Source organism: Trifolium pratense, linkage group LG7, assembly GCF_020283565.1.
Source record: "Trifolium pratense cultivar HEN17-A07 linkage group LG7, ARS_RC_1.1, whole genome shotgun sequence".
NCBI classification, from domain to species: domain Eukaryota; kingdom Viridiplantae; phylum Streptophyta; class Magnoliopsida; order Fabales; family Fabaceae; genus Trifolium; species Trifolium pratense.
In genome coordinates, this window is record NC_060065.1 from 47,353,262 (window position 1) to 47,414,547 (window position 61,286).

The 61,286-nt window shown below is 31.3% G+C and overlaps 2 protein-coding genes and 1 long non-coding RNA gene across 15 annotated transcripts; all 3 read left to right on the plus strand.

Annotated features, from left to right (window-relative positions):
* The first annotated feature begins 2,770 nt into the window (after positions 1–2,770).
* Positions 2,771–56,061, plus strand: LOC123895496 (fatty acyl-CoA reductase 3-like). Of its 4 annotated transcripts, XM_045945857.1 has the most exons (14): positions 2,771–2,849; positions 3,260–3,363; positions 4,095–4,297; positions 4,509–4,609; positions 5,820–6,012; positions 6,301–6,462; positions 8,750–8,835; positions 12,588–12,593; positions 13,740–13,915; positions 42,819–42,836; positions 43,004–43,043; positions 51,339–51,367; positions 55,457–55,584; positions 55,690–56,061. In XM_045945857.1, the coding sequence occupies exons 1-14, from the start codon at positions 2,771–2,773 to the stop codon at positions 55,841–55,843; spliced, it is 1,479 nt and encodes a 492-aa protein (XP_045801813.1). In that variant the 3' UTR covers positions 55,844–56,061. The 4 variants fall into 4 exon arrangements, 1 of the variants encoding a protein (XP_045801813.1); XR_006804390.1 differs by lacking the exons at positions 2,771–2,849; positions 3,260–3,363; positions 4,095–4,297; ... (8 more) ...; positions 55,457–55,584; positions 55,690–56,061 and adding exons at positions 10,131–10,232; positions 10,417–10,508; positions 11,058–11,229; positions 11,330–11,458; positions 12,949–13,250 and having other exon boundaries at positions 12,588–12,742; XR_006804391.1 differs by lacking the exons at positions 2,771–2,849; positions 3,260–3,363; positions 4,095–4,297; ... (8 more) ...; positions 55,457–55,584; positions 55,690–56,061 and adding exons at positions 10,799–10,921; positions 11,058–11,229; positions 11,330–11,458; positions 12,949–13,250 and having other exon boundaries at positions 12,588–12,742.
* LOC123895498 lies at positions 29,896–32,404 on the plus strand. Of its 2 annotated transcripts, none has more exons than XR_006804393.1 (6): positions 29,896–29,961; positions 30,284–30,385; positions 30,549–30,624; positions 31,566–31,678; positions 31,874–31,961; positions 32,307–32,404. It is a non-coding gene; the product is annotated as an uncharacterized LOC123895498 (long non-coding RNA). The 2 variants fall into 2 exon arrangements; XR_006804394.1 differs by having other exon boundaries at positions 30,311–30,385.
* On the plus strand, positions 46,071–50,802 carry LOC123895497 (phosphoenolpyruvate carboxylase 4-like). 9 transcript variants are annotated; one of them, XM_045945865.1, is made up of 11 exons: positions 46,078–46,301; positions 46,902–46,986; positions 47,083–47,149; positions 47,496–47,543; positions 47,635–47,678; positions 47,781–47,805; positions 47,886–47,994; positions 48,413–48,476; positions 48,874–48,937; positions 49,080–49,141; positions 49,314–49,479. In XM_045945865.1, the coding sequence occupies exons 2-8, from the start codon at positions 46,977–46,979 to the stop codon at positions 48,422–48,424; spliced, it is 315 nt and encodes a 104-aa protein (XP_045801821.1). In that variant the 5' UTR covers positions 46,078–46,301; positions 46,902–46,976; the 3' UTR covers positions 48,425–48,476; positions 48,874–48,937; positions 49,080–49,141; positions 49,314–49,479. The 9 variants fall into 9 exon arrangements, with proteins under 9 accessions (XP_045801817.1, XP_045801819.1, XP_045801818.1 ...); XM_045945861.1 differs by lacking the exon at positions 47,083–47,149 and having other exon boundaries at positions 46,071–46,301; XM_045945864.1 differs by lacking the exon at positions 46,078–46,301 and having other exon boundaries at positions 46,763–46,986.
* Positions 56,062–61,286: the final 5,225 nt, after the last annotated feature.

The window sequence follows — 61,286 nt, forward strand, 5'->3', positions numbered from 1 at the left end:
AAAAATAAAGAATTTTGGTTTTAGTCCTCCTAAAATTTTCTATTTCATTTTTTTCTCCTTAATGGACATATTTTTGATAATTATTATTATTTTCTTTGTATATTTTTTAAACACTATGAAAATAGAGATGTATGATATAATAGATAGACATAATATAAACATCTTTTGAACTTAAAAAAATCATAACTTTAACATTAATATAATAAACATAAATTGTTCAACTAAAATCAAAGGAAGGCTTCAAAGAAGGCGGACTACATCTATATATATAATTCCTAGATAGTTGTCCAATTGTCTATCTAAACCCTAATTCACAAACCAAAAAAACATTTAATTTAGCCACATCATCTACTTATATTCATTTAATGTGTGGTACTAATTGTAATTATTATTATTATTATTATTATTATTATTATTATTATTATTATTATTATTATTATTATTATTATTATTGTTGTTGTTGTTGTTGTTGTTGTTTTTGGGTTATTTTTCATTTTAATTATTTTGTGTATTTATTGTTTTTTTCAAAATAGTTAATGTTTTTGCTAATAATCTTTTTTCCAATTTTTGTGTATAAAATGAGTTGGTCGATTGTCAGGACTAATTTCTAATATTAGTAAAAAAAAAAATTAGATAAATTTTGTTTACTAATGGTTCGTATGCCCTGCGTGATTTTTATCATATTCGATTTTGAGTATGAGTTAAGTTGGTTTATCTTTGCTCCAATAAGTTTCTAATATAAATGACAAATTCGATAATGAAGTAGTTTATCCATCTCAGAATCCTCCAATGAGATTTATACTATAAAAAAAAAACTTATGTTTACATCAATTGTTTTTCATGGTCAATTATATGTTATCGATCATTTCCAGAGTTATTTTAAAAATGTGTTAAAGATATTACTATCAATGTTAACGAAGAAGATACCAAAATAACTTCAAATGTGATGTATAAATAAGTTTTTTAAATGTATAAACACATATTTAACATCCATATCACATTTAGATAACTTATATTGTTACTATTATTTTGATAATAGCTACTGTTTCAATTTTAAATTTATTATTTATACAAATAATTTTTTGATGTTATAGTATACAATAACACATATGACCCGTGCATCGCACGGGTAAGCGTCTAGTAAAATAAGAAATATAATAGTCGTCATCAAGGATGGATTAGCATATCAAATAAACGCTCGGAATTAAATTATAAAAACACTATTTTTAATATAATTTTATTTATTTTGATTTTCTTAACCAATTTCCCACACTAAAATCTTATTGGTAATAGCTTGACCCTTGAATTATTTTGATAGTGGATACCATACCATATGTAGTCCCTTTAATCTGTAGTCCCTTTGTTTGTGGGTTAGACTTACCCATTGTATTTTCATTAATAAAATAGAAGCAAAAAATAATTTTATGTAAATCAAATGAAAATCTAACAAATCAAATATAATATCCGACAAAACAGAATGAAGCAATTAAATAAATAAATCAAATGATAAAACTATATTGTTAAGAAAAATAAAGTAAAGGATGCAACAAGTTCATTATAATTTTTTTTTAAAAGGCAAAAATAAATATATATTAACCGAATAATCTCCTGAGCACAAGACATGCCGAAAAGATTACACAATGTCAAGAACAAGTAACAATATGAAAACTAATATACTTCCAAACAAATACACGGCTCAACCACCAACTATGGTAGTTTGAGACCAGATTAAAGTTCATTGTCTTCAACCATCGATAAGAATAAAGTTAGATTTTGTCCAACGGTTGAGGTAGGGAACAATCTAAATTTCTGAATAGTCTCTGATTTCTTTTATTACACACAACCGACACACTTACGAGCCAAATAAGTCGCATGAAAGATCGTCTCGCACGGAGACCGCCTAAAGAGAAATTAACTGAATAAAATGGTCAGATAACTGCTGAGTGTCGGCCAACGAGAATCCAATCCATTACCGAACTAACGACCACAGGGATCCGAAAAAACTGCAAGAAATGAATAAGTGTTGAGCTGATTCAACACCACCGTAATCGGATACACTAAAATGAGCGTCTGGAGAGATGATGTCTCGGGCCACCATGTTTACTTTTATGGACAACCTGTAGCGTAAGAGTCTCCAAGCGAAAAGCAATAAGCTGTTGACAAGTCAAAAATTGATAAGCACCACAAACTGAGTAACCTCAGTCAGTGTGAGACCGCTACTGCCACCTATCAAGATACTGAGCCTGCAGTGAGAAATCGTGAAGTAATAGCTTTCAAATATTTATTTTTAAAAGAGGCTAAAATAGTATATATTAATAAAAGCATAAACCAATTACCTCCCAATATTACAAAGAAGGAAAAAACAAGAAACAATACTCAAGGCCTAACCAACACAAGAAAACACATGGGCCTAATTAACCGAAACAGCTAAATAAACCCCTCTTAAAATCATAAAACTCCCCTTTTAAAGAGTTTCAAATATTGACTAACCCTACATCAAATTTTCTCATCAAAAAATCACTTAATAATAATATTATATATAGTATACACCGTCATGTCAATTTAAAGAAATATATATATATATATATATATCATCATCTAGTTTATTTTCTCCTTTTCAACCAGCATTCTACACTTCTACACTCTGTTCAGCACTCTATACTCTCTTTTGTCCTTTATAACTCACAAATATCAGATAACTATCAAACATCATTTTGTTCTCTATTCTCAATTCCTTTATACTTTTTGTTTGGAAAATTTTCTACTTGTAATGGAATCCAAGAGCGTCAAATGTTTTCTTAATGCCAAAACAATTCTAGTAACCGGTGTAACCGGCTTCCTGGGCAAAAGTATCTCTCTCACTCTCTTCTATACTCTATTTATTTTATTTTATTTTTTTGTGTTGCTTTTTTTTTTGTTAGGATGGTTGAAGATTGGAGGTGGTGGTGATGTGTGGTAGTTATGGTGGATGGTGATAGTGATATTTTTTTTAGGTTTTTTCTGTTCTTCCCCTGTCAATTTTATGCTCTGCAAAAAACCCCAACATTGAACTTAAATACGGTGGATGGTGATAGTGATGATTTTTTCACTCTTTAATGATGTTTGTTTTATTGATTGAAAATGGTGGTTTGGTTTGGGAATGATTTTTTTTGATTAATTTGTGTGTTGAAGAAGGTTGGTGTTTGAATTTGGAAATATTGATGTGTTTTTGTTATCTTATAGGTCATGGTTTAATTTGTTTACTTGTGTGATTTTGTAGTTTTTGTGGAAAAGATACTCAGAGTTCAGCCAAATGTGAAGAAGCTGTATCTTTTTCTGAGAGCTAAGAATTGTGAATCTGCAAACCAACGTTTCAACGATGAGGTGAATGTTTGTATTTTGCAAGTTTAGAATGATTTGTATCTAAGAATATTTCTTTGATCTTGCTTTGTTTCTTTGTATGTAGATGTTTTTAAGTGTGCTTTAAAGAAATTATACCCTAAATCATGTACAAAAAAAAGGATAATAATAATAACTGTAGATGAGAAGATCAGGGAAGGTTTGTTGCAGTTTGGTTGTAACAATGACTCTAAATTAGCGGTGTAACAATACAGTCCACACTTTGGCCCAATTAGCGCAAGAGATTCCTAACTGTGTCTGGTTGGAAGATACACCCCCCTCCCAAAATTGATTCATATATTAGATACTGTAATTCTTTAGCATTTTTATTTTTTTAAGCTTTATATGCAATCAAGTACATATAATTAACGTTTTCTCTTCAAGGAATCAGATTTAGGGTGTTTTATTTAAACTTAAAAAAAAAAATATTGTTTTGAAAACAATTTAGAGATTCCTTTTGACATTTTTTTTAAGAAAATAAATTTCTAAAAAATCTACAACAAGTTTGTCAAAAAAAAAAAAAAACTATAACAAAACTAAAGCAAGCGGACCCTTAGTCGGTAAAGATTTTGAGTATTCATGATATTCTAGGTTCAAACTTTATTGGCTCCAATATAATAATTTTTTTTTTTGGTTAGTTAAGTATAACGATTGTACTATGATAGCTATTTGACCAAAAGAAGATAAAATAAGTTTAATCTGAGTATGTTATGCAGATTATAGGAAAAGACTTGTTTACATTGCTGAAGGAAAATCAAGGTATAAAATTCAACTCCTTTGTCTCTGAAAAGGTGACTATAGTACCCGGAGACATTTCACAAGAAGACTTGTATTTGAAGGAATCAATTCTAGAGGAGGAGATTTGTAATCAAACAAATATTATTGTTAATTTGGCTGCATCAACTAAATTTGATGAAAGGTATAAGGTGCAACTGACGACCTAGATAAATTTTCTTTTTTAATAAGTATTAAAATAATTGTACAGAAGCAGGAGTTCGGACCCCGAACAATTTACTTATTCACCTTTAAGATGGATTTTTTAGTCATTAATTAAGCTAATAATAAAAAAAAAAAATCATACATTTTTTTTTGCAATAACTATAGTCTTTATTAATTGATATTAAATGCAGATACGATGTTGCATTGAATATAAATACATTAGGAGTCAAGAATGTTTTGGACTTTGCCAAAAAATGTGTTAAACTAGAGGTGGTTGTCCATGTTTCAACAGGTTAGTATATATATACATATATATGTCCATGTTTCAACTATTACTATATTCTTTAGAAGTAATAAATCACAACACTTGACATTTTAATTTTTCCTTATTTTTATCGATTCAATATCTATTAAATCACTATCTCAGTTATAATGATAAGATGAATATTAACATCTACTTCCAAAATGGAGTATAAAGTTTGTTGTCATTATTGATTTTTAAACATTTTTCAACACGTACCAGTTCATGGTGCATGTGTTATCAATTAATGAAAGTGTTACATTAAAACTTTTTAATTAATGAAAGTGTTAATGGGAACTATAAAAAGGATTGAGAGAGAGTGTTATATAATAAAGTCAAATTTTCTGTAAAATAACTTTTTTATCTAGATAAAAAAGATTGAGAGTTTTTTTAGCTATAAACACGTCTATAAAAAAATATACTTTTAGTCACAAATATTGTTGCGACAACTTAATTAAGTATCACCATTCACCACTTATATTGTTTTATTGAATTTCCTATACAAATGAAAATAATTTTCATCATAACATTGTCAAACTTTAATGTATATTTTTAAAAGGATAATTTTAAATTTTCTTTTTATATAATGAGCAATATTTACAAGACAGATTTATTATTATTATGGTTAAATATGTTTTTGGCCATTATAAAACAAAATGACATGTTTTGGTCCTTATAAAATTATTATGCACGTATTTAAATTTTTTGGTAGAGTTATTCACATACTTTTAGTTATTACTATTAAACTAATGTGTATTTTTGAATGATTATTTCGCAGATATGTATAAAACATTATAAAAAGTTCCTCGAAAAATAAGGAACTCAAAATTTGATTTGTGTCGAAATTTTCGTTACTTTTGTCTTTATTTTTTGAAGTTTAAAAAATTAAAAATAAATTCTTCTCGTTTTAAAAAATTCTAAATTTTGTAAAGAAACTTTTTATATTGTTCTAAACATGTCTGAAACAAAAAATTATTCAAAAATTTAAAAGTTTATTTATAATTAAACAATTTTTAAAATTGTGAAAATAAGCAGAAACTAAAATTACATACATAATTTTTGTCAAAAAAAAAAGTTACATACATAATTTTTTTGTAAGGACTAAAATATGTCATTTTTTTAGAACCAAAAAACAAAATTTGAAAATTTAGTTGGAATAACAAACATATTCAACCCTTATTATTATTGGAATATCTTGCAGCTTATGTGTGTGGTGAGAGAGGAGGACTCATATTAGAGGATCCTCATCGTTTTGGTGTGTCATTAAATGGAATCCCCGGACTAAGCATTGATATGGAAAAGGAAATGGTCGAGGAGAAATTAAATAAGTTTCGAGTAGAGGGAGCAACAGAACAAGAGATTAAAAAAGCAATGAAGGACTTGGGCATGGAAAGGTAATCAAATTAATAATCAAATTTCATATTCATTGCACTAAATAATATATCATTATATATTAAATGGATATCGACCATCGATTTGAGATCGGTCAACTTGTATTCCACTTTTACCAAATCATCTTCAAATAATTTTCAACCACCGACTTAGACTTGACGATCAAGATTAATATATGTGTCACACAAAATTGTCTTATGAACTTTTTAATTTGACATTTTTTAATGACAATCTATTCTAATAAATACAAAAGGTTGAATTGTTTTGTGCTATTTTGATTAATTTATCAGAGCAACTAAATATGGATGGCCAAACACATACGCATTTACAAAAGGAATGGGAGAAATGCTTGTGGAAACTTCCAAAAGAAACATGCCTGTTGTTATTGTTCGTCCTACCATTGTTACTAGCACGTATAGAGAACCTTTCCCTGGTTGGGTTGAAGGCATAAGGTAAATCATCATATTAAATATTACTACCATATATATATATATATAGAGGATGTATATTATGAGAATAATAAAGATATATGAGAATATGAGAATGAATTACAACCCTTAGATTTAAATGAAGGAGTAGGGTTAGAATATCACTTAAATGAGTCATGTGCCATTGTGATGTGTCATTATTATTACTATTCACTTTCTCTCTCCTCAAAATTCTTCCTTCACGTAAAAACACTTTCTCTTCTTACCCGTTGTCTCTTTGCTTCTGCCGCTCTTCTCCTCCTCTCCGCCTTCCACCGACGTCTCTGTCACGGGAAACCTCCGCTGGCCCGTAAACTTCCTTCGCGTCCCTCTCGTCTCATCTTTCTCACCGCATCTTCTCATCTCATGAGCCCTCTCATCTTTCTCACCGCATCTCTCTCTGCGTCTCATGAATTTCTCTGCCCTCAAACCCTCTTGTTGTGAATCTCCCTTTGCGTTTAATACAATTTGAGTCGAGTCTCTGTGTTCAATTTGAGAATAATAATGTTATTAGTTTGTGTTTAATTCAATTAAGGGTTAGAGTTGGTATTTAATTTGGGCAAAAATTGGTTGACAATTGAAAAGAATTAAGCCCAACAATATATTCAATAATTCAAATTCATGTTAGATTATGCGCGATATCTTCAAATTCATGTTAGAAATAAGCAGCAGAATTTGTTCAACTTCAACACTTAAAAACACACTATTATGACCATATCAGTTGTTAGGCTCAAGGAAATATGTTGAGAACTCTTCTGCAACTTATTTCTATCAGCAAGTGTGTTATCTTACGAGGAGCTTAATGTGACTAATCTCTTATTAGCATTTTGGCTATGCATGTTTAACTCACCTGTTGTGTGTTTGGCGGATTCTCCATGTTTAAATAGTAATCAAACAAAGTTGCAATTGAACCAATAATAAAAGAATGGCTGAATCACATGAAATTGCAAATAAATTGAACCATGAACCAATAATATTGTGGTACAAGTAGATCGATTTTTTATTGTGATGGAAATGTTTTGGAGGCATGTTTTATTCTAAATTTGAAAGTGAAACGACAGTAGTTTAAAAAACATGCATATGGCTGGTACAAATAAAGAAAAATGGTGGTACACTGGTATTACTGATATACAAATGATCTATATTACTGATATGGATTACCACTTACATCCATCAATGATCCTGCCTTTGATGAGCAAAGAAGAAAACTCTTATCTTATAGGGATGTATTGAGACAATTCAATCAAACTTCTATGTTAGTTGTAAGGTTAAATACCATAAAATCAAGCTATGAGGGACACAGATTTAAAAAAAACCCAATTATACAGAAAATCAAAGTATAAGAAGGATACAAAACAAGAATAAATCAAAAAGAAGAGAAGCAAAAAAAAACCTTGTTCCTGGTGTGGCGTTGATGTTCAAAAGAAGAAAAGATCCAAACTCATGAAATTGAACAGAGAAGGAGGCGGTGATGTTCAAAACGAGAGATACGGGTGTGGCGTTGTGAGGTCCATCGGCGGCGAGCGGCGGCGTCGCGTTGAGAAAGAGAGATCGAGAGAAATTTGATGAAGGAAGGAAGAGAGAGAGAAGCTCATTTGTGAGAAAAGAGAGTCACGTGACTCACTTACAGTAGTCTTTTAATCCTACACCTTCATGTTAATCTAATGGTCGTAATTCATTCTCATATTCTCATATATCTTTACCATTCTCATAATATACATCGGCGAGCGGCGGCGTCGCGTTGAGAAAGAGAGATCGAGAGAAATTTGATGAAGGAAGGAAGAGAGAGAGAAGCTCATTTGTGAGAAAAGAGAGTCACGTGACTCACTTACAGTAGTCTTTTAATCCTACACCTTCATGTTAATCTAATGGTCGTAATTCATTCTCATATTCTCATATATCTTTACCATTCTCATAATATACATCCTCTATATATATATATATATATATATTGATAAAAGAAAGGTAATGTATTTGATTTTCATTTTTTTACCAAATACATATAAAAAATGACTAATTGTTTATATTCCAAATCAGATTGAGTATTGTATTAGAAAAAGTTAAATTAGTTACAAAAATAAAAAATTAAGTCAATCTCTAACTTTTTTTGTATTTCTAATTTGTAAAACAAATAGAATATTTTTTTATTTATATTTCTAATTTTAGTCTATATTTCAACTTTTTCTAATATACACTACTAGAATTACAAAATTTACCTGCAAATTTTCATGTATAGTTTTGAACCTTAATTATTTATCATGTTTTTTTGCAGGACCATAGACAGTATAGTTGTTGCTTATGGTAAAGGAAAATTGACAAGCTTCTTGGCAGATCTCGATGCTGTTTTTGATGTGGTGAGTTGCAAAATATTGATAGTACTATAGACCGAGTGGTAATCATGGGAATATTTATGGTGTGCAATTTCACATTATAAAAATAAAAAAGGTCATAAACAGTTTAAATTTCGAAGATGGCATTCAACATTTCAGAGATGATATTCATTTTTTTTTCACTAAAAATATGTATTCATTCATTCAAATTGAAAATACATAGATTTCAGAGATGGTCATATGCAGACCATAAATGAAATTAATATATCTTAATTTTCATCAATTTGACATGTTGATTCATTAATTTATGTTTAATTTGGAACAGATACCAGCAGACACTACTAGAAAAAGTTCAAATACCGACGGATTTTAGAGACGAAATTTGTTTCTTCTCTAATAGAGATGGAATTAGAGACAGAAAAAAGTTGTTAGAGACGGAAATTCAAATATATGTATTAGTCACGGATTTTAGAGACAGAAATTTCTGTGTCAATAAAATTTCGTGTCTAAATCCGTCTCTATTTTATTATTTTTATAATTATAATTGAAATAAATAGTTAGAGACGAAAATTTGAGACAGATTTTAGTCGTGTCTAATAATTTTTGTCTCTATATTCGTCTCTGATTGATCAACTTAAAATTAAAATAGTCAAACATTTGTCAGACACAGAAGTAATCCGTCTCTGAATTAATCTGTCTCTAGAATCTGTCTCTAATAAAATAATATTGAAAATTTATTTTTCGTGTCATCCCTCCAAAAAGTTTACCCAATTTTTTCACTGCCCGCCAAAAAGTTTCACCGAATTATAATTTTATTAAATATTTTTTTATAATAATAAGACAAAGGCTCTGTTTGGTAAAATAAAGCTATAAGCTAGTTTATAGCTGATAAGCTAGCTGATAGCTGAAAAGCTAGCTTATAGCTGATAGCTGAAAAGCTAGCTGATTGAAATTAAAATGTTTGGTAAAATTAGCTTTTTAAATAATTGATAAATATAAAAAGACATAAAAGGACATTTATATGTAGTGGGTAGTTTTTGTTTTAGTGGGTAGTTTTTTATTTTATAAAAAATAATAAAATTAAATTAAAGGTTAAAAATGGAAAAAAAACTGTAAAAAGCTATAAGCTATAAGCTCAAACGCTACTTGAAATAGCATCTCAAAAAAAGCTATAAGCTCGTGAGAAAAGCTCGTTACCAAACACTTCACATTTTTATCAAACAAGCTTATAAGCTCGTCCAATAAGCTATAAGCTAGCTTATTGGACTTACCAAACAGAGCCAAAGTTGAAACTTTGAGTTAGGTTTCACCTTCTTCCTCTTGCCGTTTCATCGTAGTCTCCTCCACCATTCAGAGGTCGGGTTCTTCACTCCTCCATCCACGATTCAGAGGTCACGGTTCACTCCTCCATCCACAGATTCAGAGGTCACGGTTCACTCCTCCCTCTCTTCTTTGCGAAAGAAATTTCCTTTCCCCCTTGTTTAACAAAATTGATTTCCCTCTCTCGTTTTTTCATTCACGAAATTGGAACCCTAAAGCACAAATTTCCTTTCCCTCTCTTGTTTTTCATTCACAAAAAAACCCTAACACACAGACATTCTCTCTGCAGTAACCCTAAATTGATTTGTCTCACACGAACAGGGCCAGCTTCTATCGCACAGACGACGATTCACCCACCGCTTTTGGTCTTCAAATTCCAAGGTTAGTTCAAGTTCCAGTTCGATTATTCAATGATTCTCATTCCAATTTCCCGTTTCATTTAGTTGTTTATAGTTGTGTGTAGTTTTGTTTCTTGTGTCGTGGTGTTTTAGATGTTGTATATTAGTTGAATCTAGGTGATTTGTGCTTATTGCTATATATTTATCTGTTTTCACTAGTTTTCTAATTCATTTTACTATAATTATGTGGGGTTTAGGTTGAGCTCAAATTACTGCTTCTGTCAAGCTAGCAGTGCATATCCTATTTGTATTGGTGAATTTGTCACCCTGTGTAACTATTGTTGTATTCTAAAGTATTGCAAGATTAAACATCTTGTGAAGGAAAGGATGTGGAACTACTCTTTCTTTTTAGGGTTTCGATTCAACAATTTCGTTTTTTCTTTTCTATCGATTGAGGTCTCACTTTTAATTCTATCAATTGTAACAACACATTCGAATTTCATCGCTTATTTTCAGTATTTGTACTTGTTCTATTTTGAATTCCCAATTTAGAATTCCCATTAAGACGTTTTTGTGTTTTTTTTTTTACCAGGTTTAGCATTTGAATTAGGGATTTGCTTTTTTAAATGGAGGACAGTGAACTTGATTTCTCACCGCTGGGTTTGCGTTCATCTTCCTCTCGCTGTTGGGTTTGCATTCATATCTCTCATCGTTGGGTTTATATTAAGTTTCTTTCACCAGTGATTATATGAAGGTCATGTCAGGTGCATTGCTTGTTTGTTTGCAATTAAATTTCATATCAACATTAGTTTATCACCACCTACAATGTTTAAGGTTTCATTATGTTGTTATTTATTATTACAGAAGGCTTAAGTAGTCAAGAGTTAGAGAGAAGGGAACCAAGGTATTTTCAAGGGTGATTAATAGAGGAAGGAAGGAATAAGAAGCAAGGATCTAGGAGTTCATTTCAATTTTCCATCTGTTTCATTTGAGGTGAGAATTCTTACTGATTTATGTAGTTTAAGATATTGCATGTAAACTGTTTGTGAAATGTTGTTCTTGATGCTTGTCCCTAAATGAAAATGCATGAAGATAATGTCATGAGTTAGTTGCATGTTCCCTATATGCTAGATGTTCATGTTCTAAATGTATTAGATGTTCATGTACTGTTACATATTTCATCAAAGTAATCCCCTCTATATAATATTGATTACCTTCACAATTTAATTTTTATTGTTCTGTTTTTTTTTTTTAGTTTCATGATAGTCTTATGCCTACTAGTATAATTTTGTACCAGTTTATGAACAAAAACATCTAGTTTCTGATTTATAATGAGGTTATTGCATCTTACAAGGACCTACTCATTTTGCACAAACTAATTTAAAATGAGGTCTGCGGCTTAGATTGAAACATAATACCGAAGGTTTTCTTCGATAGGATTGGTAGTTATAGGGTTAATTTTCCTAATTAGCTCTAATTTTCTCTTTGATAGTATCTTACGATTCCTGATTATTTGTAATGTTGTCCTATTTCCATGTTATTTTTCTTATCAGTCAAATCCATGCTCTAATATAGTCCAATTTATCTTACCTTTTTTTAATGTAGGTTTAATAGAACCTTTTCTTATATGTAAAAATGTTTTTTGGCTTCCAGCTGCACATATATAAGAAATTTAGTTCTGTTCATATTAGCTAGAACTGATGTATATAAGAAGTTTGAAATACCTAATTCTTCATGGTCATCTAGTTTCTTTTAATGGTCTTAATGCTATGAAACCTTAAGGTGCTTCTGCTTGTGTGCCCCAGATAGAATTCTTCTCCAGAGTTGTATTGAATATAAACTAAGAAAATTGTCCCAAATTGTGTTGTTTGGAACCTATTAATTTGAAAGAAAATAATTTACATTTTCCTATTACTTTTTTGAAAAGGATGCTAAAGCTTCTTTGTACAAATCATGTTTGTCAGTTATGGTTGTTCCTATGTAGTTTTTAAATACCTATGTCAACGTTGTACTGTGCTGGGAGAGTACGTAAATCTGTTCAAAAAATTTAGTTCTATATGTCCCTACCAATCATGCATATCTTGATTATTCTTGCACTTATGTTTCTTTTCTGCATCTACAGAGGCTGGTGTTATTCTTTGCATTGAAAAGGCAATAGCTAATTCTTGTGTTTCAAGGGAGGATTTGAACTAGATAAATGCACGTGCTACAACCACACCTGCTGAAGATCTTAAGGAGTACCACGCTTTGATTCATTGTTTTGGCCAAAATCCTAAGGTAAACTTTCTTTCATGTGTATTAATATATAGTATGATTTGCAATTAGGTTGTGGTTTGTTCCTTGGCATAAGTCTGCATAGCAATTTGATAATGCTTTGCAAGATATCTAAAACAAATGCACAAGTTAAATCACAGTGATTTTGTTTGGATAAATTGTGACATTCACAAGAACTTAACAATTTTTTTTCCTTATAAATGCATCAGGAGATTCATCCAAGTGGTGAGGAAGGTCATGTAATGTTATTTTAGAAGGGACACATTTGGATTAGAATCTCAAGCTTCCACTATCAAAGAATCTTTGAAATCATGGCCTTAAATTTCTATTGACGTGGTATCTACCGATAAAGTTACTGCTAAGGAGGCTAAGATTGAAACATTAACCGTTGATGGGTGATGAAGTTTAGCTTTAGTTGCTTTCTTTGAAGTATTTTTGTTAAATCAATTATATGTATTTTTGTGTAGTGGACAACTTTAAGTTGGATATTGTTTAGTGTCGTAGTGGTGCACTTGATTGTTACTTTGTAAGAATGACATATATTTGGTGTCATTCCAGAATTGATTTTCTCATATTTTAGAATTATATAAATTACATAAAGTAAATAAAAATTAATATTTGAAAAATTGTATATGCATTTAATTGCTAAATAGACAAAAAAAAAAAAAACTTATTAGAGACGGAAAATATGTTTTGTCTCTGGGTAAATAGACAAAATTATTTGAATTTAGAGACGGGTAATTCTGTCTCCAATAGAGACGGATTTATTGTGTTTTGAACTTAACGTTTAGAGACAAATTTTTATTTGTTAGTGACGGATAAATTCGGTCTCCAATCAGAGACGGAATATAAAATCCGTCTCTGATAGTTTAGAGACGAGGAAATTAACGACAGAATCAAATCTGTCTCTAATTCTGTCTCTAACATCCTTAGTGACGGAATATTTGCATTTTAGAGACAGATTTTGCCCGTCGGTATTTAAGATTTTTCTAGTAGTGAGACATGGTGGTAAATGCAATTATAGTAACTATGATGGCTCATGCAAATCAACCTAGTGATGATCATATGATATATCAGGTTGGTTCCTCTATTAGAAATCCAATAACATACCGTACTTTTAGAGAATATAACTTTAAATATTTCACGGTAAAACCATGGATAAACAGAGATGGAACTGTGGAAGATGAAAGAGGATAACAGAGGGGAGAGAAACTAAATTAATTAAATTAAATAAATGTAAATGATGGAAAGTATATTAATAAAAGAACCAATGATATACTGCCAAGTGAGTTCGTGAACGGTTCGTGAAAATATTCTTCGCTACAACGAGTATTTTCCTTAAAAATTTAACCCTTCAAAAGAGATAATCAGTTAAGGTTTCCATTATAGTATTTAATTATATTTAGTGGTTGTTGTAGAAATAGATGGAAATTAATTAGGGGTATGTTAATAAAGAAATAATTAATGTAGTTGAAAATTCAAATAGGGTGGGTCATATAGAGAGAGAAAGAGAATAAAATTTCTCACGAAAGCATTATATTTAGGGGCAAGAAGGGAGTAATATAATTCCCTTAGCACAATATATAATATAAGAGAACTGCTAGCATCAAACGCTTAACACACGCCATCATACGCTCGTGCAGTCTTCAACCCACATTAGGCACCTTTTTAAATTTATCTCCTTTTCTTGTGCTCTGCTTCTCCAATAAAAATATAATAATATTCCCGCCTCTCCCCATGCGTGAAACTCCAAAAAAAATCATCCTTTTTTTTGTGCTTCTTCCATAATGAATTCATAAGATCTTGAATCTTATGTTGGAAGGAAGCTTTAATAGGTGGAGAAAGTGTTTAAGTATTTGAGAGAGGATATGAAACTTGTTGGAAGGGAATGCTACTTATATTATTGAGTGTTTGTAATTTTTTTGCTTGATTTACAAATGACTATCTCTCCCCTATTTATAGCCTTCAAGGGAGAGTTCTACATACTTCAAGAGATTCTTCTACATAATTCCATGAGAGAGTTCTACACACTTCTCTCTACTACTACATACATTTTCTACTATGACTTCTACTTATTTCCACATATCTCTAGAACATTCTTTACTACTTATTACTAAATTTGGGCTTAAACTTCCTAAGGCCCAAAACTAACAAACCCAAAATCAATTTACATATTCAACACCCCCCCTTAAACTTGATTTTGCTACTCCAAGTAAATATTTTAATTTGACAAAGTGTTCACGCTTGAGAGGTTTGGTGAAGATATCAGCTACTTGGTCATCTGTCTTCACGTACTCCAACTTCACATCATTGTTAGAAACACACTCTCTAATATAGTGGTAGCGTGTGTCAATGTGCTTACTTCGATCATGGAAGACTGAGTTCTTTGCCAAAGCTATTGCTGACTTGTTGTCCACGAATATCTTGGTCGGCTCCTTTTGCGGCAGACTTAACTCCTTTAATAGGTTTCTCAACCAGATTGCATGACAAACACATGAAGTGGCCGCCACGTACTCCGCCTCACATGTGGAAAGAGTGACAATCGGTTGTTTCTTTGACATCCATGTGAAAGCTGTGTTTCCAATGTAGAAAACAAAGCCGCTTGTGCTTTTTCGGTCATCCATGTCTCCTCAGTCACTATCGCTATATCCAACGAGCTTGTAATCATCAGAAACAGAGTAGTACAAGCCTAAGTTTGTTGTACCTTTGATGTAGCGAAGAATCCTCTTTGCCGCCTTCAGATGAGTTGTTGTTGGATTCTCCATGTATCGACTTACAACTCCGACCGCATACAAGATGTCAGGCCTCGTGCATGTTAAATATCGTAAGCTTCCAACCAAGCTCTTAAAGAGTGATGGATCCACTGTTTCACCTTCCTCGTGCTTTGATAGCTTGATTCCACATTCCATGGGCGTGCTAACTGGGTTTGCATCATCCATCTTGAACTTCTTGAGTACCTCCTTAGCATAACCTTCCCGAGTGATTAGGATTCCATGATCCTCTTGTTTCACTTCAATGCCGAGATAGTAAGACATTAATCCAATGTCGGTCATCTCGAACTCCTTCGTCATCTCTTTCTTGAACTCTTCAAACATGGTTGGATTGTTCCCCGTGAAGATCAAGTCATCTACATATAAGCACACAATCAAAATATCTCCGCCTTTCGCTTTGATATAGAGTGCGTGCTCATATGGGCATTTGATGAAGTTCTTATCTTGGAAATACTTGTCAATTCGAGCATTCCAAGCTCTTGGGGCTTGTTTCAACCCGTAGAGTGCCTTCTTTAGCTTCAAGACCTTTTCTTCTTCTCCCTTGACTTTGTAGCCTTGTGGTTGCTCAATGTAGACTTCTTCGTCAAGGACCCCATTTAAGAAGGCTGACTTGACATCCATTTGATGTATCTTCCACTTGTTTTGAGCTGCCAATGAAATGATTAGTCTAACAGTTTCTAATCGAGCAACTGGAGCGAATACCTCGTCATAGTCAATGCCGGCTCTTTGACTGTATCCTTTTGTCACCAATCTTGCCTTGTATCTTTCAACTTCTCCTTTGGAGTTCTTCTTTGCTTTATACACCCACTTCACACCGATCGCCTTGTGCCCTTTTGGAAGTGAGACCAACTCCCATGTTTCATTCTTCTTTATCGCCTTGATCTCTTCGTCCATGGCAGTTCTCCAAGTCTTCTTCTCGAATGCTTCTTGGAAGTTCATGGGCTCGCAATCCGCAAATAGACAGAAAAGAGTAAGATTGTCTTGATTTTCGGTTACCTCGTAAATCTCTTGCAAACTACTAAAGTGAGGAGTCTTTTCACTTGAGCTTTCTCCTTCTTCAGAACTCGGGGATGGTGAAGCCGGCGGAGTAGCAAGATCTTCTCTTGATTCCTCTGGTTCCACATCATCTTCTTCAAATTGTGGAAAGAAGTTGTAGTCCTCATTACTCGTTTTCCAATCCCACTCTCCTTCTTCATCAAAAACGACATTTCGACTAATGATAGTCTTCCCCGTATCAGGATTATAAAGCTTATAGCCTTTGGAGTTGGCGTCGTAACCAATGAAGATGTACTTTTCACTTTTGTCATCCAGTTTGCTTCTTTTCTCGTCCGGTATATGAGCGTGAGCTATGCTTCCAAAGACTCTTAGATGGAAAATTCCAGGCTTTCTTCCACTCCATGCTTCTTGTGGTGTTTTTCCCAACACGCTTCTTGTCGGAGAACGGTTTGATAGATAAATAGCGCACGGAACAGCTTCTGCCCACAGTTCCTTTGGTAGTCTCTTGCTTTTTAGCATGCTCCTCGCCATCTCAAGGATTGTCCTGTTCTTTCTCTCTGCTACTCCATTTTGTTGGGGGGATCTTGTTACCGTCAGTTGTCGTCGAATGCCATTGTCTTCACAATACTTAAGGAATTCATTTGAAGTAAACTCTCCTCCTCGGTCGGATCTTATTGCTTTAATCACGAGGCCACTTTCCTTCTCAACCAGGGCTTTAAACTTTTTGAAGTTTTCAAACACTTCTGATTTCTCCTTCAAAAAGTACACCCATGTTTTTCTTGAAAAATCGTCAATAAAGAGAAGAAAATAGTTACTCTTACCGAGTGATCTTGGCTTGATCAGACCGCACACATCTGTATGTATAAGCTCCAACGGCTTTTGCGCTCTTGAGCTTGACTCCTTAGGGAAGCTCATTTTGAACTGCCTTCCAAGTAAACATCCTTCACATACTTGATTAGGGTGGTTGATGTAAGGCAATCCTCTGACCATTTCCTTCTTAGAGAGCAACTCTAATCCTCCAAAATTGAGATGCCCAAATCGAAGATGCCAAAGCCATGACTCTTCTTTGTAGCACATTTTGAGACATTGCGCAACATCATTTTGTATGTTGAGCACGAACATTCTATTTCTCGACATTGGCACCTTAGCAATGAACTTGTTTGAATGATCTCTTATAGAAAGATTATTATTCTTCAATTGAATGTCATAACCTTTCTCTAAGAGTTGTCCTAGACTCAAGATGTTGCTCTTCATGTTTGGCACATAGTAAACATTGGAAATAAATTGATGATCCCCATTTTTCAAACGGATGAGAACGTTTCCTTTACCTTTCACTGCCACTTTTGATTCATCTCCGAAAGCCACATTCCCGTTCACTGATTCGTCTAACTCTACGAACATGCTTCTTCGCCCACACATATGGTTGCTTGCACCGCTATCAAGGTACCATTGATTATCTCCACCTCTTTCATTATCTTTGTGTGCCAACAATAATGTTCCATCTTCTTGGTTTATTTCTTCAACATAGTTGGCCTTCTCTTCAACTCTATGATTTCCAGGAGCTCTACATTCGAAAGCATAATGCCCAAATTTCTCACAATTATAGCATTTGACTCGTGACTTATCGTACCTTGGTTTTGGAGATCCTCTCCCACGACCTCTTGATGAGATTTCTCCTCTTTGGTTGTTGTCATCATTAGGTCTCCAACCTCGTCCACCTCCATATCCACGACCACGTCCACGTTCTCGAGCGCCACCTCGTCTTTGGTTGCTTCGACCATGTTCTTCTCTAGGTGAATCAAGTCGTGTCTTGAGTACTTGCTCCTCGATATCTTCCTTCTTCTTCTTCTTTTCCTCATAAGCTTGCAATGACCCAAGAAGTTGCTCCATTGTCATGTCCTCTAAATCTTTTGTTTCTTCGATGACGGTGACAATATGCTCAAACTTTGGATCTACCGATCTAAGAACTTTCTCCATGATTCTTACATCATCATACTTCTCTCCGTTTCTTTTTAGATTATTAGTAACCGTCAAAACTCTTGAGAAGTAATCAGAGATAAGTTCACCTTCTTTCATATGCAAAGCTTCAAACTCTCCTCTTAGTGTTTGAAGACGTACCTTCTTTACTTGATCGGCTTCCTTGTAAGAAGTTCGAAGTTTCTCCCATGCTTCTTTAGCCGTCGTTGCTCCCGAGACCTTCTCGAACGTGTCTTCATCTAATCCTTGATAGATTAGACAGAGAGCCTTCTTGTCTCTCTTCCTTGAGTCTCTCAAACTATCCTTTTGAGTTTGAGATAAAGTACCTTCATTCTCCGGGATTACAAGGCCTTTCTCGACTATCTCCCACACGTCGTGTGCGCCAAGGAGAGCCACCATTCTCAGACTCCAATTGTCGTAGTTGCTCTTTGTGAGCATCGGGACTTGGAGAGGAACACCACTATTCGCCATCTTTAAGAGGACCTTCAAGCTCTTGATACCACTTTGTTGGAAGGAAGCTTTAATAGGTGGAGAAAGTGTTTAAGTATTTGAGAGAGGATATGAAACTTGTTGGAAGGGAATGCTACTTATATTATTGAGTGTTTGTAATTTTTTTGCTTGATTTACAAATGACTATCTCTCCCCTATTTATAGCCTTCAAGGGAGAGTTCTACATACTTCAAGAGATTCTTCTACATAATTCCATGAGAGAGTTCTGCACACTTCTCTCTACTACTACATACATTTTCTACTATGACTTCTACTTATTTCCACATATCTCTAGAACATTCTTTACTACTTATTACTAAATTTGGGCTTAAACTTCCTAAGGCCCAAAACTAACAAACCCAAAATCAATTTACATATTCAACATCTTATTACAGAAAAGAAGTTTTGTGAAACTAGTTCTCTAACTTTCCTTGTTGGAGGCTAGTGCTTTGATCCTTTTCTTGTGTTTTGTGTTGTTGTTAATCTTTGGTAGACTGGCTATATCAAAGTTCTAATTTGTTGCGAGTCTTAGTAAGGGGGTTATTATTTTGGTTAAATCTTTATTTTTGATTGATGGGTAGACCGGAAAAACACATTAAGTTTGTGGCATGTGAGGTGGTAGCTTACCAGTGTGGTGGGACAACTGGGTTGTGACTGGAGGTGTGAGATACTTGTGCGTGAGTGTAAGGATGAGGGGATAGGGATGTTGGTCGCTGGTGGTTTGTGCTTTGAGAGAGAGAGAGAGATCGGAAGAAGGTGAAAATATGTGGTTTTTGGAGAACCGGTTGCCTAGTTTACAAATTAAAAGTAAGGTGTTATGGCATCAGTATATGGGCGAGTGTTTGTTGGTGTGTCAAAGTGTTTGACACTAGCAGTTATCATGATAAAAATGTCATGGGAAGGGAGGTAGTGTTCTCTTGGTGCCGTGAAGGTGTGAAGATTTTCATATACTTGTCACCAGCTTCAATGAAAACAGTGGAAAACAACCAAGCCCTATGCATTGGGTCTTTTTTCCAACTTTTCTTAGACTTAACAACTTGTGGACTGACTCATTAGTTTGAGTTAGACTGAATATACACTGATTAGAGTCGATGCAACTAACCTGCTTTTGGGGCGTGATCAAGCTGACTCGTTGGTTTGATCTAGTTAGACTGAATATACACTGATTAGAGTCTATGCAACTAACATGTTTTTGGGACGTGATCAATATGACTCGCTAACTTGCTAATTTGACAACCATGGTTTTTGGTCCATGGAGCTTCTTAGTTTCCTTTCTCTTAACTTTTCATCATGATAAATCTTTTTCAGGTCCTCGTTTCATTAATTTGAACTTTCTTTTGTACCTGAAAAATTAATCAATTGAGAACTTTGTTGGCAGGCTATAGATAAAGTGAAGACAGACAAGACAGATAAGCCATATCAAGATGTTAAAATTTTAAATGTCACTGTACCAAAGTCTTGAAGGTTTTTGGTTTTTATGAGTGGTACAGTCGGTCTTGTATATTGGACTGGCCATACGTTGGTGAAGCACTAACAGGATAAATTTTTAACTTCCTTCAGATCAATCAACCTTCAATTTCACAGGTTTTGTATGAACGTGGCAATTAACTATTCTTCATGTGCATTGCAGCACACCTTCATTTTTGAACTGTTTCTGTCACAGATGCCCTCTTCCCGTTATCTTAACCTTTGTTACAAGCGTTACGATGCTGTATTGTTTTCTTCTGTCAGTGAAATGTACTTTGAATTCTAAAGGGTTGCTGTGATCAAATCTCTTTGAATACTGTACATGTAGTGTGTGACATTCTTGCTTTATTAGTAATTATTTTGTTGAAGACGTTTCTAAAACCTTACTGTATTGTTGTTTGTGCGAGCTTTTTTTCGGCAGCAACACCTTTATCGATTATTTTCCTTTATATATACTTCTAGCATTAACTAGGACTAATATACCGTTTTATCCAACATCGATGCTTTATCGATTATTTTCCTTTATATATATCTTTGAGGTAGTTAAAATACTGCAGTAGTTAAAATACATTTGTAAAATGTGAGGTGTTTGATTTGTTTGATTTTGATTCAACGGCTATTTAGAAAACATGAAATTGTGGATTAGGGTTTCATGGATGTTCTCCCCCTCCACCTTCATTTCCAATTAAATACAAATTCAAAGCTTTTTATGAGGACTAAGAATAAATTACAAGTAAAATGATTTCAATAAATTATTGTTTCAAAATCTAACGGACAATTTTGGTAGTTTTAGGTTGGATATTTTCATCAAATTCAAACTTAAGACCTCACACTTTTAACTTTTAGATGATTTTTTTTTTGAAACAAACTTTTAGAAGTTTATTACTTTGTTTATAGACATTTTTTTTATCATTTGCTAATATATTAGTTGTTAAGTAAAATAGCTTCCGTAAAGAAAAAATGATTTTTTTTTGTTGAGATTTTGAGAAAAAAAAAATTAAGCTATTTTCTGTTTGTTTTCTATCATAAAAATATATATATTTTTAAAAATTTGAAGCTCCTGCACTTATGTTTCTTAGCTTTAAAAGATTCTAGAAAAGCCATTAGGATTACATTTTTATTTTATGATAAAAAATAGTTTTTTTTACAAAATGATTTTCTAAAAAATCTATAATAAACACTATTAAAATGATAAATGTGATCTTTTAAGAAAAATAGATTTTTTTCTTAAAAAAAATTTAAGTGACTGTTTGAGTGTTTGTTACAGTTTTTTTTTTTTTTTTTATAAAAGAATCACTTTTAAAAAATATTGCATAAAGATTTTTTTAAAATAATCACTTTTAAAAAAAGTGTCATACATTCAAATTCACTATTAAAGCACCTCAATATTTTTCAATGCTAAAGCTGATCAATATTTTTAACAAGACTCTGAAGCATATTTTAAATGAAAAGTAACACATATGTCTTGCCTTTGAGTAACCAAAGTCACGGATCAATTGTTTACAAAGTATGCCTAATGCCTATAAGCAAGAAAAATAGTACTGTTGTTGAAGAACAAGAAAACAGGTTAATTAATTAATTAATTAATTAATTATTACCAACTACATGCCTATTTAGCATATTTCTTTGGTCTTCTTCAAAAAAGAAAAAAATTAATTAACTATTTTTGATAATATTTGCCTTCTCAAGAAAATACCTTACTACTTCAATAAGTACTATCTCATTCAGTGTTTTAAAAACCGGACCGGACCGGCCGGTCGAACTGAGAACCGGAGGTAAACCGGTCTGGTCTGATTGTTGGACCGGACATGCTAATGAACCGGTGGAAACCGGAATGAACCGGAAAAACTGGCGAACCGGCGGTTTTATGAACCGGCCGGTTTATTTGCAGGCAGATTTTTTAATTTTATTTTATGCTTTTTTTTTACGCTTTTTTTTTTTTCTTTCTTTTTTTTTCTTTTCTTTTTATGCTTTTTATTTCTTTTTTTTTTACTGTAAACAACACATGCAGAACGGATGAAATTGTTTGGAAACGAATAACAATAGGGCAAAACTAATAACAATAGAAAAGAAACAAATGCTTGCTCAATATTGGGCTTTTGGGTCAACAAAACTAAGTAAATTAATAGCCCAAAGTATTATGGAAAGACTACTTTTCTTTTTAACCAAATAAAAATAAATCAAGTATATTTGACATACAATATTTTTTTGTAAGATATACAATTATTATTTATTCTTTTAAAACCTATAAACATAATTTATTTGTATATGACATTCTTTATATAAAAATTTGTTTATTATTATTATTAGTGGTATATGTTCTTGTTTTATACAAATTATGACATTCTTTTTATGAAATTTTCAAATTTTCATATTTTTTATATTTTTTTAAAGACCGAGTTATCCGATTCAACCGGTTTAATAACTATATAGTCTTATCATAGAGACCGGTTCATTCCATCGGTTTAATCCGGTTTGTCATGCGGTTCGACCAGTGACCCAGTGGTTCGACCAAGGAACCAGTGACCCAGTGCCCTCGCCGGTTCGATGACTGGTCTGGTTTTTAAAACACTGATCTCATTATATATTATGATAGTGTGTATTGTTACTAAACTTCACCTATTATTAAGGTAGCCACTTAACTAAATCAATCCTAATTACAAGGATTTGTTGTTTTACAACATAATCATGTAGACCCATTAAATTAGGTGATACGTTATTGGTTGTTTTGTTGTTGTTTTTTTATATCTTTTTCTTTCATTGTATATTTTTTTTTTCATTGTATATTATTGGTTCTATATAAAGTGATATGTTACTTTGTGCTTCTTTAATTTGCAAGGCCGATTAGACGGACGGAAATAAGCAACTAGTCGTGCCATCATACTATACGTTACGGTCGGATTGGCAAAGCTAAAATATAATATATTTTTTGGACAAAACTAAGCTAAAATATAATCTAAAAATATAAAATTTCCACCATCATAAAAGTAACAATTATCATACAACGGTATAAAACTCTGATGATATGTTTTTGACTAGAAAAAAACAAGAAACAACAAAGGTATACTAGGTAAAATTGAATTCACACTTCTAAATAGAATAAAATATTTATATTTATGTATATATAAAGTAAATTTCTCGGGTCTTACAGTTTTATCCACTTCAAGTTAGAAAAAGTTCCACAAGGATTAAATAGTTTCCTCAATAAAACACATTGAAATCGGAAATTCAAATCAAAATGCACTGAAACAACATTCAACTAAATACATTCAAATCCAACATTAGAGCATCTCAATATTTTTCTATGCTAAAGCTAACAAATAGGTCTTGCCTTTGAGTAACAGATTAATTGTTTATAAAGTATGCATATTGCCTATAAGCAAGAAAAAGAATATTGTTTATAAAGTAAGCTAACAAAAGTCACAGATTAATTGTTTATAAAGTATGCATATTGCCTATAAGCAAGAAAAAGAATATTGTTGTTAAAGAAGAAGATAACAGGTTTATTAATTAATTAATAATTTTTTTTTGATAATGTTTGCCTTCTCAAAAGAATACCTTACTACTTCAATAATTCTGTGGTAAATCAAATCAACTTTAAAATAAACTCATTCAATTATAACCATCAAATCATTGAAAAATTGAAATTAATCATGACTATTTTCTAAAATCACATGTATGAATATTCTTCAAGTCAAAATTAATTACCTTTTGAAAAATTAGTACGTCTTTCGCAATATAAGTGATTATTTTTTGTACACCTCTTTTATGCCACTCGTTGAAGTCTTGAAAAAAGTTGCTGCAGAAATCGTTTGATCGAGGTCTTAAAATTCAAATGGAGTCTCAGATGATCTAACAATTTCTGCAACAACTTTTTCCAATAAAACAAAGGAATGTAAATACCAAGAGATGAAGATCGGCATTTTTGAGCCTCCCCCATTGATGTTGTATATAATTATTCCATTTAAATAATTCTCTTGACGGATTTATTCATATCAATCTTATTATATAGTATTATGATAGCGCGTGTTTGTTACTAAACTTCACCTATTATTAAGGTAGCCACTTAACTAAATCAATCCTAATTACAAGGATTTGTTGTTTTGCAACATAATCATGTAGACCCATTAAATTAGTAAATTAGGTGATATGTTATTGGTTATTTTGTTGTTGTTTTTTTAATTTTTTTTTCATTGTATATTATTGGTTCTATATAAAGTGATACGTTACTTTGTGCTTCTTTAATTTGCAGGGCCGATTGACGGACGGAAATAAGCAACTAGTCGTGCCATCATACTATACCTTACTGTCAGATTGGCAAAGCTAAAAAATATAATATATTTTTTTAACAAAACTAAGCTAAAATATAATCTAAAAATTTAAAATTTCCATACCACCATCATAAAAGTAACAATTATCATACAACGGTATAAAAATCTGATGATATGTTTTTTACTAGAAAAAAACAAGAAACAACAAAGGTATCCTAGGTCCAACAAACAGAAACATACAGACCCCAATTAACTAGAATAACTAAATAACAAAAAAAACTCTCCTTTAAAGAGTTTCAAACATTGATTCACTCTACATCACATTGTCTCACCTAAAAATTAAACTAATTAATAATAATATAGTGTACATGTTCATGTCTACGTAAAGACATAATATATCACTATGTAGGTGGCATCTCATTGTAATTCCATTCCTTCCTTGGAGAAAATAGAACACTGTTATTTCAAACAAAGAACCTTGTTTTTTGCCCAAATTTCCAGGTTACTCTAGTTTCCTCTTTCCTCATATTTCCAAATGTACTCTTTCCTTTGAATTGAAACACATTATAGTTAACCCTATTTATAATGGAATTCAAAAGCATCATACATTTTCTTCATGGCAAAACAATTCTAACCACCGGTTTCAATTACTTAAAAAAATATCTATCTCACTCTTCTAAATAAAGGTTTATTTATATACCATTTGTTTGTATGCTTGTGTGATTTTGTGGTTTTTATGAAAAAATATTAGAAGTTCAACTAAATGTGAAGAAACTATATCTTCTTCTTAGAGTCAAAAATTATAAATCTGCTAACCAACACTTCCGCGCTGAGGTGATGAATGTTTGTATTTTACAAGTTTAAAATGATTTGTATCAAAAAATGTAAAGTTAAAACATTTTTTATACGAATGATTTTAAACTTGTAAAGTACAATATTCATCACCTTAGTGCAGAAGTGTTAATTAGTAGATTTACAATCAATGATTCTAAGTAGAACATAAAGTTTCTTTATATTTAGTTGAACTCTTAGTATCTTTTCCACAAAAGTTGAAAAGCCACACAAGCAAATAAACATATGGTATATAATGAAACCATTACTTAGAAGAGATTGAGAGAGAGATAAGTTTTAATTTGCAAAGAAGCAAGTCATTGGCACCTGTGATTAGAATTTTCTGCCATGAAGAAAGTGTATAATGCTTTTCAATTCGATTAAAAATAGAGTTAACTGAATGTATTTCAACTCAAAGGAAAGAGTAAATTGGAAATAAAAAACTAACGTGGAAAAAGAAAACTACAGTAAACTGAAAAGAGGAAACCGAAAATAGGAAACTGATGTCTGGCAAGAGGGAACTAGAGTAAATTGAAAATATGGGCAATAAACTAAGTTCTTTGTTTAATATATAGTGATATATTATATGTCTTTATGTAGACAATAGACATGACATATGTATACTATATTATTATTAATTGATTTAATTTTCAGGTGAGACAATGTTTGAATTGAGTTTGAAATCAATTGTTGGTTGGTTTAATGGAGATTGACGCTAAACTTGGTAGGGAGAACCACAGTTTGATCCCCCGCAACTACGATCGGGAAGAGGCTGGAACCAGTTGAATGTTGATGTTCGGACTGACACCCGAACCAGATTAAACTAATGGTGAAAAAAAATATTATTAGGTGAATCAATGTTTGAAACTCATATGAATAATATTATATTTTTTTAGTGATTAGAAATTTCATTCATAAAGTGTATAATGCAATGTTCGTACCAACTGAATTAAACTCGCGGGAATAATGTAAGATTACTTTTGGATAATATGAGATCAAAATAATTTTTAAATAAGTAGTACAAGGTAGTAACCTTGGTCGTTTCGCACTGACTCACAATCGGTTTAACAATGTTAGAATCAATTAAAAGATTGCAAATTGGGGGTTTTCGGTTTTGAAAACAGTAACAACAATAACGAATTTAATCAATGTCTGGAACATAAACATAATAATTCGACTTATTTGCGCTCCGAATTGACTTTAGGCTTCAACACAAAAGTTGTAGCTCTCTGTCTTAGCTTTCCAACGCATCTTCCCGCGCCTCAATCCGATATTCGTAGCTCCAGTTATGACCTACAGACGGAGAAGGTGTCAAGTTATTATTAATTCAGAAAATAAGTGACGAAAATAAAATAAAGCTAGAAATAAACTTAAATATAAAAACACATTAAAATAGTGAAAATAATGAAATAAATCATAGGAATACTTAAGTACAATAGTAGAAAAATGTGCATTAAAATGCACTGATCAATATGCTTGAAAGGTTTTTTTTTTTTTTTTTTTTTTTTTTTCATTTTGAAGCCAAGGGAGTAATATTAATATGAGTTACAACTACATTGTGCAGACTTGCAGTTATTTTAGGCATTGTTGATAAATGTATATGTCTCGTATTTTTTATCGCCGTTTTTTTGAATTCTAAATATTAAGTTTAGAAATTTGATTGTAATTTTAAAAATCGATATATTAGTTAATTAAAATTTTTATCATCAACAATTGTTCCCTGTATAATAGTTATTTAAATTTTTCATTAGCAAAATCTTGTTTCACATGTAAAGTAGTTTTTAAAAATTTTCATTGGCATCAACTTGTTACCTCGTGTATAATAGATAATTTAAATTTTTTATCAACAATTTTTTATCCCGTTTATAATCATTATTTAAGAAAAAATTATTGATGACAACTTGTCATGTATATATAAATTTTTTGTCTAGTGTATATTAGTTATTCGTAAAAATTCATATTTAGTTTATCCATCTTTATAAAATAAAATTTAACCTTTTGTAAGAGAGATTTTTATAATATATTAAAAATGATCGCAAAAAATAAATTCAAAATTTTGAAGCGCAAAATTTTTTTTTTTTAATTAATCTCTTTTTAAAATAAGTTAACCTTTTGCTAGAGAGGTTTCTATAATATCTACTAATCACGACAGCGGAAAAAAAATCAAAATTCGAATGATACAACCAAAAGTTGTACGGAAGTTATTTGGAGGACCGGATTTTGTTAAATTTTTTTATAGGGAATAAAGACGAAATTTGAGATATCTACTTAAAAAAAATTATGAGCGATATTTTGTCTAGTGTACATTATTTATTCAAAAAATTCATATTATCATTCTATACAAAAATTAACTTTTTTCACGAGAGATTTTTATAATGTATTAAACATGATCCCGAAAAAAATTCAAAATTTTTAAGCGCAAAAAATATAATATTTCGTATTTAATCCATCCTTTTATAAGAAAGTACAAAACATTACCTCGGAAAAAAATTCAAAAATTCAAAATACAGATGAATTGATCTAAAAGTATAGATCAAAAGTTTATAGTGACTAAAATCAACAATTGAGACAAAAGAAAAATCAATAGAGAATATGAGATTGATCATTAGAATTTTGTATAATATGTGAAGAATTAAAACAACAATGAATTATGATAGTATTATTTCTAATAGCTTATGTGTACATTTCTAAGAGATCGATAATTTAGTATTGGACAAAACTTAGGTGCAGTATCCTAAGTGCTGTTTTTACTGTTCCCAATTAAAATTTTCCACGTGTATTTATTTATTTTAATTTCACAACTCATTAAAACTCTGATTACTCTGTTACTTCTCCTTTTCCTTTCAACTTCAATGAGCATCATCAGATCTCACACTACCTCCACCGCCCATGGTTATTTTCCCCTTTCCGAGCCTTTCTCTGCCATTTAAAAACACCTTCTCCAATTATGAATAGAAGGCAATGAGATTGGACATTAATTTTTCATATGCAGTTTCAATTTTTATAATCTTTAAAATCCAACACTAATCAAATTAAAGGGCATTGAGAAAATCAATTGTTTTTAGTTTGACTAGACGAAACACTATTACAACAGATCTGCATAATTACAACAATGAAAAAATATTGTGATCTCTAATGGCGGTTGTTCATGGGTTGTAAAAATCTTATTTTGGTAAAGGTATTGTTATGTGAGAAACATGACAGATGAGAAGGTTAGTGGGTTAAGTTGGCTTTGTTAGTTATTGTGGAATGAATGATTGAATGGAAGTATCTATGTTGGGAGGACGTCAGGTTATTCATGGCAGTGAGAGTTGCAGAAAGATGTTTTGGTTGAAGAAAGATGCGGAGAAAGAAAAAAAAAAAAATACACGTGTAAAATTTTAATTGGGAACAGTAAGAACAACACTTAGGGTACTGCACCTAAGTTTTGTCCTTTAGTATTAACCATAATATCTTACTTTCTTTTTTTTTTTTTTTAAAGAAACAGGGCCAAAGCCCAAAAGAAAAGAAAACTAAACAATTACACGAATATTTCTAAATATGAAAGTATCACTATATACAATATCTCTGGATATAAAATATAATGATTAATAAATTTTCTTCTAACCTTATTTTCGTCTGGCATGGAACATTCTGCCATATATGAAATTTCATTTCCAATTTGACAATTTTAATCGAACGGTCTTTAATGTTTAACTGTACGACTGCAGAGTTAAATTGACCGTAATCAATTTGGGTCCAAAATATATATCACTCTAAATTTTCATCTTTATGACACTAAATGTCTGAATTACATACTTTGTTGTCATTTCTCTTGTATAGATAGAGACAATATGTTTATTATCGAGAACAATTAATTAGTTGTATTTTAAGGGAATTGCACAATTTTGCGGATAAAAGTATGACATATACAACAACAATATGTTTATTGTCAGCCATTTGCAACAACAATCTACGAAATTATTGTGAAAAGAGAAGATCACACACCATTATTGAAGAACCAAGAAGAAAAATGCATAAGCAAGATGAAAAACAATGCTAAAGCTTAGGCGCGGTTTGAGCACTACAAGAAAAATTGAAGACAGCGACGGTCCATTTGAGGCGGTATCAAGTGAACCGCCGCCGCTCATGTCAATACTGACGTTTAATGCGGCATTCATTCAACCGCCGTTGGTGTGTGTAAATCTCGGCGGTTCCTGTGGTAAAGCGGCGGCAGTTTTATAGTGTTCCGCGGCAGCTGGATTAGAAATAAATGTTCGTTCACGATTAGGAATGAGTACCCCCTCTCTCTTATTCTCTCGCACAAAAATTTCACAACCCAGTTTTAGTGTGTATCGCACGACCCCTTGTTTTAAAAAAAGAAAGCTTCAACACTTCTCTTCTCTTCTCTGCTTGTTCGACCCCTTGTTTTCAATTTCAGGTGATGAAATTTTTATATGAATTGAGACAAATTTCTATCATTTTTCTATTTTTTGTCTTTGATTATGATGATTTAGAGTTTTTAGTCCATTTAGGGTTTTGAATTTTATCAATTGATGGTTTAGGGTTTTTGCTAGTTATAGTCATTCAATTAGTTTTGAAATTTCAATTAGTATTATGAAGGGTTTGACGACACATGCTATATTCCTTATGAAATAATTTATTGCTAGTTTGCTTATGAAGGGTTTGATCTGATATTGCTAGTTTGCTATTAGTTTTCTTAACATTTAAATATATTCTCCTGAATATTGTTTTTGATATAGTCATATATTTTGTTGGACTGAAAGCAGTAGTAAGTGAAAGTGTGCAGCAACCACTACTCTGCTATGACAACTTGATCAGGACAATTTTTCTATTTCAAGAAGGTAACTTTATTTGCTTTCAACTAATGAGTTTGTTGGTCTGCATGCTTGGGTTTAACCCCCAACATGTGTGTTTATGGATTGTCTTGTACATTTTTAGCATAAGTTGTTTATCCTTTGGTATTTGATTTTGAACATGATTTGAAGGTTAACTATGTTTATTTAGGATATTGTGTTTTCAAGGCTTACTGTCTTTGATTGGCGTTGATTACGGCGTTGGGAAAAATACTCTATTGTTGTAGGTATGACTTTAGTTAGATGATTTACTTGCTTCAATTTAATATCACTATTTTGTGGACTTTTTCTATATTACCCAAAAATTAGGAAGTAATATCAACAATATATGCTCCTCAGATCTTAGGATGGACCAAAATTTCTTTAAATTATTACTATAGGAATTTAAAGTATCAATATAACCAAGAAAAGTTATGAGATAGTATTAATATTATAGTGCATTATATGTTCTAGTGTTGATGCTTCATGGATTTATTTTGTTTGGATTGTCGATTAAACTTGACTTTATCTCCTATTGTTGATTTTCATATGCAGATTCTACTCTTTTTGTGGCTGCAATTCTGCAGATAGTTGTATATATTATAGATAATATTTTTTTGGCTTGCACAACTCTTAGATTTTGGTACTATCACTCAATTGTTATGTTTTAATGTGTTTTACATGAGAAAGCTTAGTTCTAGATTTTATTTTGAGTAAATGCAGTGTTATAGGTGGAGACATGACAAAGTTTTATCGTTAGTTGTATGTTTGAATACATACTCTTTCTTGAGTGAATTTATAGGCCCTTCACTTGTGTTGCTCTAGTTATTGAATTATTTACAGATTCTTTACTTATATGTGTATGTATACATGTCTATTTATTTGACGAAACATAGATGCTTTGGATGAAACAAAGATGCTTGGACCAATGAATTTAGTATGTTTGATTATCTCAACAAGAATGCTATCTTGCTAACATGTGTTTATTATGTGTTTGTTAAATGTATCTTTTGGATAAACTTTGAGATTGATTGACCTTTTGACTGCATAGTATATGTTTTCGATGCGGTCTTTATTATGTTGATTTGGTTCTTTCGAATGTTATTTTGGTTCCTATACTGCTTGTCATCAAGTGCCGGTGAAGTTTAGTGCAAGAATTATGTATTGATTTTGGTCATGATGTTTGTAGACAAGGGGCAGTAGGAAGCAAGTGCCATAGACATGATCGTGCCAGTAGGATTGAGAGAATCTTAAGCTTTTCATGCATCTGATGGCAATGCTGAACTGGTCTTGTCAATGCAGGTAAAATCATTGTTAACTCTGATAGTAACCCAACTCTCGTGAAGGAAAAAGAACTTAAGCATCTTGGTAATGGAGATGTCAATTCTCATGTTTGTAAAGTGTATTAATTCATTATATTGTGTTTCCTCACTAATAAAGTTTGATATTAGTTTTTTATGGAATTGTGGCATATAATTGATTTGAAAATAGGAACAGTACATCACCAAAGGGGAGCAGCCAATTGAATTTCCATGACAGCTATGTTTCTATTCAAAGCTATTGGCCCTGCTGCTGGTGGTACAATGTGAGTCTGAATTTTTCTTTTTATCTCAAAATCTACACTACAACTGAGTAGTGAACCTTTAATAGCTCAAACTATTACATTGACTATATGGTTATATGGTATAAGGCATTGTTTATCCGATATATAAGCTTTAAGAGCTAGGGCAGTGTGGTCTCTTCCACTTTTGGTTGGCGTTCTTATTTATGCTTCATGTTAGTATTAATTTTCTGCATACTTTTAGTTTACCCTTATGTGACTAGTGGCAGTGCAGCCTCTAGGCTCTTTAGTAACATTTTTTAGTAACATTTGTACACTTCTGTTATGTTAAGCTTTGTAATTCACTTTTCTCCAACTATAATTGTGCAGGCACAAATAACTTCAATATTGAGGATGATCCATTATTCTGACAAAGTGCATGTGCTTAGGGAGGCCATTAATATCCTGTGGAAATCGAGCATGGTCCATTATATATTTTCTTTCTTTTTGGTAATAATTCTGAATTATTGAGCAATGATTTCTGTTTCATCTCATCACACTGATATTGATATTAAATTGTGGCTAAATCATTGTGTTCAGAACTTCTCCTTTAAAAGTTTGATTTTCGGCTCAGAACTTCTCCTGTGGAAGTTTGAGGAAAGGAATCTTCATTGCTGAAGCAGTTTTCATCTTTGCAACCATGATTCTTAAAGTATACTACTACATGTACTTCACAAAGGCAACCACAACTCCACTTTCTCAGAAGACTAACAGGGTTAGTTCGTCAGTTGGAATGACTGGAGATACATGATGAATCATGGATGAATCATGAAAGGGTAACAAATTTTGAGTATTCATTCTAATGGATGTTAAACTCAAAGGCAAGTTATTGTACCATTTAAGTTTAGGTGAAGGGGATATACTAAGTTAATTTTTTGGAAGCATGTGTCATATGCAATGAGGTTTCAGATAAACTTTATATTGTATTTTTTACTATTAATTAATTATTTGTCTGAGTATTTTTTTATTGTGACTTAAATAATATTTTTTGGCTACTTTGTATGAGTATATATATTTTATTTTTGATTTTTTTGCAGGAAACAAAAAAAAAATAGCGTTTAAAAATTGCAGGAAAAAAAGCGTTTAAAAAAATTTGTGGGAAACAAAAAATAATTGTTTTTTTTAAATATAAAAGCGAATAGCGGCGGTTACACCCGACGCTAAAAGCTTAAAAATAATTGGAAAATATTTACAAAGAGCGACGGTTCGAAACCGCCGCACAATCAATACAACCGACGCTAAGGTCCATGCGGCGGTTATTCCAACGTTTTACTGGAAACGCTGCTGTATGCTGTAGCGACGCTGCTTGTTGCGTCAGTTGTACAACCGCTGCATTAGTCAATTAGCGACGGAAAAAACCGACGCTAATGCTTTTTTTTCAGTGGTCGCCGCTTTTCAGCTTTTTTGTAGTGGAGCCTTAAGCAAGAAGAGAAAATTGCATTAATCACAAAAATTGAGAATTTACAATATGTGCACTTCTTTATATAATGCAAATGATAAACTGACTAGTCCAACTAACTAACCAACTAAGAAACTAACTAACAACTACTCCTAACTAACTTTAGGACCAAATCAATTAGAGGAGTTGGTTAACTTGTGAAGTAAGTAATCTCTTCATTCCTTCTTGCCTTGAGTTTCAACAAATATTGCTAAAGATATTCTGACAATGCCAATACGATTGATGGTTTCACTACTCCTGTGGTTATGATCACACTGACAGGGTCATATATGCCAAACAGTTCATTGATGTTATCAGTGTTGTTTTTATATTCTCCCTATTTTTACTTCTATTTATCGGCTAAAGAAATCGGGGGCATGATATGACCGAATTCATTGGGGATGGACAAAAACAAAAAAGTAGTGAAACCATCAACCATGTTGCCGTTGTCAGAATCATCTTCAACGATAAATTCATTAGTTGTTGTTGCAGATGGCTGAAAATAAACATATTGTTGTTGCAAATGTTATACTATTATCCGCAAGATTGCGCAACTCCCCTAAAATACAACCAATTGTTCTCGATAATAAACATATTGGAGCTATCAATACAGATGACAACAAGGTGGGTAATTTAGACACTTAGTGTGTGTTTGCATTACAGTGGATATGCCAGAATCATGGTGATCCACTTTGATTTTCCAAAAGTTACAAAGTGTAGATTATGTAAAATCATGATGAATCACAGTGATTCTGATACATCCATCGTGATACCAAACATAGGCTTAGCTAGTGTCATAAATATGACAATTTAGAATGATATTTTGGACTTAGATTGGGTGCAGTTAAACGGTAAGGACAGTCTGATTAACCTAGGACAGTCCTGATTTAAAGTTAGTATTTTTAATATTATTAAATAAAATTTATATGTCTAGTTTTTAGACCGTCCAATCTTAATCAAACGACTAAAAACTCCATGACTATGTAACTGATATTAATGGTTTATGATTTTATTTATAAACAGCAAAATATATTATTATTAATAATCAGTCTATGTACAAGACGAACAGAGCCGGGAGAAACAGAACTACAAAAACAAAGGCGCTGTATATAAGCGGAATATCAATGAAGAAAATCAAAACCGACACCACTTAATAGAAGTCTACATCTAATCTCATTCTCAGAGAGACACTCCTCAGCCTCCAGACCAGCAAAGAAGACACAAACTCAACTCATAGATATGCCACGAAACTTTAACTCTCAATCTCGAATCAAAAGTGATCGGCGCATCAGAACCCAAAAAGTATCTCCGTGAGCCCAAAATTGATGTGACAACGGTAGAAAGAAAGCTAGGCAGATAAGTTCTAGCTAGCTCGCAATCTGCTTCCAAACCATCAACGCCGATGTGAAAAAGGTCAAACCAAATACAAAGAAGTTTGCAAATCTCAGCAGATTTGAAAACCAAAAGAGACTCAATAAAAAGAATCCTGCAAATCTCAACAGATTTGGAAGCTTTTGACCGCACCCAATCTAGGTTTATGATTTTTTATTGAATATCGTTAATTTTGATGAGTTTCATAACATATCAAATAATTTTCAATTTCTTTTTGAAAAATTATGAATAATCTATATAACATATAAGTTCTTTTAAAAAAATTATGAATAATTTATAGGGTCATGCTAACTGGTGCCCCCGGGGCACTGGTTAAGGAAACCAAAAAAAGAAATTTTAAAATTAAAAATAACAATGTTTACACTTTCGAGGCGTTGAGTGCACAAACTTCAATGTGATATTACTATATTTGGTTCCTTAAACAGTGCCCCGGAGGCACTGTTTAGCATATAACATAAATTTTTAATACAACGGTGAAATTTATAAAATTCGTATTTATTATAATATTATTTATTACATCATTACCATTAGGCAAATGCTAAATAGTGCCCCAGGGGCACTCTTTAAGCCCTTAAATAGTAAGTTTTTTATTGAATTATTATGTAAATGCGTAAAGTCAACGCATTGGAAATTGGAGTATTTAATTTTTTGAATAAAAAGTTTCTTTTAATAGAATGCTTAAAGAGTGCCCCGGGGGCACTAGTTAGCAAGACCCTTACCATTATATGTTAGACGTTGTCTTAATTATATGGCATCAATATATGGGCAAGTGTTTGTTGGTGTGTGTCAAAGTTTGACACTTAGCAGTTCTCATAATATAAATGTCATGTAATGGGAGGTCGTGTTCTCTAAGTGCATGAAAAATTTTATGAGTTTTGCCACGTTACGTTTTGCATGCATGCAGCACCTTCATATTAATTATTCTTCGTGTGCAGTGCAGCACCTTCATTATGATGCTGTGTTATAATTATTTTTTGTTTTATGTGATAATGACTATACTATGTGGTTATGTGTCTCCATCGGTTTGAATAAAGTTGGTGATGAAATCGATCGAGTTACTTCATCATGTGAAAAAAAGCAGACATGTGATACTGTAAAATTGATACTCCCTCCGGTGTAAGAAGAGAAATTTTATTGTTTAAAATCTAATTAATGTATCTAGTCTATATTATTGACTAAATACATTAAATTTTTAACTAATCTAAAAAGTAAAATTTCTCATATATTAAGGATAGGAGGAAACGGAGGAAATAATCTATTACTCTCTTGGATCTTATATACTGTAAGTACATTTCTTATTGAATATATTTAAGATATAATATTAGGGAGCTTCTACGGTACATTCGAATAATTTGAATGTATCGGTACATCAAGTCAGTAAATTGATAAATTAACGATTATTTTTATGAATTAAAAAACTATTAACCGATTATTATATTTTAAAAATGATAATATCATAAGAAAAAATACAATATATTGTTTATAAGCATGATACTAATTTTTCTAATATTTTCTTAGAAAAAAAAATTCAATATTGACTATAATGATGAATAAAAATTCAAAAAATATCAATTTTAATATTTTTGACAATTTTGATGAATAATATTATTTAGTTACTATAATCATTTTAATGATAAGAAAAATGATTTCCTTTAAAATATATTAATTTACATATTAATTTAGTTACCTGATGTACTGGTACATTAAGAATTATTACATGTACCATAAAATTTGCCATAATTTATGTTCAAAAAATTTTAAAATTTTCTTGGATAGTGGGTGTATGTGGAGGGAGTAGTTCTTCATGTATCTTATATATATGCCTTTTGTTTTTTTTTGTTTACGAAAAAAACGGATTGAGTTATAGTAATCTTCTTTTTCAATTATTTTTTTATAATAAAAATGATTTTTTTAATGACAAATATATCATATATTAATATAAAAATATTTAAAAGAACAAACAAAGAGTACCATAGGTACACTACACCAGAATTCAATGAACCTTAAGGTAAGAAATATAAACAAACAAACAAACAAAGAGTACCATAGGTAACTAGATTATTTATATTTTTTGGTTTTGGTTCATAGGCCGAGGTAGTAATATTAATGTTGTTTTCTTAGAATGGTGCAATAATTCGTTAGCTTGCTTTGATTGTATTTACTGTGATTAATCTTGAATTGTAAGGGTTGAGTACCCCTTGTATTCCTTATATTTCAAATTTTACTTATATAAAAAAAAAAAAACAGACAAATAAACTTGCAAGGAACAAAAATGCACACTCCAATAAACTAGAACCCCTCAAATGCACCACCACTAGAAGAAAAATACCCTTAAACATAAGAAAAACAAGGATTAATCACAGATAGGACAAAACATAAGATAGAATCTAAACATCATTCAAAAAAAAGAGAAAGAGGACTTACGGCTTAGATCATGTTCTCTAATTAAGTCCCTGTAGATTGTTATGAGTGGTACAATATAGGTATTGTATATGACACGTTACGTTTTGCATGAAATCGAGTTACTTCATCATGTGAAAAAGCTATGCGGTGACATGTGATAGTGTAAAAATCAGACATGTGAAAACCCAATTTATTCCATCCAACCAAACACACATGAACGAAAATAGTAATACTAGTTTTTCAGTTGGTGTGTTGTGGTGTGCTTCCTGCTTCATGTATATTATTTTTAGAATGAACTTTGATTTGCTTAGAATTCTGGAAATAATATGAATTAAAAAAATGTGATGCGTTATTTGATTTTAAATCATATATACAAGTATATATTTTACTAAGTTAAGAGAATAGTAAGTATTAAAGACCTTTTAGAAATACATGTGTCGATATATTCAAAAATCCTCATCATCTACCATATTCTCATAATAATATATAATAAAAAGCAAAATAAGAAAATTATAAGAGAGATAAAAACTCGGGAACAAAGAATCTGATCCAATAAAACCTAACAAAAGTGTGGGTCAACACAAATAGATGATATAAATATAATATAGAATAAGTTTCTGAAAGTTATACCTGCATATATATTTCATCCAACTTCTATCTATTTCACCTAACTTAACTATTGTTGAAATCTATTTTATTAGTACATGATCTTATAAGATTACATTTTTTGTTGTAAATAATTATTTACATTAGCGGTTCACGTAAACATTTAACTTAGAAGATTACATTTACTATTGATTGAAATCACAGACAAACATGAAATCGCATGAAAAAAGTAGGCTTGAGCATCGGTCGGTTTCGGTCGGGTTCGGGCCGAAAATCACTATAAATCGATAAAAACCGCAACCATTTAATTTGAACCCAATTCCGACCGTCTATATCTTCGGTTTGTTCGGGTTCGGGTCATACGGGTGGCGGGTTGAACGGATCGGTTATTACGGGTTATATCGAAACTTTGTTTACATCTAAAACTTATTCATTCTCCAAAAATTCCTAATTTTCAAATAATTTAATACCTCGTCACAATGCAACAAAAGATAGACGAAGTAAATTAAAAAACAAAGAGGGTTAGATGCCGTTACTTTCTTTCAATATGTAGATCTAAACACAATAAAATATCAAGTAGAAGAGACGTAGAAATTAAAATAGATCTAGAATATATATTAGAATATTTTTCCCACCTTCTTCATCACCATATTATTAATTATAAGTTTTGTAAAATATAACATTTTTATCTTATATCAAAGATGAATAAAAATAACAAAGAGAAGAGTATATGAGATTGAGAGGGAGAGAAGGAAAAAAATTAATTTGCATCTAATGGTTGTTCGGTCGGTTTCGGTTATGGAGAGATTGAATTTTAGAGACCCGCACCCGCCCGTATGCAACCGTTCATGCACGGTTTTTCGCAATTTGTTGACCCGAGACCCGACCTGCACCCGACCGAATGCTTCAATATGTTGTCGGTTATATCGATTTCGAGTCGGGTCTCGGATTCATACTCACCCCTAGAAAAAAAGGAGTGCATTTTGAAAAAGTATAAATTCACTCATCATACACTAAGATTTTTTTTCTAATCACACACTAAAAAAACTAAGATTTTTCTCTACATAATTGAGTGTTTGAATGTTTGTTGATGTCCGTATCAATTTATAAAAAAAAAAAAAAACCTAGATTTTTTCTAATCACACACTAGAAAAACCTGGTTAAATCCCAAATGTGCTAAAAATATGCTTAAAAACAGTTTATGCACTTGCATCGGTGCATGTAAACTTAGTTTACATAACCTTATGTAAACTGAGTTTACTTAAGTTCATTTAAACTAAATTAAATTGAACACCCTTAAATTGAGTGTAAGTGTGAACTGAGTTTATGGAAGCTATGTGAATTGAGTTTACTAAGGTTATATAAACTCAATTTACATATGATTTGAAATTGATTTTATTAGTACATGATCTTATTTACATTAGCAGTTCATGTAAACATTTAACTTTGAAGATTACATTTACTAACGATTGAATCACAGACAAACATGAAATCGCATGAAAAATGAGTGCCCTAAATTTTGAAAAAGTATAAATTCACTAACCTATGCAATAAAGTCTTAACAGAATATTTTCAAAAATTCAATATTTCATTGTGATTAATGACACATTAATAAAGTTTGTGAGTTTGTTAGAGAGAACACATTAATGGAGTTTTTGAAGCAGAGGCATAAAAAGATGAAAACACGGTTATTAAAAAATTAAATAAAGAAGGACAATTTTGATATTATAATTAAATTTTAATGAAAATTAGGTGTAACTAATTTTTTTTGGGTGTGACTAGAAAATTTCAAAAACTAAACTCTACCGACAATTTCTTACTCAGATCACCACCAAAATCCTACTTTAAATCACAATTAAAATGAGAAAAATATTTTATTATTTTATGACACATGTTAAGCAATCCAAAAGTAAAAAAAATGTATTTAAAAGAAATTTTTTAAATTTTAAGAAATTGAACGAAAGATTTTTTAGACAATATTTATATATTAAGTTTCTTAATATGTGTCATTAGGTCCATAATTGCATTTCTCTTATTTTGTTAAGGATTCATTTGTTTTGCAAAATAGATATGTAATAGACAGAATCACAGAAGAACACTTGACACCCCTTAAATTATTGAACAATTTTTTATCTTGTACAATATTTTGTGACAATGCATAAATAAAGTAAGGTGAGAGTTCTTATCCAAAAATAAAGTAAGTTGAAAGTTATTACGAATGCATATATACATTTAAAATAATCGATAAATCATGGTTAGTTAGCAAGCATAGTCTTGCTCAAATCACATCACAAAGAGGTTTGTAAGTCCTTTGTTCTATCAAAGTTGCAATTTAATCGAACTGATCATCGAATCAGATTAAATTGATGGTGAAAATCAAAGTTGCAACGTATAGCTCAAAGATTTGTTCATGAGAGGACTTCCAACCCAGTTGCTATCACATAGAGGCCTTACAAACCATCTATTTTTATCTTGTTCTTTTTCACATATATGGATTTTTTTTTTATAATAAAATAATTTCGGGTTAACTAAGTTTATAATATTTAAAAATATAGCGAATTTGTATTTTAGTCTCTAAAAATAAAAATAAGATGTTTTGTGTGAATTTTAATTTTTGGTCTCTAAAGATAAAGAATTTTGGTTTTAGTCCTCCTAAAATTTTCTATTTCATTTTTTTTTCTCCTTAATGGACATAAATTTGATAATTATTATTATTTTCTTTGTATATTTTTTAAACACACTATTAAAATTGAGATGTTTGATATAATAGATAGACAAAACATAAACATCTTTTGAACTTAAAAAAATCATAACTTTAACAACATTAATATAATAAACATAAATTGTTCAACTAAAATCAAAGGAAGGCTTCAAAGAAGGCGAACTACATAAAATAAGAAATGATGCTAAAATTTGGTGTTTGTGGAATATGAGAATAGAGAAAGGATGGATTAGCATATCAAATAAAATATTGACTCAAATCAATTTTTTTCTTCCTTAGAGGTAGTTCATAAAAGAGAATAGAGAAACGCTCGGAATTAAATTATAAAAACACTATTTTTAATATAATTTTATTTATTTTGATTTTCTGAACCAATTTCCCACACTAACATCTTATTGGTAATAACTTGACCCTTGAATTATTTTGAATTATTATTTTTTTTCTTGTACCAAAAAAAACACCATATGTAGTCCCTTTAATTTGTAGTCCCTTTATTTGTGGGTTAGACTTACCCATTGTATTTTCATTAATAAAATAGAAGCAAAAATTAATTTTATGTAAATCAAATGAAAATCTAACTAATCAAATATAATGTCCGACAAAACAGAATGAAGCAATTAAATAAATAAATCAAATGATAAAACTATATTGTTAAGAAAAATAAAGTAAAGGATGCAACAAGTTCATTATAATTTTTTTTAAAAGGCAAAAATAAATATATATTAACCGAATAATCTGCTGAGCACAAGACGTGCCGAAAAAGATTACACAATGTCAAGAACAAGTAACAATATGAAAACTAATATACTTCCAAACAAATACATTGGCTCAACCACTAACTATGATAGTTTGAGACCAGATTAAAGTTCATTGTCTTCAACCATCGATAAGAATAAAGTTAGATTTTGTCCAACAGTTGAGGTAGGGAACACTCAGAATTTCTGAATAGTCTCTGATTTCTTTCATTCCACACAACCGACACACTTACGAGCCAAATGAGTTGCATGAAAGATCGTCTCGCACGGAGACCGCCTAAAGAGAAATTAACTGAATAAAATGGTCAGATAACTGCTGAGTGTCGGCCAACGAGAATCCAATCCAAGACCGAACCAACGACCACAGGGAGCCGAAAAAACTGCAAGAAATGAATAAGTGTTGAGCTGATTCAACACCGCCGTAACCGGATACACTAAAATGAGCGTCTGGAGAGATGATGTCTCGAGCCACCATGTTTACTTTTGTGGACAACCTGTAGCGTAAGAGTCTCCAAGCGAAAAGCAATAAGCTGTTGACAAGTCAAAAATTGATAAGCACCACAAACTGAGTAACCTCAGTCAGTGTGAGACCGCTACTGCCACCTATCGAGATATTGAGCCTGCAGAGAAAAATCGTGAAGTAATAGCTTTCAAACATTTATTTTTAAAGAGGCTAAAATAATATATATTAATAAAAGCGTAAACCAATTACCTCCCAAGATTACAAAGAAGGAGAAAACAAGAAACAATACTCAAGGCCTAACCAACACAAGAAAACACATAGGCCTAATTAACCGAAACAGCTAAATAAACCCCTCTTAAAATCATAAAACTCCCCTCTTAAAGAGTTTCAAATATTGACTAACCCTACATCAAATTTTCTCATCTAAAAATCACTTAATAATAATATTATATATAGTATACACTGTCATGTCAATTTAAAGAAATATATATATCATCATCTAGTTTATTTTTCCCCTTTTCAAACAGCATTCTGTTCTCAGCATTCTTCAATCTGTTCTGTCCTTTATAACACACAAATATCAGATAACTATCAAACATCATTTTGTTCTGTGTTCTCACTTCCTTTATACTTTTTGTTTGGAAAATTTTCTACTTGTAATGGAATCCAAGAGCGTCAAACGTTTTCTTAATGTCAAAACAATTCTAGTCACCGGTGGCTTTCTTGGAAAAAGTATCTCTCTCACTCTCTTCTAAGTCATCTTATAGATCATGGTTTAATTTGTTTACTTGTGTGATTTTGTAGTTTTTGTGGAAAAGATACTCAGAGTTCAGCCAAATGTGAAGAAACTGTATCTTCTTTTGAGAGTTAAGGATTGTGAATCTGCAAACCAACGTTTCAACTATGAGGTGAATGTTTGTATTTTGCAAGTTTAGAATGATTTGTATCTAAAAATATTTCTTTGATCTTGCTTTGTTTCTTTGTACGTAGATGTTTTTAAGCGTGCTTTAAAGAAAATATACCCTAAACCATGTACAAAAAAAAAAAAGGATAATAACTGTAGATGAGAAGATTAGGGAAGGTTTGTTACAGTTTTGTTGTAACAATGTCTCTAAATTTTTGATGTAACAATGTAGTCCACACTTTGGCCCAATTAGCGCTAGAGACTGTGTCTGGTTGGAAGATACACCCCCCTCCCACTTTGATGTAACAATTTTTGATGTAACAATTTTTGATGTAACAATGTAGTCCACACTTTGGCCCAAAATTGATTCATATATTAGATACTGTAATTCTTTAGCATTTTTATTTTTTTAAGCTTTATATGCAATCAAGTACATAAAATTAATGTTTTCTCTTCAGGGAATCAGATTTAGGGTGTTTTATTTAAACTTAAAAAAAATATTGTTTTGAAAACAATTTAGAGATTCCTTTTGAGATTTTTTTAAAAAAAATCTAAAGCTATTTCCTATTTATTTACTATCATAAAATTCCCTATATTTAGGTTCCTTAGTTTATTAGGGTTAGGTTTTTATTTTGGGGTTACATTTTATTTTTGAGAAAATAATTTTCTAAAAAATCTATAACAAGTTTGTCAAAAAAAAAAACTATAACAAAACACTATTAAAATGATTTGTACAAAAAAAATGATAAAATATATTTTTATAACAAAAAAATAGATTTTTTTTATTAAAAGAACTAAAGCAAGCGGACCCTTAGTCGGTAAAATTTTTGAGTAGTATTCAAGATATTCTAGGTTCACATTTTATTGGCTCCAATATAACAATTTTTTTTTTTTTTGGATAGTTAAGTATAATGATTGTACAATGATAGCTATTTGACCAAAAGAAGATAAAATAAGTTTAATCTGAGTATGTTCTGCAGATTATAGGAAAGGACTTGTTTACATTGCTGAAGGAAAATCAAGGTATAAAATTCAACTCCTTTGTCTCTGAAAAGGTGACTATAGTACCCAGAGACATTTCACAAGAAGACTTGAATTTGATGAAAGGTATAAGGTGCAACTGACGACCTAGATAAATTTTCTTTTTTAATAAGTATCAAAATAGTTGTACATGAGCCGGAATTCGGATCCCGGACAATCCACTTATTCACCTTTAAGCTCATTTTCTAGTCCAGATACATTAGATTTGCAATGAATCTAAAAAGCAAAGTGTCTCTTATATTAAGGATCGAAGGAAAAAATTTATTTTCTAAATACATTTCTTATGGAATATATTTAGATTTGCAATGAATCTAAAAAGCAAAGTGTCTCTTATATTAAGGATCGAAGGAAAAAATTTATTTTCTAAATACATTTCTTATGGAATATATTTGAGATATAATATTAACTAGATACATTATTTAATAAATTAACTTTAAAAATTGAACTTTTGTGTATTTATAAATAGTATGTTTGAAATTGATAGAATCAATACAAAATAGTACATGATCTGATCTGTGTTTATGTTCAAATTTTTTTAAAATATTTAGATAATGGGTTTATGTGGAGGGAGTAGTTCTTCATGTATCTTATATGCCTTTGGTTTTTTTTTTTTTACTAAAATAAAAAGGATTGAGTTATAATAATCTTCTTTCTTAATTATCTTGTTTATAATAAAAATGTTTTTTTAATGAAAAATATATAAATATGTTAATATAGAAAATTAAAAAAGTACATGAGAAGGTTCAGAAAACAAAGAATACCAGAAGTACAATCCACTAGAACCCAATAAGCTCTATGGTAAGACAGGTAAACAAACAGACAACTAAACAAATAAACAGATATGACAAAGCAACAAACTAGAACTTCTCAAATGCACACCCCAACAAACTAGAACCCCTCAAATGCACCACCACGAGAAGAAAAATACCCCTCAAAATGAAAAAGGCAGGGATTACAATAGATATGACAAAGCAACAAGAGGGCATTAACGAATAAAACGAGTGATAGTAATATTCTCACAATCCAAAAATAAAATAGTAGTACATGACAAATTGGAATTTTTGACCTTGTATTTTACTACGTACCTCTACATAAAATTACGACCTTGTGTTTTATTTTCATGACCATGCACTTTACTACATCTATATTATTTTCGGAATGAACTTTGATTTGCTTAGAATTTTGGAAATAATATGAATAAAAAAATGTGATGTGTTATTTGATTTTAAATCATATATACAAATAGTGGGTATCAAACAACTTTTAGGAATACCAATGTCGATATGTCTAAAAATCCTCATCATCTAGCATATTCTCATAATAATAATATATAATAAAAATAAAAAATTACAAGAGAAAAAAAAAACTGGAGGAATGAATAACCTGATTCAATAAAACTTAACAAAAATGCAGGTCAATCCAAAAGAATAATATAAATTGGGAAATCAGCACAAATAAAAACAACTTAATCAATATATCCTAACAAACTATCACCAATCCATGTCTGAAAAGGGTGAAAGTGATGACAAATATTGATTACTTAAGCAAATGGTTATGGGTCAATATCCGACTCAGAATAAAATTTGGATGGGACAACCCACCTTATATATTCCGCAAATTCCTCGACAGATATTAGTCATCATTAACAGTAGTGAAAACTTCGTACCAAGGTAAAAAGAAAAAAAAAACTATATTGATTAAGAAAAAAAGAAGTAAAGGATGCAATAAATTCATTATATATATATATATATATATATATATATATATATATATATATATATATATATATATATATATACATAATTTTTATTTATTTATTTAAGTTCATTATATATTATTGGTTCTATAAAGAGTGATACATTTGTGCTTCATTTTGTACTTCATTAATTTGCAAATTTTTCACCTCATTTCATACATTTTTTTCGTTTTGTTGTAGTGATGGGTTTCAAACATTTATTTTTAAATAGGTTAAAATAATATAATATAATATATAATATTAATATATCTATAATCTATAATCTATCTATAATCTATAATCTATAATCTATAATCTATAATATACATAAAAGATCATGGATTGGGAAACCCTAATTGCAAACCCTAATCAATTGGCCAATAAATGCTTCACACCTTGACTCATGTCCAATTGTGTATTGCCACCATGTGCTTGTCTTGGCCCAATGATCATGTTCCACATGCCTGGCTGCAAGGTTTGGTCAACTTTGAAACCATCTATATGTCATCCATGCAAAGCCTCACATGACAAGTGTGTGGGTTGTGATGCAGAGGAGGTAACTAGAAGCTTCCACATACTAGCAATATGTTACACATGCATTGGGCCCAGTGACATATGTATTTCTCTTTTCCCAAATTTTTTTAATTTGTAAAGTTTTTTTCTCTCTCTTCTCTCCCTCTCTCTCGTACGCTCTCTCTTTTCTCACCATCTCACACTTTCATCTCTCCTCCCTGCCTCATCTCCTCCTCCACCACCGCATCCACCACAACCTCCACCACCACCTACAAATCAATCTCCGAATCAGAACGTTATCTCCGCTTCCGGTGATGCCGCCGTCATCAGAATCATGTTATTCTTCCTCTCAGGTAGGCCGAAAATCATCAACCCTAACCCCCAAATTTCAATTCCTCAAATTTAGATCTTGCATGTTTGAAATCCTCCATGAAATTGGATCTTTGGATGTCAATAAACTCAGTTGACTAGAAAAATCTCTTTTCTCTTTCAAACTGTTTTCGTTTTTTTTTTGTTTTAAATTTTTGCAGAAAGCATTCCAATGATAAAATTGAATTTTTATCAATTGGATTATGCTTAATCAAACCTCAGATAAATTTTGTGTTATTTTGTTCAAAACAAAGTTAAGTTTTGATTTTTAATGATTTACGTTTTGTGGGGTCTGTTTGTTTGTGTTGGACACAGGTAGTTGGAGTTTCAACTTCCAAAACTGGAAAAACATCATGTTAAGTGTTGCTTTGTAGGTATTGACATCTTCACTGGCCAAAAACTTGAAAATATTGTTCCTTCTTCTCATAACTGTGATGTATGATTTTCATTTTAATACGAGATTATCTTTTGGGTTTGGATTATATTTTTAATTAATTGATTAACTAATGTGTGTTTGTTTGTTGTTACAACAGGTTCCTCATGTCAATGTGCTCATAAACTTGCTTAATCTTTCGCTTTTTTAGTTTTCTTTCATATTCAGATTTGTCTCTGTTTTGCGGCTAGGAAAATGGTGAAAACTCACGACCACAACCTTTCTAATGGGAAGAGGTGAATGTTTTGCTATTCTATTTTTGTTGATTTAGATTAGATTTAACAAGAAAATTGGTTATTTTGGACAAAATTATTTATTTTTGATGATTCAAGGTTATTATGTTTTTGAGTTTGATAAAATAGTTTCTCCTGCAAGATTGCACCCAATCCATTATCCAAGGTAGATTTTGGTATTTTTTATTTTTGATTTTGATGTTGGATTGCTTGTGTTGTGTGTCTTCTCTTAAAGCTAATGGTTTCTTAAAGCTATTTAGTGAATCAATGAGACTTGCATCCATGAAACGATTCTAACTGTTTTTCATAGCTACTTTCTGTAGACTTTTTGTTTGTCAATCTCATATGAAAATTATAGCTACTTTCTATTTGTCAATCAGACTTGGTTGTGTTCAGATGATATTTGGGTTAGTGTTGGAATAATTTTAGGAAGAAAACTACCAAATTACGTAATATTGGGCTTTTTGATCAATTGCTCTATTAATCTTATGTCACAAATAATGTTTGTTCAGATTTACAAACCCAGCAACGACAAAGATCGATGAAGATTTGGAATTAAGGTATTGTTTTTCTTGGCTTTGGATTTCATGGGTTTCACACCATTGTTGTGTTTAATGAGTCCTGTGTTTTCTTTGGTCAATTGACATGCAGGTATCCTCATAAAGGAATGTTTAAAGAGCTTCTCAAAAAGCAAGGTATGTGAAACTCATGAAGATATAATTGAAATCCCTTCCTTATTTCATATATTTCATTTCATATTCTGATTTCTTTTTTTGCGAATTTTATTGTTTGTTCAGGTTCACAAAATTATGGTTTGATTGTGTAAGTTTTCTAAACTTTATTTGATTGTATTTGAGTAATATTTAGCTGATGTTTGGGATTTGAGTAAGTTTTCGTTTCAGAATTCAATTTTATCAGAAAACTTGGGTTTGTTTTGATTACCAGAAAATGGAATATAGAGTTTCAGAAATCAATTATCAGAGATTGTTGTTCATGAATTTGAAAAAAAAGGTATGTCTTTTTTTATTTGAATTCCCTATTTTTCTTCAATTGTGTTTCTTATATCTGATTTTATAATCCTCTCTCTATTTTTATTTTTTTTGTTTTGAAATTATTGTTGCTTAGTTGTCATATTTATTAGGATTTGTTTCTATGTTTTAGTTAATAATAATCACTACCTTTTAGGAGTTGTTAGTGGGATTTAGATGCTTAGTTGTCATATTTATTAGGATTTGTTTCTATGTTTTAGTTAATAATAATCACTACCTTTTAGGAGTTGTTAGTGGGATTTAGATGGTTTTCTCAAATACAATATAACTGGTATGTGTAGATTGCTATAAGCATAGATTCCACTTCATTTTCCTAATATTTCATAAATTGATCTTAGCTTTAATTTCATTGGTTTGACGTTTTCTTATTGTCATTCAAGATATTGTGCTGATGGATGTGCGGCCATTGCTGACTCGGGGACTTATTTGTTGGCGGGTCGAATGGTATGAATAAATGGCCTGTAGATATAGATCGATATTTAGATTTTTCTTTTTTTTTTATTGTGGAGTTTGATAGATTGTTAGATTTGCCACTCATGAAAATTGGAAAGGAACTGTTAGATGGGATAGTGATTACTCCTTTCTATTTCACTTTAAATTGTTTTCAATTTTAACATGTTATACTATATGCAGCACTATGATTGGTTCTTTAATGATACAATGTATCTTATTTGGGGGCTTTAGAAATTGAAAATTTGTATTCTATTGTTCAATTCCAACTCACCAAGTTCGCGAAATCCAAACCATTTTCAATTGTTTGCCATTGCACAATTTTCGATTTTCAGTAACTGTGTTTTGTGTAATGGTGGAGAACAAATGTGAACCAAAAGATTTTTGGCAGGAACCTTTGGTCCCTGCTTCTTCTTGGACACCATGTTCTGATCAGCGAATTTGGGAACCTAATGGTATGTGTGTCTGAACTTTGAAATTTGACGATTATTATCATGATTCATGTCTTTGCATAACTACAATTACAAATAAAGAAAGGCTTATTGGTCCATTATGAGTACTCACAGTTTGCTCTCTTCTATTGTACTACTTCATTAGAGGGAAGTAATGGATACATTTTGGTTAGTGCAAATGGTGGGATCAACCAACAACGGGTAGCTGTAAGTGTTCTTTGTCGGACTGCTATTTTTTACGATGACGGTTTAGAATTATTTAGGATTAATTTATTTGAAAGGGAAAAAACATAACAAGCTTTGTCTTAAATGATTTTAGTGTCATTTGTGCTGATTATGAGTTGCAACAGGTTTGTAATGTTGTCGTTGTTGCTTGCAGGTAGTACTAAGTTGAAAGTTGAAACTAATCTTTAAGAATATGTCATGGCAGCCATGGTAAAGATGCTGGCCGCTTCACTGCTGCTTGGGAACTTTACAAAGCTCAGGAGGATGTTGTAGCTGCTTGCAATGATTACGGTATTAAAGTTACACTGTTTCATGGCCGTGGAGGCAGTATTGGCCGAGGTGGTGGCCCTACATATCTGGCTATTCAGTCTCAACCACCCGGGTCTGTGATGGTAGGTTATACATTTAACTTTGTTATTATTTTTCTCAATATATTTTTTCTTCTTAAAACTAATTGTATGAGGTGATGGTGGTTGTATGGTTTCAACTTCAAGGACTTGATTCCTTGGATCGTAAGGAAGTAACATTTGGACTATTGGACTGGTAGTGTAGTGATTTATGTAGTCCTCAAGTATCTAAATATAACATTTGAAAATACAAATTTATTTTTCCGATGGTGCATCGCAGGGAACACTTCGGTCTACTGAGCAGGGAGAAATGGTAGAGGCCAAGTTTGGGTTACCACAAATAGCTGTTCGACAACTTGAAATATACACAACCGCAGTACTACTTGCAACTCTTCGTCCACCACTCCCACCTCGAGATGAAAATTGGCGTAATCTCATGGAAGAAATCTCAGAGATCAGTTGCCAGTGTTACCGCAACGTAGTCTACGAAAATCCAGAATTCCTTACGTACTTCGCCGAAGCCACGCCTGAAGCAGAACTCGGCTTCCTCAACATAGGTAGCCGTCCTGCAAGGAGGAAGAACACGAGAGGAATTGGACACCTACGTGCTATTCCCTGGGTGTTTGCATGGACTCAAACTAGATTTGTTCTTCCAGCTTGGCTCGGAGTCGGAGCAGGTTTGAAAGGTGCCTGTGAGAAAGGTCACAGTGAAGAACTAAAAGCAATGTACAAAGAATGGCCTTTCTTTCAAAGCACAATAGACCTTATTGAGATGGTTTTAGGGAAAGCAGACACTACTATAGCAAAGTACTATGATGAAGCCCTTGTGTCAGAGGAGAGGCAAGAACTCGGCCGCGAGCTAAGAAACGAGCTCTTGACAGCTGAAAAGTTTGTGCTGGTGATTAGTGGCCATGAGAAACTTCAGCAGAATAATAGGAGCTTGAGGAGGTTGGTTGAGAACAGACTTCCATTTCTCAATCCAATGAACCTGTTACAAGTGGAGATTCTCAAGAGGTTAAGGCGCGATGATGACAACCTTAAACTCAGAGATGCTTTGCTTATCACTGTAAATGGGATCGCTGCTGGTATGAGGAATACCGGTTAACCTTGCTTCTCAATAACTATAACAATGTACACAACTTTCAGCACTAATGAATGATGAATAGTTTGTTTTATGTTAGGTTTGTTTAGTAAAGATTGGTATAAGTGTATAACCATAATGGTGAATGGTTTGTTATGTAAACAGAAGATGCATTATAATGTTAGAATGTGATGTATGATTAAGCTTTTCCTGCATTATGGTACCTACTAAGTTCTTAATTAATATCTCATGAACTTTTTCTTCATTTGTGTGGACATATGATATATTGTGTGGACAATAAAATTCAAATGGAAATTGTGCCAGCATCAGTTACTACAGTTAGTAATTAAGTAGCTATTTCAACTCTTAAGTAATTAAATAGCTATTTCAACTCTTGAGACTTGAGACAATAACTTTTACTCGGTAAACTTTTTTCTGGTATGATTTTTTTTTTATAATGGTTTCTGGTATGATTTTGCTTCTGTAGAGTATGTGTAATTTGATAATAAGCAGAAATAACCTGAGAGTGTGATATCTAACCTGATAACAAGAAACATGAAGTAATCAATATGTATACATGAGTACCATAGGCATTTGTGATTTTATTTTTTTAGGGATGGCTATAGACCATGACTCCTATCTATCTTGCCATTTACTAGCCAACTTCATTAATGACACTCACCAATCTACCAATCTTCTCAAATACTAAGCATACACTCATATTTTCTTTCAGATGTTCATAATTTTGTAGTTTTCTTATGGTTTTTGTTAGTTATTTCTGTTTTAGGCCATTCATAAACATTCCAGTATATATTGTTCCTAATTTCTATTCGTTCCTAATATAAAGATTTATAGATTCTTCGTAATTCCATCTCTGAGTATCAACAAATGATTGTAATTCTGATTATCGATATACAACTTTTGTGCGCTGCATATATTCGTAATTTTTGTGTCTTACTAATATAGATGTCTATGATTTATGCGCCTTGCGTATAAAGTTTTTAAATTTCACTCCGCTTAAGACCAAAATTTAATAGAGTTTCTTAGTCTCCACACCGTATATTAACCTCTATATGTATCACTTTGGTCTCACAATTTGATGTCTTACTTTATTACCCGATTTATAAACTTTCGGATGTCGATCGAGATTTGCAATTTTTTTTTTATTATTCTCCGATTATCAATATATATTTGTAATTTTTTTTTTCATTCTAATATAGAGATTTTGTATCTTTCTAACATATATGCATGTAATTTATGGGCGCTTTCTATAATTTATGCGCGCTGCATATAGAGTTTAAAAAATTATCTCCGCTTAAGGCCAACTTTTAATAGATAGTTTCTTATCCAGGTTCCTAATTCTAATCATGGATGGAGGTCTCACAATTTGATGTCTTACTTTATTGCACGATTTATAAACATTTGGGTATTGATGACAATTTTTTTTTTTATTGTTCTCCGATTATCAATATATATTTGTAATTTTTTTTCATTGTAATATAGAGGTTTTGTATCTTTCTAATATATATGTCTGGTCTTTCCCATTGCGTGGCATCCCATCATTCGACCTTTCTTCACTGATTATTTGTCTTGGAGCTATTCCCAGTCATTATGTCTATGTCAAGTTGAAAGATGGTTGTCCGATACATCTGACGTACATTCAGTGGAAGAACCATTGTTCTGCGGAAACTGTTGTTTGGGAGTCATCTTTTGTTGTTCGGCAGGCCAAATTTGATAAACTCATGAAAGACAAAATAGTCAACAACAAAAAGAATATCCGGGTTGGTTCTAATTCTGGTGATCCAGTTTTAATTTGTTTTAATTTCAATGGCAAGGTGAGATCACTTATGTTTTCTTTCCACTATGCGGTTTTGGTAATGATATTGTAATTAAATTGCTTAATTTCCATATGCTTATGACTACGTTCCTTTGTTCATAGTATCGATGATTGATATGTAAATGATGTTCCCCCTAATTGATTTCCACATGCTTATGACTAGCTTCCTTGGCTCATAACATCCATGATTGATATATAAATGATGCTCCCCCTAATTGATTTCCATATGCTTATGACTAGCTTCCTCGGCTCATAGCATCCATGATTGATATATAAATGATACTCCCCCTAAGAAATTTCCATATGCTTATGACTAACTTTCTTGACTCATAACAACCATGATTGGTATATAAATCATGCTCCGCCGAACCCGTGCAACGTACGGGCGGCCGTCTAGTTAATAAAAGGGGAACCAATTACCTCCCAAGATTACAAAGAAGGAGAAAACCTCAAAGCAGTAATAAAAATCAAGTAAACAACAAACATTACTCGAGTCCCAACAAACACAAGAAAAATATAGACACATGATGACAGCCAATTATATGATGTTTTTTGTAGTAGATTATTGTAGTTTTTATAGTAATTGAAGACCAAAAGCAAGCAAATATCGGGAAAAATGAAGACATAAGGACCAGAAGCAATAAAAGTGGAAAAACAGCAAAAAAAAAAGGGCAAAAATATAATAAAGCAGCGCACCATCGTATCCACGTTGTGTCTCAGCGTGGCGCGATGAGAAGACGGATAAAATTGAAGAAAAATTGCATAAAATCTTTACCATCGTGGCACGATGGCTTGTCATCGTGGCACGATTATGACTTGAAAAATACGCAAAAAATCATGAGAATATCTTCCACCACACCACGATAGGATCCATCGTGGCCACGATGAGGCAAAAATACACGCCATCGTGACCACAATGGGTGCATAGAAAAAGCCCAAACCCAGCTGTAATTTGTAAAACTATAAATAGAGCCTTCCTCTTTCACTATTATTCATTCACAAACATTCCAAATATTCAATACTTTGAATATTCACTCTAGAGTAGGAGAACTCTAAAGAGGAGGCAAGGAGACCAAGGAACTCCAAGGCCAACAAGGTTCTTTTCTTTATGTCTTTGTAATTTATTTTTCCTAGGTTAGGTGGAGTCGAGAAACTCCCTTACGAATACTTGGTAGTAGTATTTATAATATTTATAAATTTCAATTATTTCTATTTCAAACTCTTTTGTTGTATGGTTTTAGTTATTTTAATATTGATCACATTAGAATAAAATCTAAGGATCTAGTGGATATCACATAGGAAACGAAGCTAGTAATCCCGACCGAAGGACAGCATACTAGGGCCTATATGAGACCATTAAATTCAGTATCTGCCGTCTTAGTATAGGATTTAAAAAAACGATAATTTCTACCTTGCAGAGTATGTCTGTGGGTAGGTGACAAGTTTTAGGCACACGTGACAGCTTATAATTTAGGGGTCCCCAGGGTGATGAGACCAAAGTTTAAACGAAAAAGTGGAGCTTTGGACAATGGTGTCTAAATAAAGTAAGGGTAACCTTTAACTAGGCTCTGTAAAAGCTTGTAATAAAAATAGAAACAGATATTGCTTCAAACTTATTTTCAACGGTCTAAATCCTTATCGAGGGGAATAATAGAGCAATCAAACAGGAGTAAGAGAGGGATCCGACCACACTTAACTACCCCGTGTGGTCACACACACATTATTTATTTTTAGTCATTTAATTTATGCATTTATTTCTTGCATTTACTAAAGTACCCGCAAAGATACATTTTTAAACAAACAAAGTGAAGACAAAGATACCATTTATGCATTTATTTTCAGTCATTTAATTTATCCATATTCCTAAGCGAAACTAGTAATTTTGGCACAATTCCTGTTGAGAACGATAAACTTATCACTTTATTACTTGATAGCGACTCTGTGCACTTGCAGAACCACCGTCAGCCCAATTAACCAAATCAGCTACATAAACCCTTTAAAAACTAGAAAACCCCCATTTAAAGAGTTTCAAATTGACTCGCTATTTTCTCATCTAAAAATCACTAATTAATAATAATAATAATAATAATAATAATAATAATAATAATAATAATAATAATAATAAAAATAATAATAATAATAATAATAATAATAATAATAATAATAATAATAATAATAATAATAATAATAATAGCATACATGTAACATTTGTCATGACTCATGAGCGTATAAAAACATATAGTGTATCATCTTCTAATAAGCAGCATCATGTGTTCTATTTTCAGCTCCTTTCTAGTTTCTTTTTTCCCTTTTTCCTTTGAAAACTTCTCTACCCCGATTTGCAATGGAATTCAAAAGCATTATACATTTTCTTCATGGCAAAACAATTCTATTAACTGGTGTTACTGGCTTCCTTGGAAAAAAGTATATTTCTCACTCTCTTTTGAGTCATCTTCTAAGTAATGCTTTAATTATATACAATATGTTTGTTTACTTGTGTGATTTTGTAGTTTTTGTGGAAAAGAAACTTTATCTTCTTGTTAGAGCTAAAGGATTGTGAATCTGCTATATTTAGAGTTCAACAAAATTGCTTATTAAATTAAGGAAGTATCTATTGAATTTAATTATTAAATCTAAAATATTTTTCCGAGTAAAAGAACTATGTTTTGTAGTAATGAGGTCATTAAAAAAATATTTAACATAAATTTCGTGTCAACCCAATTTTCTCTTAAATCAACCCAAATATTATCGGGTTAGAAGAACTATAGTTTCTTGCTCACCCTTGTCGCTAAAGTTGTGATCTAAAATTAATCAAGAATCAAATTAATGGAACAGCGTCATGTCAGCCTAATTTCTCCAACCATTAATATTTATGTGAATTAATGGTTACTAAGCTTTTTAGTAATGTTTCCTTATTGTCCATGGATTAAATTGGATTAGTCATATACTCAATTTCTTTGTTGTTAAAAAAAATGGTGAATGTAATTCATGCCATAACAGTAATGTGCTAACAAAGTTTTCATATATAACAGGTATTAGAGCTGGTCAATAAACTGCTATGCCAATATTTTCAAGGGATGTGCCTCGACCTAAATCGAAAAATTAATATTGTTATGCGGCTGGTCGATCTTTATCTACCTTACTTGTTCTTCAATGGCATGTAAGTTGATTGATTCTAATTAGCATCTAAATTAAAATATAATACTATAGTATTTGTTTAATGTATTTATTAATTAACTAAGACAAATGCTTATTTTGTACACAGATTTGATGATATGAATACGCAAAGGTTGCTATCAGCCGCAAAACAAGAAGATGTGGAAATGGATTTATTTTACTTTGACTCTCAAATCATTGATTGGGAAGATTATTTCATGAATATCCATATTCTCGGTATCTTCAAGTATGCCTTGAAGTGATGTGTATATGATCAAACAGTTCACTATTTGCACCCATTTTTTTATCCAAAAATAAATGTGTGATTATTGTTAACGTATGTTTTATTGTATTAATGGATACTCAAACTAGGTATAAAACGGAGAAAATTTAGCAAGTGTATTTTGATCGAACACATAGGGAATCATTGAAAATTTTACGCATTTTAACATGCGAACGAGTATATATATAAGACATAATATGAATACAAAAAAGTTGCTATTAGCTGCAAAACAAAGAGGTGTAGAAATAGATTTGTTTTACTTTGTCCCCAAATTATTGATTTGGAAGATTATTTCATGAATATTCATATTCCTGGTATCTTCAAGTATGCCTTGAAGTGATGTGTGTATAATCAAACGATTCACTATTTGCACCAATTTTATCCAAAAATAAATGTGTGTGATCTCATATTTTGTATTGGTGATTATTATTTTACATATGTTTTATTAATAAAACTTGTATTCTCATTTGGTAAAAGAAAAGTTATTATTTCATAAATTTCGTTAATGTCGAACAAGAAATTAAATTTTACTAATATTTATCATATATGTTATATGTGATAAATACTCTTGCAAAAGTTCGCTTAAACAGAAGAATTACACACACATATATAATCTCAATATATTTGAGCGATTGTATTAATGAATACTCACATTAAGTATAAAATGGCGAAAATGTTAACAAGTGTATTTTGAGCGATTCATAGGAAATCATTGAACGCATGAGAATGAGTTTTATATATGAGAATGAAAGGAACAATTATTGACCTTTAAATTAAAATTAATTGTTGAGACGTATAACACTCATTTTAAACAGCACATGTGTCTTTCCTTATTCTACCCATTCTCATTAATCACTAACCATTCATCTTTTCCAAACCCAATTTCATATGCAGTTGAAATCTCATTATCCTAAATCCTAATGATAACACGTTCAAACTAAAAATCCCACAAAGAAATTCCCTCATATGTGTGTCATCTTGTTTGAATTTCGATCATAAAAAAAATGAAACCCAACCTACTTTAACGGTTGTTAATTTTAATATTCTCTCGTTAACGTATTGCCAACCAGAGTACCAGACAAGCCACTCGGTTTGGTTTAGTGGTGAGGAATTTGGGTAGTACGCTATAGATCCCGGGTTCGATCCTCAATTCATTTAAAACAAAAAAAACCAGAGTACCAGACCATAATCAATTATTTTTCTTATGATATTATAGTTTTTGTTCACAGTTTGCATTCATTAGTTAATTCAAAAAATTTTAAGAATGGAACCTACCCAAAAAATAATGAGGTAACATAGCTCATGTTGGGTGATTGTTATAAATGAGGTGACATGACGCAGTACGGAAGCGTGAAGGAAAAGCAAGCGCTAATCCTATAATAAAACACAGGTTCGCAAGTGACAAACCTGTCAAATAAGGCTCTGGAATCCACCAGATTTCCGGAATCCACTAGAAAGAGTAACTAATCTAGAATCCACTAGACTTCCGGAATCCACCAGAAGGAGTAATTTGGAATCTACCAAATTTGAGAAAAATCTCTGAATTTTATTAAATCAAAAGGTTGCCTTCAAAGCTACAATAATTTAGCTTAAATATGAGTGAAAAATAAAATTAACAAATCTCCTAAAAGATTGTAAAAATAAAAACAACAAACCTAGCTAAATAAAAATTACAAATCTTCCTAAAATATAAAAATAACTAACCTAGGTGAAATATAAAAATAAGAAATCAACCTAAAATATAATAAAACTAAATCTAACTAAAATAATAATATACAGAAGAAATCCTCCTACATCATGACATGACCGTAACATTTCTCTTAAGGGCTTGTTTGTTATTATAATTTTAAACATCATTTAAAAATAAAAAATATATATTTAATTAAAAACGGTCCGACTCGATTGAACCCCGGACCGACCAATTGAACCTTGAATCGGTAAGCTCGCTGGTTCGATTATCGGTCCGGTTTTCACAACCTTGCTAATTACTAACAATTCCCCCTACTCTCTAACAATACACTAAAAACTAATTTGCCAATAAAATAATAAAAAATAAATTTGTCTATTTTTTATAATTTTAAGGGGATATATATATATATATATATATATATATATATATATATATATATATATATATATATATATATATATATATATATATATATATAAATGCTAAACAGCCGGGGCACTGTTTAAGGAAGCAAATATAGTAATATGACATTGAACTTTGTGCAGTCAACACCTCGAAAGTCTAAAATGTATTATTTTCAATTTAAAAGTTTTCTTTTTTGGTTTTCTTAACCAGTGCCCCAGGGACACCGGTTAGCATAACCCATATAAAATTTCAACGGTTTATGCATGTTAGATGTTGTCTTAATTATATATATATGGCATCAATATATATGAGCAAGTGTTTGTTTGTGTGTGTCAAATCGGTTGGCACTTTGCAGTTCTGATGATATAAATGTCATGGGAAGGTAGGTCATGTTCTCTAATTAAGTGCTTGAAGATTGTTATGAGTGGTACAGTATAGGTATTGTATATTGAATTGACACGTTACGTTTTGCATGCAATGCAGCATCTTCAATATTTTTGCAGTGCATGCAGCAGTAGCACCTTCAATTCATTATGAGCTGTATTAATTAATGTGACATCAATGACTATACTATGCGGTGATGAAATCGAGTTACTTCATCATGTGAAAAAGCTATGCGGTGACATGTGATAGTGTAAAAATCAGACATGTGAAAACCCAATTTATTCCATCCAACCAAACACACATGAATGAAAATAGTAATACTAGTTTTTCAGTCGGTGTGTTGTGGTGTGCTTCCTGCTTCATGTATATTATTTTTAGAATGAACTTTGATTTGCTTAGAATTCTGGAAATAATATGAATTAAAAAAATGTGATGCGTTATTTGATTTTAAATCATATATATAAGTATATATTTTACTAAGTTAAGAGAATAGTAAGTATTAAAGACCTTTTAGAAATACATGTGTCGATATATTCAAAAATCCTCATCGTCTTTCACAATAACGTGATAGGTGGAACTGCAATTAAACGACTTATTAGCAGATTAATAGATCATTTCGGAATGACATGTATACAAGAAAACTTGGTTAAATCCCAAATTTGCAAATAAGTATTTAAAAATAAATAAATAAATAAATTACAAATTGTTTTTTACAAACTAAATTATAATTTTTATTTTATTATATGTAGTTTGTAAAATAATTTTGTTATATAAAAAAGTAAAAAAAACATTTTATGAATTATTTTTTAAAAACTTTGTAAACTTTTTTTTAAATAAAAAATAATTATTAAACTTTTTATTAAAAAAACAATTTTTAATACATTTTTATAAAAGCAAATATTATTATTTTTTAATTAAAACATATTTTTAATTTTTTTAAAATGTCACATAAGCAATTTATAGTCAAAAAAGTCAACGGGGGGCTAGCAAATACAAAAGGAGGTAAACTTGGAGGGCCAAAATCAAGCAATTGAAACTTGGAGGGCTAAAATCAAGCAATTGTGAAACTTAAAGGGTTAAAATCAAGCAATTGAAATGTGGGGGGCCAAAATCAAGCAATTGTGAAACTTGAGGGGCCAAAACTGCATTTAAGCCTATTATTAATAATCAGTCTATGTACAAGACGAACAGAGCCGGGAGAAACAGGACTACAAAAACAAATGCGCTGTATATAAGCGGAATATCAATGAAGAAAATCAAAACCGACACCACTTAATAGAAGTCTACATCTAATCTCATTCTCAGAGAGACACTCCTCAGCCTCCAGACCAGCAAAGAAGACACAAACTCAACTCATAGATATGCCACGAAACTTTAACTCTCAATCTCGAATCAAAAGTGATCGGTGCATCAGAACCCAAAAAGTATCTCCGTGAGCCCAAAATTGATGTGACAACGGTAGAAAGAAAGCTAGGCAGATAAGTTCTAGCTAGCTCGCAATCTGCTTCCAAACCATCAACGCCGATGTGAAAAAGGTCAAACCAAATACAAAGAAGTCTGCAAATCTCAGCAGATTTGAAAACCAAAAGAGACTCAATAAAAAGAATCCTGCAAATCTCAACAGATTTGGAAGCTTTTGACCGCACCGGGTTTATGATTTTTTATTGAATATCGTTAATTTTGATGAGTTTCATAACATATCAAATAATTTTCAATTTCTTTTTGAAAAATTATGAATAATCTATATAACATATAAGTTCTTTTAAAAAAATTATGAATAATTTATAGGGTCATGCTAACCGGTGCCCCCGGAGCACTGGTTAAGGAAACCAAAAAAAGAAATTTTAAAATTAAAAATAATAATGTTTACACTTTCGAGGCGTTGACTGCACAAACTTTAATGTGATATTACTATATTTGGTTCCTTAAACAGTGCCCCGGAGACACTGTTTAGCATTTTCCTTCTAATTTATATAACATAAATTTTTAATACAACGGTGAAATTTATAAAATTCATATTTATTATAATATTATTTATTACTTGTGCTTCATTACCATTATACTACTCTGTCCCAAAATATAAGGGAAAATTGATCAAAGAAAGTTGATGTATTTGGTTAAAAATTTGGACTAGATACATCAACTTTAGTTGACCAATTTTCCCTTATATTTTGGGACGGAGGGAGTATGTTAGACGTTGTCTTAATTATATGGCATCAATATATGGGCAAGTGTTTGTTGGTGTGTGTCAAAGTTTGACACTTAGCAGTTCTCATAATATAAATGTCATGTAATGGGAGGTCGTGTTCTCTAAGTGCATGAAAAATTTTATGAGTTTTGCCACGTTACGTTTTGCATGCATGCAGCACCTTCATATTAATTATTCTTCGTGTGCAGTGCAGCACCTTCATTATGATGCTGTGTTATAATTATTTTTTGTTTTATGTGATAATGACTATACTATGTGGTTATGTGTCTCCATCGGTTTGAATAAAGTTGGTGATGAAATCGATCGAGTTACTTCATCATGTGAAAAAAAGCAGACATGTGATACTGTAAAATTGATACTCCCTCCAGTGTAAGAAGAGAAATTTTATTGTTTAAAATCTAATTAATGTATCTAATTAAAATCTCCATCGGTTTTAATTAATCTAAAAAGTAAATTTTTTCATATATTAAGGATAGGAGGAAACGGAGGAAATAATCTATTACTCTCTTGGATCTTATATACTCTAAGTACATTTCTTATTGAATATATTTGAGATATAATATTAGGGAGCTTCTACAGTACATTCGAATAATTTGAATGTACCGATACATCAAGTCAATAAATTGATAAATTAACGATTATTTTTATGAATTAAAAAACTATTAACCGATTATTATATTTTAAAAATGATAATATCATAAGAAAAAATACAATATATTGTTTATAAGCATGATA

Coding starts and splice junctions, on each gene's coding strand:
- LOC123895496 (XM_045945857.1), top strand. CDS start 2,771: ATGGAATCCAAGAGCGTCAAATGTTTTCTTAATGCCAAAACAATTCTA. Junction 3,364..4,094: donor ACCAACGTTTCAACGATGAG/GTGAATGTTTGT, acceptor TATGTTATGCAG/ATTATAGGAAAAGACTTGTT. Junction 4,610..5,819: donor GGTTGTCCATGTTTCAACAG/GTTAGTATATAT, acceptor AATATCTTGCAG/CTTATGTGTGTGGTGAGAGA.